General features: G+C 34.4%; 1 pseudogene; it reads left to right on the top strand.

The window, feature by feature from the left end:
* The first annotated feature begins 57,872 nt into the window (after window positions 1-57,872).
* On the top strand, window positions 57,873-64,232 carry LOC107846429 (annotated as a pseudogene).
* The last annotated feature ends 7,857 nt before the right edge of the window (window positions 64,233-72,089 follow it).

Here is a 72,089-nt window from a genome sequence, read left to right as displayed (position 1 = left end):
ATCCTAGTAGGTTGTTCTTGATGAATGGTGAGTTTCCCACTTATTTTTACTCAACTGCTGTGAACATTACCATGATTTGATTGTATAAATGAGACAACATTATGATTAAATGCACTAATTTCCACATCTTGTATGTATACATGTGATGAGATAGAAGAAAGTGGAGTTGTGCTTAAAATAAACAAAGAGGAAAAGAAAACTGTATAGCGAAAGGACCATATGAAAAATGAGGCTCAGTTACCACGATTATGATCTTAGAGCCGCAATCTTGGGTAGTCAAAATAGTTAGCAACCATGATTGCATGGGAATACCCGCAGTTACAGTGGCCTGCGATCGCAAAAAATCTAGTGCAATGATAGCAAAACGGGATAAGGCCCAAGAGAAGTTTTGTAATTCTCAAAAGTCGACCCAAATTTCATAAAAACCTAAAACCCTTTCCCATTTTTGGCATTCTAGAGACAAGCATTATTTTGAATTAGAAGTTGAAAACCTAAATTGGGAAAGAATTGTGATTTTATTTGGAGACTTTAAATTTAGTAATTTCTTGAAGAATGGATGATTTGCACAACCCTTATGGTGTAATTTATCTCCTTTCATCATGAGTAGCTAAATTTCATTATCTTGGGACTATATTGAAATATGCAAATAATCATGTGTTGTGATGTATTTGTGTATATGCTAGTTGGTAGATGATGGGTTTTACTATTATTTGATTAAAATGATTGGGATTTGTAGATGAAGGCCCCAAATAATCAAAATAGATTTGTGGGTGATAACCCCAAATTCTTGAAAGCTCAAACCATCCTTGAAAGAGGGGTTTGGGTGAACTTTTAGAACCCATATAATCCTTGAAAGAGAGATGTGGGAACCAAGGCAATAGTAGACAATCAATGGTTTTAGTTTGATAAGTCTCACTATCTTAGACATAAGAGTGATTATAAAGGTGACTATACCTTGGGTATTTTTTTAGAAATAGGGATACCTAATTGAGGTAATAGGTAAATATAATTACCACACTTGTTAGGTAACTGAAAGGTTCAATAATTGAAATTTTTGAGGTTTTGTTGACAAGCTAACCTAAAGGATCCTAGACCTAGCCTACTATATTGTTATCAACTAAAATGTAGATCCAATCTACACGTACCCATATCTATTTTTCCCTTAGGTAGACATAGCCCCAAGATTCTCTCTATATCAAAGTTAAATTGCAATATGTTGTGTAGTTTGTGGAGTTGAGTTCCTATTGACATACACTCTCCAAAAAACCAAAATCCCCATCCTAAATCATGTTTTGTTACTTTACTTGCAATTCGGGTGTTATCATAGTATGTATTAAGACTCATAAGACTAGAATTCTAATTTTCACTCCTTATGGACTCGACCTCAACAAAAGTTGAGATACTGACAACAACCATCCTCTACAAAATTATATGGTATATGTGAGCATTATAAAAATGGCATAGTTTTTGGGGAGTGACATTTAGTCTTCACTTGTGTGTTATTAATTTTTACTTGTGTATTACCCATAGTGATGTGTATTTAATTTGGTTGTTGTTTTTGTTTTCTTCTAGGAGATCCCCATAGCATAAACGGAACCATTATTGATAATGCTAGTAAAGTCGGGTCTTTTGAAAGCCCTCTTGATGATAAAGGGCAACTTAATCACGTTGTCCATTCAAGTAACAGCCGTATCCCATATACTCATGGGAATAGGGTCTATCATATCATAGGAGTCATGTTTTACATATTGCAAATGAAGGGGCTTTTTGGGGGGCATTCTTATAAGGACCCTAACCTTTATTTGAAGAATTTTGAAAGGGTGTGTGCTCCATTTTATATTTCATACATAACCCAAGAGTTGATCTGTCTATTCCATTTCCAATTCTCTCTAATGGATGAGGTGGTATTATGGCTCTATTCTCTTTTGACTGTTTCAATTACTTCTTAGGATGAACTCTCTGTGGCCTTCCTTGATAAGTACTTCCCATTGTCCAAAATGCTCTAATTGATGGATGTGATCATCAACTTTAGGTAATTTAATGGAGCACTATTATATGAAGTGTGGGAAATAGTAAATGAAACATTAATTCAATATCAAAACCATGAGGTCCCAGAGAAGATGATTCTTCGAATCTTCTACCGAGCCCTTGATTTACTTAATAAAACATTGGAGAACAATGCAGAAGGGGGCTCTCTTGTAAAATTTCATTCTCATGCGATAATAAATTTTCTTAAGGAGGTTACCAAGTAAAACCATGGGTGACATACTCAAGATACTATGATTCCTAAGAGTTCTCCCACTACCTCCATGGTTGACAAGGAACAAAGGAAATGACATGAAGAAAGAGAGGAGAATATAGCTAAGATGATGACGTAATTAGACCAATTGACAAAAAATATGATGGGTACATCTACAAAAGCAGTAAATCCCATGGAATAAAAACCTATAAGAATGATGAAGAGGCTAAAAATCTCAGTGAGGAGATTTGGTACTTTGCAAACTATTCGTGAGGTTCCCGACCCTTATCAAAGGCAAGGTGGGAATCAAGGTTGGATGAACTAAGATTGTGATAGGGATTAGGGAGATAGATAGTGTGACTATAAGAGATATGTGACACCCCATGTTCGGGAAAACAACAAAAACCTAAAGGCTTTAAAGAAAAGAGGAAGGTGATAAACTTAATAAATTTATGGCCAATATTAGCAACCCCTCTATCAATATTCCATTGCTTAGAGCAATTCAAGAAATCCCAGGATATGCCAACCTCATGAAGAAGTTGATTTCAAAGAAGAAGCTTATCGAAGGTCACATGATCAAAGTCAACCATGGCTGTAGTGCTATCATAAGTAGCAAAATTATGGAAAAGAAACAAGACCCCAGAGCTTTTACTTTTCTTTGAACCATCAGAATGCATATGTTTGTGAAAGCTCTATGTGACCCCAGTTCAAGTATAAATACCATACCTTTTACCATTTATAAAAAGCTCGTATTGGAGACACCAACTCCAATAACTATATGACTTTTCATGGTGGATCGATCTATCAAGATGTCGGTCGAGATTTTGTTTGATGTTCTAGACAAAGGGGACAAATTTATGCTTTCAGCAAACTTTGTGATCTTATATTATGAAATGGACCAACAGGTTCCCATTATTCTTAGTCGACCTTTGTCAGCCACCTGAAGAGCCATTGTTGACTTAGAGGTAGGTGAAATAAGGTTTAGAGTTTATAATAATGAGGCCTTCTTTTGAGTATGCAAAATAAAGAAACAATCTGTGGAATTTCAAGTGATATCGCTGATTGATGTTGAAATCAAAAAAGTGAATGAGGGGACCTTTGAGGACCCAACTTAAGAAAGAAGAAAGACGTCGTTCGATGGCATAAAATAAGGTGCTATACGGGAGGAAACCCACAAATACCACGAAAGTGGCTCATATCCTTTATTTTTATTCTTGTAAAGTAGATTTTAATTTTGTTAATTAAATAAATCATGAACTTGTGGCACTATAGAGTGTGTTGTATGAGATTGAGAAAGGGAAAAGCGTGAAATTTTTGCATGTTGAACTGAAAAGGGGAAATTTTTTTAAAATGAGAAATAAGCTGAACAGGGAAAAATAAGGGAGCAGAAATTCCCCTAGTTGTCGTGATCGTGGGACATTGATTGTGATGGCATTCAGACACTTGTTCGCGATCGTGGGTCCTATATTGCAATCGCAGTCACATCAGACTTATAATCATCCAAACCCCACTTTCTTTCAACACTCCCTTATTAAGTTCTTCTCTCTAATTGACCCAAGTCTAGCCAGATTGTGAGTATTCCAACAACATCCTTGTATATATCTTGCATCACTTATCTGGTAGGTGCCTCAAACCTATGTCATGATTATGGAAAGTAGACTATAGAATGCATGTTATAGGGAAGGCCTGGATCTATATTTTCATGCATAAATGTTTCATAAATTATACTAGCATGTTGTTTAGCTGCACGAACATAGTGTGCAGATAAGTGAGAAAGTCTTGAGTGCCCAAATTGTGTGTGAAATTGATAAAAATAAAGAGTGTACACCAAGTACTCGATAGGTTTCCCGAATGAGTATTCACTAATGATTTTTGATTTCTTTGGGCATAATCGAATACCTAGTTCTCTTATTCAATGAGTTAAGTCGAAATCCTTGTTATGGAACATGATTTGGGCTTCATAATTTAAATCTTTTAGCACTAAAAATTGAGGTTGAAACTGGTCTTAGATACCATGATCGTGGTCATCGGGACCGCGAACGCGGCTCTATGGCCCATATTTATGGTAACAGAGGCTAATTTTTTGCCTATGCCAAAAATTTGCACATCTTAGTTTCGTCCAAACACCACCAAGTAACTATTAAATGAGATTTAGTAGACAGCGTATCATAGTTTGTGCAAGAATATACCAATGATTGATGTTGTTATTTCTTCTGCTATTTTTCAGGACAATCTCGTGGAAAAATATGACCACATGTGATTCATGGCACCTGAGTGCCACACTCACTACTATTGTGATCTTCTGAGGACAAAGATTCTTCTGGAGAGAGAAATATGCTTGGCAAATTTGCCGAAAAAGTTTTTGGCATTTCATGATAGGCTTTTGGACACAGGGTGGAGGTGTTTCATCCCAGATCCTTATAAGGCTAATGAGTAATAGGTCCATAAATTTTATGCCAATCTTAGTATATTGCATTTCTCAGATCCATCCTATATGACTATTAAGATACAGGGGAAAATGGTGGACTTTGGGGTGAAGTAAATCAATGATACCTATGGGCTCCCAAATGCAGACATGGGTGAGTTTGAAGAAAAAAGGGTGTGAATTCTATATTAGTTGGCTGAAAGACTTTGTCCTGAAAAGGATGTCTCTGGGAAGCAACTAAGAGTAATATCCACATGAATTACTTCATTGTCGAGGCATGGATTTGGTTGAACATCATATAAATTCAACTCTCCCCTTGCACCCACATAACAGCATTCCCAGATTTCCAAGCTCGGATGGTTTCTTACATTCTAAACGGTATTCCTTTGAATGTTCGTCAACTCATTGTTTTAGGCATAAAAATTTTTAAGAACAAGGGTGGGACACTTCTCTTCTTTCCCTCTTTGATTAATGAGCTTTGCAGGAGAACTAGAGTTGAGGAATACTATAGAGATACTTGGGTATGCCCTGGGACATCCTTTTATCCTTTGGAAATTTGAGGAGAGGGCACACCTGGCCAAAGAAAAAAAAGTAAGTTCAATTTAGATAAGTTGACATGTAAGGGGCCTCAGTCTTGTAGGCCATCCATCTCTGGACCTTTGAGGATATTTGAGTTGATATTGCATCCATCAGGGAGATCATGTTTGGTTTACTTTGGAAGACAGGACACCCCTCCACTACCCGCCATTTATATATGTCTAGATCTGATTATTAGAAGTATTAGTATGACTAATTGAATAAGGGAGCTACCATTACTAGTCTTGAGAGAGCCTACTCATCCTTGGAAGAGTTACATCGAGATCTCAAGATTTCATATGAGAAGATGGTAAAAATGGAAAAGAAGAGAGATGAGTTCTTTAGCAGGATGTATAAGGGGATGAAGAGCCTATGAAAGGTCCTAAAACCCTACAATAGACTCCCTTCCTCCCAAGTGGATAGTGATGATGAGGCTCTAACTGAGTGATCTGATCCTAAGTAGGCTACAGATGATCTAGATACTATGAGTGACAACAGCTCTTGAAATAGTTACAAGGAGCACCCTTATCTCTCTTCATACATAATTATTTACGTAGTGAGAACACTGCTATCATTTTAGTTGGGGTGATTGTCTCTGTATTCATTCTATTTGGTCATATTTTTTTGATATTTCTGGATATTTTCCTATTCTTATCGATGATTTTTATTTTCATTTGGTTTGTAATATTTTGTCACTCTGATGGTGCCCACATTTGTATGGATTAGTTATTTTCTTCTTTAATTTCTAATTTATCTTTATTTTACTTATAGCAATATAGGATGAGCTATTCCCTATGATAGATTGAGTGATGACATTCTTAAGGAAAAAGCGTCGTGATTGGATTTCGATCAATGGATAAGTCTGATTACCCATGGAATCAAGGTAAAAAATTCAAGGAAACTTTGAGTGCCTGTGGCATTATGAATTTGGGATTGCACTCATACCTATGGATAATCTAAGTAGCCATAAGGTTTTCCTATATGAAAGCCAGTATGTGAGAGGAATACTTGGGTTAATGCTATGTCTAGCAAATTATGTATGGTGCAAATGCAAAACAAATACCCCCTCCGAAATTTTCAAAAATCAAGGGCATAGACGTGAGTGACCTTGTAACAATTCTTTTTCTCTTTATGTGACTCAAAAAATTTTGTCTTCTGAAAATTGGTGGATACTTTATTTTTGTTTCTAGTTGAAAGGCAAATTTAGCCTCTCTAACACATTTGCATGCCATGTGTGGTGAGCTTATTTTGTCCAAATCTCATGTGTACTTATACCATCTAAAACGTGCCCCATTAGTCTATCAAGGATAATTTTTATTGTTCTTTGTTGGTGAGATGATATTAGGCCATCTTTATGACATTGGAAGTCCACTTTAGCCTAAAAAGCTTGCCCTTTCATAGATATTATCCCCAGCCACCCACTTTGACACTTTAGACCATTCTTTGACAAACACATTGTAAGTTGTGAGACTTTTAATTCTTACTTCTCTTTTAAACCCTACCCTCATTTGACATAAAATTACAACTTGAGGTTAAAATCCTAAGTTGGGGTTATGACAATTGGAAGAGGCAACTTTGGGCCACGAAGTGGTAAGTGAGTGCCTATGGGCTTAAACATTGAGAATAAATGAATAACAAATGAATATAGCCATATTGTTCCTAATTAATATCCTAACCTACCCCAAACCTATGTTACAAGATCAAAAATCCCTTCGTGATTTCCAATTAAGTATTTTCATTGTAGTGGCGATTGAAAATAGAGCAAGCCTATGGCATGGTACTTGTTAGCATTGAGAGTTCTTGAGAGAGTGAGTGTTTCACACTTAAATTCCTTATTGTATATCTGATAACTTGGTGTATGGAATTGTATTTCTTGTGAGGATACATGCAAACAAGTTGAGGTAGATTATTTTTTCATCTCTCAAATAATTAGGTAAAAAAGAGTATAATGCAGTTGAGGCCAAAGATGAGTCATTTCTAGAGTATTAATGATTGTTGCATGGTTACTCCTTGAAGTCTTTTGTATCTTACAAAAATGCATTCTATGATGATGGGTGTAGTGAAAATAGTTTTGCCCAAGTTTGAAGAAATATTTATGGTTGTACTCAGGTTGAAGTCATTACGATTAGTGGGATATCTAGATTAGGCATAAATGTGCATTGTCTTATAGTAAAAGGTAGTGTTGCTTGAAGAAAAGCATAGCTTTAAGTTAGGGGTATTGATGAGTGGTGAATTTACCACTCCTTTGCACTCAACAATCGTGCACATTACCATGATTTGAATGTATAAATGAGACAACATTGTGATTAAATGCACTAATTCCAACATCTTGCATGTATACAGTTGATGAGATAGAAGGATGTTGAGTTGAGCTGAAAGGAAATGAAAAGTAGAAGAAAAGTGCACAGCTGAAGGATCATATATAGAATGATCCCCAGTTATCATGATCACGGTTTTAGAGCCATGATCGCATGTAGTAAAAATAGTCAGCAACCACGATTATGTGGGGACATCCGCATTCATGGTGGCTTCAATTGCGGTGAATTTGGTATGATCACGACAACGCAGGATTAGGACCACGGGTGGTTTTTTTTATTCTATACAGTGGACCCAAATTCCTTAAAAGCCTAAAACCTTTTCTCATTTTGGGCATTCTAGAGACTACCAATGTTATGAATTTGAAATTGAAACCCTAAATTGGGAAAGAAATGTAATTTGATTTGGAGACTTTGAATTTAGTAATTTCTTGAAGAATGGATGATTTGCACAACCCTTATGGTATAATTTTATATCCTTTCATCATGAGTAATTAAATTTCATTGTTTTGGGATTATGTTGAACTAAGGTGCAAATAATTGTGTGTTGTGATGTATTTGTGTATATGTTAGTTGGTTGATGATGGATTCTACTGTTGTTTTATTAAAATGGTTGGGATTTATGGGTGAAATCCCCAACTACTCAAAATAGTCTTATGGGTGAAAACCCCAAACTCTTGAAAGCTCAAACCCATATCTATTCAGCCCTTATGTAGACATAATCCCATGATTCTCTCTATATCAAAGTTAAATGGCACTTGTTGTGTAGTTTGTGGAATTGAGTTGCTATTGACATACACTTTGCCTAAAACCAATATCGCCCATTCTAAATCATGATTTTACTTTGCTTGCACCCGGGTGTTTTCTTAGTAAGTGTTAAGACCCATAAGAATAGAATTCTAATTTTCACTCCTTGTAGATTCGACCTCAACAAAAATTGACATATTGACAATAATTGTCCTCTACAAAATTTCATGGTATAGGTGAGCATTATCAGTGCTCCACCCTTTCCTACATTACCATTTCCTCAATTTACACCACCAACTCCTTGGTTATTACCCCATCCACCTTATGAAAGACCCTTACCATTACCATTACTTGTGCTACCTCTACCAGTCAGAACCAAATCCTTAGAATTCTATTGGCTCAATAATCCAACCCATCTTTGAGGACTCTTTCTCTAGAAATTCCCCACAACACCATAATTATAACAACTTTTCTTAAGAGAAGGCATGTTGGATGAAGAATAAAATGCCCCTTGGCCTTTAGTAATTGAGGTCTACTAAATATTACATGAGGTCTACTAAATAGCCCCTAAATGACCACTTGCAAAAGCTGGAAGAGCTAAATAAAGAGGTCAAGCTAGATAGTCTTTCTAGCTATGACCCTTGGAATAAAAACTGCAAAAGCTACCCACATTTGAGACTTCTTTGCTTCAGTTTTCTTGAGTAAGTTGCTTTACCCGTCTACCTTCTGTACATAATAAGAAACCTTATTAAAAATCTTCTAGATAAAAGTCATATGAATAGTTCAAAACTGTAAGTCAGTGTTCAGTCCTTTTAAAACTAATTCAATCCTCTCATCTTTTGTACTAAGAAAATGAGTGAAATAATAGGAAAAAAAACATAAAACTTTGACTCATAAACCACAATTGACATAGCATCTAGCTTAAGGGATAAAATAATATCCTTTTGCAATCACAAAAAGTACAAGGTACATGCTTCTTTAAAAATAGAGTGTAAAACTTACTTAACCTATGTTAACGAAGGCAAAGCTGGTGACCGATACTTCATAAATGCCCTCTAAAATGGCTTGGCATCACCTGGTAGCTACAAAATAACAAACTCAATATTATATTTCTAAGCAAAATACATTTTATATAACTCTCATAACAATCAATAATGATCTAAAATGCATACTCTGTCTCAAAGCCAATAAAAGTAGTAGGTTTTATCTTTATTTACTTTGTCAACATATTATACTTAGTCCTAGTCATTATAGGACCTAACATTGGGCGGTAGAAAATCTGAATCCTTAAGGCTTTATCAATTCTAGGAGAAACTGTAATAGATAGCTGAACACTTAGAAATTTATCGTAGGCATAGCAGGAATGTCCTCCATACCAGCCAATTCGTTAAAAAAGAAAGCACATACTGAATTATCTTAAAATAAAAAGAGGGAAGAGTTGCACCTCTAACTGGCACCACCTGCTCTGACTCAACAATATCCTTCTTAATCACTTTAATTTCCTTATAACAATTATGGAATGGGAGAGGTGTCACTAACTTTTAACACGCTACGTAAGTTGTTATCTAAGCTCCACCCTAATAGGTATTGCTTTCTTTTTTCCCCTCCCCTATTCCATCTACATCCTCATCCTTAGATAGTCGATTCAAAAGCTAGAGCTACTAGTATGGGTGTTGCAACTTTGGTTCTATTCAATATAGTATTCACCATCTATGGACAAAAGAATGAAGAAGGACAGATACCCATAGGCCTTCAAAGAAATGTATAGACATCTATGTACCATTCCACAAGACTCTACAAGACCATTTTTGTTTAATAAGATTAATGTACCTAGGGCTTTGATACTACTTTATCACGACTCAAACCCAATGGCACCCACATTAACTCTCGGTGGGAGAACTTCTGACCCAAAAATAAGCAACCCTAGCAAAAAAAATAAGTCGACTAGCCATTTTTCTTTAAATAAGATTAGTCATTAGATAATCTAATGGTAATCCAAAAAAAAATAATCAGCAACTAATAATCTCCCTGAACATGAAATTTATTGTACCAAAACTATTAAATTGTTAATAAAAAGGCTTAACCCAAAATAATTAAAAATGTCTAAGTTCGCAACAACGGACCAGAAAACAATAAAGAATGTATGGAAGCCTAGAAGATGTATATCCTTCTTGAGTTTGAATATTTTTGCTCTATAGTTGAGTGTAATGACATGTTCCACTATTATTAAAAGATACCTCATTGTTCGCAAGATTACAAACAAAATTTGAAAATATGATCTCAAATTAGAATGGGACAACAAAACTAAGAATTTTGAAATTTGAAATTTTAGGTTGGACTAATATCATCCTACTATAGTGGGAAATTTCCTGCTACAGCAGCATTGTCATAGAAGTCGGTTGGTTGCTATAATAAGGTTACGGGACCAAAAACCCTAGGTATAGTTCTTATAAACTTTTTTCTCCTTTCCTTTTGTTAAAAAGGATGAGGATCATTCAAAAAACCTTCTAGGGTTATCTCAAAACCTTGGAGTAAAAAATAAGGGATTTTATATTAACAAGGTAAAACTTATGGTTTTTCCACTGATACCAAGTCAGCATTCACCTTTATAGAGTTAAAAAATTGTATCCATGCCTCCATAGTAGCTGCTACGCATCAAGGTATGTTAGGTTTAATCGAGCATTTTGGACATGAATTAGAAAGCATAAGCATGACGTACATTGATGGGAGATTCCATGCTTAGTCCTTTGAGCACGGTGTTTGGATGGATGAAATGGATAAAATTAGTTAATTGGCTAGGATTTACTAGTGCATTTCCATATTAATATTCTTCAGATAAGTATGTGTTACGTTGTTTTTGTTCATCCTTAAATGTTTAATAATGGGGTAGTACCAAAAATTGGATTAACCTAATTAAATGATTTTCATTAAGGGTGGTTAGTGTTTGTGAATTTAGAAGAATTTAATGAAAATAAGTAATGTATCAATGATTAGGATAAGTGATTGGGGTGGGTCATAACCCACAGGTCATGTGTAAACTCAATGTGATAGTTTTAATATAGTTGAAACCCAATTTGTTTTGTATGTTCATGATAACTAGTTTTTAATATTTCTCGTAACAATATAGGTTCAACAAAAGTAAATGACTATTGATAACCTAAGTGTTAATCGCATGCACTGAGTTTATATGAAAGTTTGTTGGATTTTACAAGTTTTGTTTTATTATCATTATGGTCATAATTATTGTGATATCAATTATTATTTTGGAATATGTCGGTAATTACATATCTCCACGAGATTAGTGTAATAGCCCAAAAAATCTAAACCAATATTAGCGCTATGTTTCAATATCATGCATAGTATATCATGATTCTTTTGTAGTTTTATAAGAAAGTTAGATGGATATTAAGTCATCAAATAACTCCCAGTTATCAGACGAATCAAAACATTCCTTGCCGATTGAATTCATAGGAAGGATATTGCTACACTCAACTTCAAATGAGCATATCTCTAGTTTTACTATGAATTTTTGATCTCATGACCCACCAAAAGATAGATAATTGAATTATATTTCAAACGATACCAATTTTTCAAAAATTCAATAGCGGAGCAAAAAGTTATACTTATTTTACTCTAGCATATCAGCCTGGAAATTGAGTGACAACCTGTCTGACGGCTTATCACATTTCTGATGACCTGTCCGATGGCTTATCATATTTCTAACGACCTGTCAGATGTCTTATCACATTTATGATGAATTATCAGCCATGTCATCAAGCTTAGATAGCAACCCTTCAATTCTAGCTCCAAGCTTAGACAGCAACCCTTCAATTCCAGCTCCTAGGTGATGACCTGGGCAGACGGGCTATCACAGATCTGATGGCTTATCAGCCTTGGTTGTCAGCTGATAATTTCAGCAACTAGGAATTAATTTTGTAGGGGTATTTTGGTCTTTTTTTGCTCACCCTAAACCTTACCCCACGACATAAAACACCATAAACATATATTTATCTATTCGTATTTAGTTTTAAAAGCTCTTAACACTCTTTGTTCCCAAGAACAAACTTAGGGTTTCATCTCATTTAACTTTAAGATCCCATCAAACTCTCCCCAAGATATTCAGGAATTAAGATTCCCAATCAAAGAACATTCAAGAAAGGCCAATTTTCTTTCAAGATTTAATCCCTAAGGTATGTGTAGTGTTCATCCATGGATTCCTTTCATCCATGGAGTCCAAGGATCATGTTTTAAATAATAAATTATTATTTTATTTTTATGGTGTGATCATGTTCATGTTGATGGTTGTCATTAGAGTTTCAAGAGGGTATCTTAATGTATTTTCAGGAGGTATGTGAGCATGTTAGTTGAAATCCATGAGTTTGGGTAGCTCAAGATTATTAAATTGATGAATACACCTATGCCACTAAGTGTGCATGTAGGGTGTTTGATAAAATGCCTAAAAGACTAGAAGTCATGTGTTATAGTTGAATTGTGAACAAATGATAAATGCATGCAACACCCTTAAGAAAATAATGACTTCTATGATATTGTTATGCATTATGATTGTTGATGGAATGTTCATGAAACTAGATTAATGGACATATGGCATGTTGTTATGTGCATTCCCTTCCATTTATAAGACTTTGAGATCTATGTGTAGTATGAAATCCCCAACTTATAGTACTTTGAATTAGGCATATTTGTCATGTGTTCAAGAAGAGCAAAGTTATGTTTTGTCAGTTTCCTTCCTTTGAGTCATGAGTGTACTCATACCCGATACTTTAGTTGTATGCCTAGATCCATGTCATGTTTCAGGATACTCTCAGTCAAGGCATGGTCCATAGAACTCAATCAACCATATGACTTAGGAAATCTCAAAAAATCTTAGTAGTTCAATAATCTCAGTTATTTCAGGATTCCAAGTAAAGTCTCAGTAATTATAGTACTCTCAGTCAATCCTCAGACATTAGTATATTCCGTCAATCAATGAAACTCAGTAAACTCAGTTTAGCTCTGCTAAAAAATACCACTAGTATCAATTCATCTAATAGTTCAATTCAGCTAATTAATTAAATTCAATCAATCTGTTTAGCTCAATTAATTAGTTCAGTTTCTTTCTGATGGGAGTAGGATTCAGCACCGAGTGATCCTAGGGATAGGGACTCACCCGCTAGATAGGACTAAGATCCCTAGAAGAAATCCCTAAGTTTCAAAACTATATAGCTAGCATAGGTACGAGATGTCACCCGTTAGAGAGGACTGATATACCTAGGAATCATCCATTAGCACATTTAAATAAATAGGACTGACCCTAGAGGTCACCCACTAGATTAGAATTGACTCCACAGCAGTTGTCTTTACCAGTGGCGCAGTACTGACACCCTTCCAACTGGGGATACAGGTTGGATACAAAACTAGCTAGAAAGGGGCATGTCGGTTAGATGAATACATCCCACAGTTTCAATTACAGAATTAGAACTGTCAGATACAGTCAATTCTTATTATTTTCAATAGATTCTAGGATCACCCACTAGTAGGACTAACCTCAACTATGGTTAATAAGTATCATGTATCATCAGATTTAGAGATCACCCACTAGATAGGACTGATCTCAGACTAAGTCAAATTATCTTTATTATCATTATACTCAGAGATCACCTACTAGATAGGAGTGATCTCAGCTTCAGTTACTTCATACAAAACAAAACACAGATAGTTCCATCAAAACTTAGACTGTCAGATACAGTCGCTAGTATCAGTTACATCAGTTATGCCAATCATCAGAGTCATATCAATTATATCAGTCATCATAACTCATGTTATTAGTATTTATTTTTAGGATGGTTAGAGACAATCAATCAAACCAGGTCTTTATTTTTCAAACTATCAAAAATAATCGTTCATCTTTTTAGTAACTTAGTACCAGTACACTCATTTTGTTAGTAGTCATACTCAGTAGTCAGTATCACCACAAGTTCAGTTATATTTACTTATTTATATATGTATTATCACATTTATATCAGTCAACATTGTTCATGTATATAAACCCTTTCCATATAGCCTACCTCACTCGTATACTCAGTACATTCAGTCATACTAATGCATTCACGCTATGGTGTTTTATTTTATGCCATAGGTTTAGAGGCATGAGTTCCAAAGCAGCAATAGCATTACAGATTTTAGAAGTCAGAGTTAGCAGTATGTCCTTGTTTTATGAGGACATGATTACTACTTTATTACTTTAGTATTTTAGTTTGGGTTTTAGTAGTCAGGAGTTAGTTAGAGACATGTTCCTTCCACTCCCTACTTTAGAAAGTTAAAGGCTTTAAGACTAGATTACAGACTAGATTCAGACTTCCGTATTTCAATTTTGTTTTTGTATTGTGATACAACTTTATTTAGACATTGTTATTATTCAGATTAAATTTAGTATTGAACCTTATGGCCTTTTATTTCATATTTCCATATTTATATACATGTATTATGATATGTACAGTTACAGATATCAGTCATGGGTTAGCTTATGGTCCGTCGGGGTTATGAGCATTGTGTAGCATTCAGATTCTTAAAATTGAGGTGTAACAAACTTGGTATTAGATCCTAAGGTTCAATAGAGTACTAGGAAGTCTGAAATCTGCATTTAGTTGATTCTTGTACATCGGTGTATTGTGCGCCATATTTATGTGCGATAGGCTATAAAATATTTTAGGAATAGTTTCCCTTCTTTCAGTATTTATGTCATTCCAGTGGGCATAATCTCAAGTTAATCTCTTTTTCAAATCCGTTTCTCCTCTTGATTTTAGAACATGCCTCCTAAGAGAAGAAATCAGACAACCCCTCAGCCTAAAGTTCCTTTAGACGAACGTGTTTCTTATGCGGAGTTCAGGGACGCATTCACTACTCTTGCTCAGTCAGTCGCTACCTAACATGAACGACTAACTGTCACTCTGGGCAACCCAATGGCTAATTCAGCTGCTAAACCTAAGTCACAGGGTGGTAACCATTCTCAGCATAGTCAAAATTTTTCAGTCCCAGCTCTATCCTCAGCTAGTGCACCAGTACCCAAGTCCATGAATGACCGTCATGATGGGTTGCTAGGCTCTGAGGCCCAGGGTAGTGAGAACCGGAGTCTTATCTATCCACTTTATGAATAGTGTGGTAGGAATCACCTAGGTCCATGTAGGGTAGGCAGTGATCTATGCTTTAGGGGTGGCAAACCAGGCCATAGGATATGAGAGTGTATATTTGTAGAACAGAGGGGTAAAGATTTGCGTTAGCAGGGCACCAAGAGTGGTCAATGTCAGAATAAACTTTATGCACTCCAGACCCATCATTATCCAGAAAGTTTCTCTGACCTAGATTCGGGTACGTTACCACTCTTTCATGTTCATGGAATGTATTGTTAGGTATCTTTCTCTCTTTGAGCTTATGTTTCAGAACGAATTAGCTAGTAAAGTCAGTAAGTCATTTTAGCAATCAAGCAGTCAGATTGGTATAGTTTGTTTTCTCATCCTTGCATCTATTCATGCTATTTGAAGTCTTAGATAATGTAAATATTCCAAGGTAGAACCTCCTACTAATTTCAAGTTCTATTTAGTTTATGCATCATGCATTAGTTTCAGACTCCAGAGGTTCAGTTATAATCTATTCATAGATACCTTGCATATCGCCTCAGTGTCTCAAAAAGGTGAGCGTTCTGAGAGGGACATTGTGTCCCAAGGGGGAAGATACCCCATAAACCCTTAACACTCTCATGTCTTAATTCATTTAGTTTCTTTTCGCATAATGAATCCAATTTAGAGTATAGGGTACTCATAAGCTGAACCTTAAAATCCTAACCTCAGCTATAAGCTATGTATTCAGAAGCTCAGTTTCATTCATATGTCCCCTATTAGACTCATTTATGTTATCATGTTTCCACTCATGCATGTTTAGTAAATGATCTCAGGCTCATTAACATTCCGATATAGGGTAACAGGTCTCTTTAAACTTATTCAGTTCCTTGTTCAGGATTATATCATAAACTTGATATAAAGTACCATTGCATATTCATACATGCATACATGTGTCAGTTCAGTTATATAATCATGCATTAGATATGCATTCTCATTGCGAGAACTTCAGTTATCAAAAACCTCAGCCATGCATTCACAAATTAGTTACACATGTATCAGATATGCATGTTCAGTATGATATAGTCAGTTTATTAGTCATGTCAGTCATTATATCATGTTTTATTTATTCATGTTTAGTTCATGCTCGTTCTATCATTCCTCCCCTATCAGTCAATCTCGTTTGAGGATGAATGTTCCCAAGAAGGAGATATTGTAATATACCAAGAAATCCAAACCAATATTAGCTCCATGTTTCAATCCCATGATTAGTACATCATGATTTTTTTTATAGTTTTATGAGTAAGTTAGATGTATATTATGGCTTTTAATAAATCCCAGCTATCAGACGAATCATAACATTCCTTACCGATTGAATTCTTGGGAAGGATATTGCTATAGTCAACCATAAATAAGCATATCTCTCATTTTACTACAATTTTTTGAGCTCATGACCCACCAAAACATAGATAATTGAATTATATTTTGAACGATACTAATTTTTCTATCGGAGCAAAAATTTATATCCATTTTACTCCAGCATGTCAGCCTCGAAACTGAGTGACAACCTGTCGGACGGCTTATCACATTTCTGACGACCTGTTCATTGACTTATCATATTTTTGATGACCTATCTTACGTCTTATAATATATCTGATGACTTATCATCCATGTCAGTAGGCTTAGACAGCAGCACATCAATTCCAGCACCTAGGTGATAACCTGGGCTGACAGGCTATCACAGATCTGACGGCTTATCAGCCTTGGTCGTCAGCCGATAATTTCAGCAACTGGGAAGTAATTTTGTAGGGGTATTTTGGTATTTTTTTTCCTCACCCTAAACCTTACCCCACAACTTAAAACACCAAAAACACATATTTAGCTATTGGTATTTAGTTTCAAAAGATCTTAACCCTCTTTGTTCCCAAGAACAAACATAGGGTTTCTTCTAAATTTACTTCAAGGTCCCATCAAACTCTCCATAAGATATTCAGGAAATAAGATTCCAAATCCAAGAACACTTAATAAAGGTCAACTTTCTTTCAGGATTCAATTCCTAAGATATGTGTAGTGTTCATCCATGGATTCCTTTTATCCATAGAGTCCAAGAATCAAGTTTTAAATAACAAATTGTAATTTTATTGTTATGGTATGACCATGTTTATGTTGATGGTTGTTATTAGAGTTTCAAGATGGTATCTTAATGTATTTTTAGGATGTACGTGAGCATGTTAGTTGAAATCCATGAGTTTTGGTGGCTCAATATTGTTAAATTGATGAATACACCTATGCCACAAAGTGTGCATGTAAGGTGTTTGATAAAATGCCTGAAAGACTTGAAGTCATGTATTATAGTTGAATTGTGACATAAATGACAAATCAATGCTACACCCTTATGAAAATAATGACTTCTATGATATTGTTATGCATCATGATTGTTCATGAAATGTTCATGAAACTAGATTGATGGACATATGGCATGTTGTTATGTGCATTACCTTCCATGTATAAGACTTTGAGAACTATGTGTAGTATGAAATCCCCAACTTATGGTATTTTGAATTATGAATATTATTTATGTGTTCAAGAAGAGAAAAGTCATGTTTTGTCAGTTTTCTTCCATCGAGTCCTGGGGGTACTTATACCTAACAATTTAGTTGTGTGCTTAGAGCCATGTCATGTTACACGATACTCTCAGTCAAGCTATGATCCATAAAAATCAGTCAACCATGTGACTCAGGAAATCTTAATAAATCTCAGTAGTTTAGTAATCTTAGTGATTTCAGGATTCCAAGTAAAATATCAGTAACTACAGTACTCTCAATCAGTCCTTAGACATCAGTACATTCCGCCAGTCAAAGGAACTTAGTAAATTCAGTTTAGCTCCTCTAAACAATACCACTAGTATCAGTTCAACTAATTAGATAAGTTTAGCTAATCAATTTAGTTCAGTTAATCAGTTTAGCTCAATTAATCAGTTCAGTATTTTTTTGATGGGAGTAGGATTCAGCACCGAGAGAGCCTTTGGATGGGATAGAACTGATAACCCTAGAAAAAATCCCTAAGTTCTAAAACTACATAGCCAGCATAGGTATGAGATGTCACCCATCAGATAGAACTAACATACTCTGGAATCACCCATTACCACATTTAAATTTATAGGACTGATCCTAGGGGTCTCCCGTTATATTGGGTCTGACTCCACAGTAATTGTCTTTACCAGTGGTACGGTAGTGACACCCTTCCAACTAGGGTTATAGGTTGGACACCAGACTAGCTAGAATGGGGCATATCAGTTAGATGAATACATCCCACAGTTGTAGTTACAAAATCAAGATTGTCAGATACAGTCAATCCTTATCATTATCAATAGACTCTAGGATCACACACTAGATAGGACTGACATCAACTATTGTCAATCAGTATCAGTATCATCAGATTTAGAGATCACCCGCTAAGTAGGACTGATCTCAAACTAAGTCAAATTATCTTTATTATCATTATACTCAAAGATCACTCGCTAGATAGGAGTGATCTCAGATTCAGTTACTCCATACAGTACGGAAATCAGATAGTTTCATCAAAACTTAGACTATCAGATACAGTCGCTCAGTATAAGTTACATAGGTTAAGCCAATCATTATAGTCATATTAGTTATATCAGTCATTATAACTCATGTTATCAGTATTCAGTTTTAGGACGGTTAGACCTAGTCAATTAGACCAGTTCTTCATAATTCAAACTCTCAGACCTAGTATTTCATCTATTCAATATCTCGGTTTCAGTACACTCATGTTGCCTGTATTCAAACTCAGTAGTTAGTATCACTACGAGTTTAGTTATATTATCTATGTATGTTTGTATTCTCACATTAATATCACTCAGCATTGTTCATGCATATAAACCCTCTGAATTTAGCCTACCTCACTAGTATACTTAGTATATTCAGTTGTATTGATGTTTTTACGCTATGGTATTTTAGTTTATGACATAAGTTCAGAGGCACGAGTTCTAGAGTAGTAGTAACATTGCAGATTTCAACAGTCAGAGTTAGCAGTGAGTCATCATTCTCCGAGGACATGATTACTACTTTATTACTTTAGTATTTTAGTTTTGCTTTTAGTAGTCGGGAGTTAGTTAGAGACATGATCCTTCCACTCCCAACTTTAGACAATTAGAGGCTTTTAGACTAGATTATAGACTAGATTTAGACTTCAATATTTTAGTTTTATTTTGGTATTGTGATACCACTTTATTCAGACATTGCTATTGTTCAGATTACATTCAGTATTAAACCCTACGGGCTTTCAGTTTATGTTTCTGCATTTATATACATACATTATGTAGTATACTAGTATAGATATCAGTCATGGGTTAGATCGTGGTCCTTTCTGGGTCATGAGCATGGTGTAGCATTCCGGTTTAAAAAATTAGGGCGTTAGAATTATTAACTTAATTTTAAGTGTTTGGTACATGGACAAGATTTGTTCCTCTATAGCTCATGACTAGTTGGATCATATATAAAATCCTTTCCATTTTGTATTAAGTATAGATAAGTGTGATTTTTTCTTTAGTGTACTGGGGATTATGTATTTCTTGATTGTATGTGTTCCTTGAGTAAATTAGTGTTACATTTTGTTATTATAAGTGTGTTCCATGAGTGAATCGAGTTATGTTCTCAATTTGTAAAGGTGGTTTCTTAGGTAAATTGGGATGCATAATATTTGCCATTATTATGTTATTTGGTTTCTTGATTGCACTGGGTTAGCTGCTTAATTGACATACATTTTTTTATATAGGTTTCTTAAGTGGGCCGAGTTTGTTGCTTATTTGACATACATTATGCTATATGGGTTCTTTAAGTGATCTGAGCTATTTATTTATCTAGTATATTAGTTATTTGCATGAATTGGTCTATGTGATGATTGGTTGTATTTCATACTACTTATGAATTTGGACTTATGATTACGATATTCTCCATTTATTGGGAGGACTCAACAAGAGGTCTAGGTTAAGTTTAATAAAAGGAGAGGTTACCTTTTACATTCTTTACCCACTTAGAAAAATAAGACAAAGGAAGGTATTTTATAGTGGAGTCTTATTAGTAGGTCTAGCGGACATGGCTTGTTATCCTTTTTGATTCATGTTGGTTAAACTTTATGTTGTACTTATTTACAAGGGTAAAAATTATAAACCAAAATTAGAATTACATGATAGGGTTCAGGATTTTTTCAATCATGCCTAGGGAAAGGGTATTGTTGGTGGTATAGTAGTCATTGCATTTAAGGCTAGCAAGGTAGGTATTTCTATCTTGATAATTTCCTTATAGATGTAATTAGACCTAAGGATATAAGACAGACAAGGTATGACCCAACAGGTAGATCTAGGTGAAGTAAATTGAAAGGGTCCTAATGGTTAATTATTAAAGATGAAAAAAGCTTAAGCATGGAGTATTGTGGAACTCACGTGTAATATTATAAGATAAGGGTAAACTTAATTAATTAGTGAATATAGTAAGGGAAGATTGCTTAAAAATGATAAAGGGTAAAGTATAAAGGTGTTAAGGAGTGATGATAATAAACATTGCTTATCTAATAACATTTAGTTGTATGCTTTATTTTTAATATTTATATGATGCTTATGTGATTTAATTTGGGTCGATTGATGTTCTTACCAGTACATGTGATTTTTACTAATATCTCTCTTATTATTTCCTTTTGGGTGTCTAGTTTGGTTGAATGATTAGTATGTGTTTCATTCTTGATGAAGTAAAGATCTTCAACATCTTATATTATTATTTTCATGGTGGAAGTTGTATCTATTGTTTTATATTTCCTCTTAGTAGCTCTTGTACCTTTGTAGACTAGTTCCTTGGGAAATTATTTTAGTTGCAATTAAAGTTCCTAAGTTTATTATAATAAATAAGTATTTCTTAGATTATTATAACATCTACATTTATTTTTCAATATGTGGTAAGAGTTCTCCTATCTTGGTGTATTAAAGTGGGTGCCCGCATGATGCACAAAGTTTTGTTGTGATAATTTGGTATCAAACCCTGGGTTAATAGTCTCTCAATATAAGAGAAAATGTGAATTACATCCCTAAGTATTGGTGTATTGACATCCACATCTAATATTCAAGGAGCTTTGAGGCACTTTAGGAAATAGTTTCTTCCTTTTCTCTCATTTCTTATGGACTGTATGGTTGCTTATATGAGTTGAGTTCGATTGGTAACTCTGGATTCCAATTAGTATCTCAATGAGGTAAATGGATTTATTTCTACTCCATTTGATTTGGCACAAGCAAATGAAGTTGGAATTGGGAAGGTTCAAATTAGTATCTAGCCATAGAGGCTATGTAAATGCATGATGAATGGAAAATAGTTATCCATGAGGCAACAAAGAATAATTAAAAGTCATTGTTTAATTTTGAAATTTGAGTTTAATGCTTATGTGTATTGTTATTTCTTGAATGATTTTGAAATATGTAATAATACCTTTGATAAATTGCTAGGAAATTCAGGGTTGGTAAAAGTCATAACATGGTTATGTGTTATTAGTCAAAGGAAATTATTTGATATGTCATTTAGATAGAAATGTATAGTCTAAATACTTGGCATAGTCTTGTAATTGGTACAAATGATAAGGGGGAAAGATGGTCTATGACTATGGGAAACTCATATTTTAGGACAATCGAAACTTGGTTGAGGACCATGGGTAAAAGGCTATTATTGCATAATAGTGGGGTTTGTTTTGGTGAAAGTTTCCTTGTTTGATTCATAACTGGATTTTAAAGAATGTGATTTTATATTCTTGTTTATGCTTATTTGGGGTTGGTCTTGGTATTATATTAAAGGTCACAAAACAATTTTCATGTTTTAATGCTCGAAAGAGGGAAGAGGAATGAGGGAAATTGCAAAAATGATAAATTTTAGGCTATTACTATTGGGGCTGCCATGGAAGTACTGACCCACTATGATGATCCCTCTATAGTAGCATCTCCATAGCTATTGAAAGTCACTATAGTGGGATGGTCAGGGCAGAACCCCTACCTTATTTTCCCATATTTTTGTTTTTATTCCTAGTTTGTTTTAATCATTATTTTGAACTAAGAACTATCTCATAAATTGTAGAAAATGCATATAGAAAGGTAAAGTATGCATTGACTATAATAATTATTAAAATTAGAATCCATGAGCAATTAAAATAGTAAAAGAAGGAATAATGTCTATTATGTGCCCCAAATGGGCCAATCCAAATCATAATAATGTATAAGGCGGGAGGGGGATCAGGACTAATACATATCTAAGGCCCTAGCAAGATAACTTGTCACCATAGTAGGCTGCCGTGGTGGGGTCATCTACCTTTGTATCACTCCAAAACATAATATCGCACATATCCTATAGTTCTAACTAGGGAAGCTTCTGGTTGGGGACTGCACACTTAAACATGGCCTTTATAGTCTTCCACATTCGTGAGAACATGTAATCCTTGGAGAGCCTTCTTCTATTCTCCTCATCAAGCTTTCTATAAAGTGCAACATAGTCCTAGGTAGAGAAAGGTGGAGCTATGGAGCTAAAGAGGGGTACACCATATGTCTCCTAGCTACAACCAAGTCCTCCTCCAGGCAAATGCTAGAAATCTGAGACTGGGGTTGTGGATAAGACAAAGAGAGAGGGGCATTATCATCATCATCCTTGGCAGGTTGGCAGCTCTAGGCCTCACTAAATTTTTTTCTTCTTCTTCTTGGAAGTGACTACCTTCACTAGGAGTAGGTGAAAAGGGGTGTCCATCTCTAACTTGGTATTAGCTTCTTCCTTGAGTACCCCAACATGTCAGCATAGGGCAGAAGACATATTAGGAAAGTGGGGGCCCTTTTTGTTACCCTGATATAAGTCCTTTTGCTCTTTTCCAATCGATGCCCTTATATTCAATGTAATACCTTTATAATGCAAGCCACTTGTAGATCCCAAGAGTTTTTCACATAGGAGAGGTTTCCCAATAGACGAATTGTTTACGATACACGATTCATCTACCCCCTTGTGTTGACTGAGAAAAAGGTGCTCATAATTCCCTCAGTAGTAGGATAATAGGCCTAGTTTCTGAACTTTTTTGAAACTAGAGTGTCCCGCAGCCACCTTATATCGAGCTCCTGGACCTTGGCTAGGTATCCCAAATTTAAGACATGGGACACCTCAAGTACTTTATTATGGTCTAGATGTCTATGAGGACATTTACTTCCCTTATGTGAATGATAGGGTTGGGGTTGTTCCAAAGCACGATAGGTAGTATGGCATAAAAATCTCTGACCCAGCCTGAGAACCTAAATAGGAGAGCCAACACTAATAGGACCTAGCCAAAATCCTAGAGTTGATTTTAATATATAGGCTAGGCACTCTCATAACCAAATGTATGCTCTTGTACTCAAAAAATCTCCCCCAACAAACTTCATTAGGGAATCTCTTGAAGTTGGATTAGGAGAATTTTCTTGTCTTTCATCTATTGGAGATATTTGACATAAAAAATCTTTAGAAGAAAGCATGTTAGAACTCATAAAGTGTTAAGAACTCAAAATTCTAAAAAGCGCTAAAGCCATGGCCTAACTAGGAGGCTACTACTTGTAGCCTCCCGTTATAGTATTCTACATCCTGCTATGGTGATATCGTTTTGCTGCGATACAAGATTACTAGCGGCCGTCATTGTCACTAGCAACACAAGGGGTGCAATAATGGCTCCTCTTGAAGAAAATTCCAAATTTCAAACATTCTAACTTCCGATTAGTGTTTTCAAAGTATCCTAACACTAGTTTATGTTAATAAATTAGGCATTATATCTCCTAAAACATTCCAAATTCACCAAAACCAACCCAAGAACAGCCCTTCAATTTCACGATGATTGTAGGCCCATTTTGTCCAGGAACTCTGCAATTCTTCTGTCCATAATTCTATAGAAGTTTTGTATAATTAAGGAAAGCTAACAATGCTCAAAAATTTCAGCCAAATAAACCCTAATTTAAAATATTCAAAAATCAAAACATAACATATTCTACTCCTATGAATTCTAGCATAAAACTAGCATAAATACATCAAAAAAAAGTAAAGAGAGGAATGGTATCAACCAGATATTGTTTCCAAAAATAAAAACAGAAGTGATTAGGGAGGGGAAGTGAGTTTTTCAAGTGATGAAGGGAGAAATTGGTGAGAAACTCATTATACACTCCTTTAAAACCTATTAGCCCCACTAAGCGGCCCTTTCCCTCTATAGTGATGTTGCTATAGTTGTAATATTCCCATTATAGAAGGAATTTATCCCTTGAGGTGAAAAAATTTATGTTCATTTCTTTTGAATTCATTTCATCTTGGTATATTGTAATACACCATACTTTTCTTAGTCCCATTTAGCTCCTAGTGTGTTATGGGTCAACTACAAAAGTGTATAACTCATGATACATGTAGAATTTTCCAGATCTAGACTAACCAAATTGTAGATAATTAAACCATCTTTCCAATGTTTCCAATTTTCCCTATATCCAATACCTGATTGAGAAGTTATGGCACTTTTAGTGAGAAATAGTAGGCCAATGTGATAGCACAACATCACGATGGAGGGCAGATTTTTAATAGTCCTCTATCCAGTGAAGCACCATGATTATGTTGCATCACGGTGAAGACAAAAATCCCATTCGTCCCTTTCCATTAGCTCACCTTGATTATCTAGTGTTGCACTAGAAATTGCGGTTGAGTATAACACCGCATTGCGGTGGAGTGTAAAATAGCACTCATCCTTTTCCAGTGATGCAACACGATTATGACACGTTGTACTAGAGCCTAAGATGGGACTCGTACCTATTTGTAACCCACCACAATGGTGCCGCATTGCGGTGGAGTGCAAAATCGGGATTTCCAGTTTCAAAATTATTTTTCCAAAGGGCAACCTAGTCATTTACCAAGCCCTCAAATTTTGTAAAACACAAGATTAAACTTATTCTAAGCCAAATATGCTTATAATTCATCAAATTACTCTCCAAGAAAACCAAGAACTTCAAATTTCAAACCTTAAGAAATCCAAATTCCCCCATTCTTTTTTCAAGATAACCCAAAATTCCAGATCCTCAAGAATCAATCTTCAAGAGCATGAATAGGAACTCAAATTTCAAGCTTCTTCATTTATTCTTCTATTAATATATGCAGGGGTATGAGCAAGGATAATCCCTTCATCCTTGTCCCCAAAATTAGTTTTAAAGTTGAATTTTTCATGAAATTTTATTGATTTTAGTTTAGGGTTTATACCCACTCATCACTATTTGAAGATTATGATATTACAAGTGATTTAGATGTTGAATTTGATGTTTACTTTCATATGTTTATACGTATGACAGTAATTTCCAGATTTAGAATTAAATTATCAATACTTTCATTATTAAGCATAAACTTTATGATGATTTGGCATGAATTTGATTCATGGGTTACTAAAACCTAGTTGAACATTGATATTTCAAGAATAACAATGCTTTAAGCACCCTATGATTAGTTATTTTCAAATTTTGATCAATATTTGATCATTTGTTCTTAGCCTAGATATGGAATCCATATTATATTTTTAATTACAGTTTATAATAAACAGATACACAAGTGGTTTTCACTATAAATCCTTATAATAGTTTTAAAAGTTAATTTCCTATAGAATGAGCATACTAATTAAAAGGAGTAGGGATTAGCACCAAGTTAGGTATGTTTACATACCCCTGAACTATAAGACAACATAGGTTTAGATTATCAGATTATTCCCATTTTTATATAAATGATAGTTATAGATTGTGATCACTTAGCTTAGGTTATACTACTTTGGCAAGAGTATGACACCTCTTCCCAACGTAAGGTTTTTACATAAGGGAACTAGACATTAAAAATTATGATAGCTCACATAGTGTATATCAGTTATAAGAACCTCCTTACAGAAAAGAGTAATCCTAATGGAAAGGAATAAAAGAAAAGCTTTTAGAAACTAAGTGTAAATGATTATGATTTTATTCAGATAGTATTCTATATAAGTCATTAGCTACAAGATTACAGCTTTCCAATTTCAGATACAGAAGTGAGTCCTCTTACACTTAGCATGTATAATTTGAAAAATAGATTTCAAGTACAGATTTAGAACTAAGTGAGGTAGCTCACAACATTCATATAGTATGTTTGATCATTCATGATTTATGATAACAATTCTCAATTACTCAAGACTAATGTGAGCCATTACTAGTTAACATTCATTGTTTATATGAAAAATATATATATTCCCTCACAACTTTACCTATGCATTCACCCCCATATACTCAGTCCATTCTAAAAGTACTAATCCACATATATATCTATGTGCTACATTGTTTAATAATGTAAATTAGGTTCTCATTTTCAGTAGTGTGAATAATTTTGAGTATCTCCATCTATATCTCGACAGTTGTTGAATCCTCATAGTTTGGGGACCCAGTTGTTCAATTCTCTAGCTGATTACAGTAGTTGATTAACTATTTTCTGTCGGTTCGAGTCAGCTAGGGGCTTATCCTATTAGCTCTCTAGTTATTAGTATTAGAGGCTTGTCAAATAGCTAGTTATAATTCAAATTTCCAGTATTGATTGTCCAGACTTTTTAGTCTAATTTTTTAGTTATTATGTTCAGATAATCTCATATTAGATCAGACAGACTTCGGTATTTATTTTATGTTTATATTTCTCCATTATGAGCTTTAGATTTAGTAAAAGGCTTATAGGGTTATCTTGAGACTAGTAGTAGTCTTAAGCATCTTGTGATGTATCAGGGCCCATTTTTAGGGTCTTACAAACTTGGTATTAGATTCTAAGATTTTAAGAGTCCTAGGGAGCCATACAAGTCACGTTATGTAGAGTCTTGATCTTAGGTGTAAAGCGCACCATATTTATAAGCACGAGGCTATGGGATGTTTTAGGAAATTATCCTTTTATTTCATAATTTGTCATACTTACAGTGTCTCTATTTGCTTTTAACTCATGCTCTTATATGACAGTTGAATATGCCTCCTCGTCGAGCTAATGCACGTAGAAATAATAACCAGCCACCCTAGTCCACTAATACTCTAAACGAGAATGTATCCCATGCTAAATTTTAAGCTGCCCTTTGGGCGTTAGCCCAAGCTATGATTGGCAATATTTAGGGAAACCATCAGGTGGCAATCCAACCATAGTAGAATGGGGACTTGGCAGTAGCCAGAATTTATGTCTTCATGAAAATAAATCTACCTGAGTTCTTTAGGTCAAAATCAGGTGAGGACCCATAGCTTTACTTAGATGAGATAAGAAAGATCACCCAGATTATGCATGTTATTAAGAAAGAGAGTGTAGAGTTGGCATCCTATAGGCTGAAGGACATTGCGTATGATTGGATGGTTATGTAGATAAATGGTAGAGTTAAGAATGTTGCTCCTATAAGTTTGTAGGTATTTTAGGATACGTTTCTATCTAGATTCTTTCTGCATAAGATAAGAGAAAGTAAGGTAGAGGAGTTTGTGAACCCATGGCAGGTCTTGATGACAGTTAAAGAGTACTGCCTTAAGTTTAACCCATTGTCTAAGTATTCCCCTAATACGATGGCTTGTCCTAGGTCGAGTATGAGTAAGTTTGTTACGAGAGTATCTGGTTTGGTAGTCAAGTAGTGTAGGACTGCCATGGTTATTGGGACATGGATCTTGCTAGGCTGATAATTTAAGGTTAGCAAATTAAGGTAGAAAAGTTAAAAGGGATAGAGGGGAAATAAGAAGGCTAGAGCTAGGCAGTTTAAGTATGGCCAAAAAATGTTTGGAGAGGGAAATCATACTCAGTTTTAGAGTTTCTCATCTATGCCAGAGCTATTTTCATCCAGTGCTTCAGCCCCCAAAGCTAGGCAGGAGAAGTCGGGTAAGACTTCTATGTCCAGATCTCAAAATAGTGAGAGTGGAAAACCTAGTTATCCTTCATATGCTAAATATGGTAAGAATTATCTTGGTGAGTGTTTGTTGGGACAGAAAGGTTGTTATAGTTATGGTAAGTTGGGTTATAAAATCAAAGAGTATCTTCATACTAAGTAAGGAAATAGGTATGTTCATTTGCAGACTCAGGCTACTAGCGCACCAGCTCCTCTAGGTTGCCTAGTCCCTACTCAGGGCGCACATCCAGTACCGATGGCATTCAGCACCTTAATTGGTTTTGTGCTTTACCATATTGTCAGGAGCATGAGAGTTCAACAAATGTTGTTATTGGTATGATTTGTGTCCTTCATCCTGATGTTTATGTGTTGTTAAACCCCGGGTTAAATCTCTCTTATATGACCCCACTAGTTGGAATAAATTTTGAAGTAGGTCCTGAAAATCTTTCTAAGCCCTTCTTAGTTTCTACTCTAGTGGGTGAGTCAGTTGTTACCGAATGAGTCTATAGAAATATCCTATCACTATTCTTTATATGATTATGTTTGCAGATTTAATAAAGCTAGATATGGTCAAATTTGACATTATCTTGGGCATAGATTGGATCTATTCCTAGTATGAATCAATAGATTGCACCTGTGTGGTAAAGTTTTAGTTTCCAGATGAGCCAGTCTTTAAGTGAGAAGGTAATTCAGTGTCTCCTAAGAATCAATTCATATCCTATCTTAAATCCAAAAAGTTGATACCAAAAAAGTGTATCTATCATCTAGTTTAAGTCAATGACACTAAGTCTGAGGCTCTAACAGTTCAGTCAATCTTTGTAGTCACTGTGTTTCATAAAGTTTTTCCTGACATTTTGCCAAGGGTACCTGCCGATAGGGAAACATAATTCGATAGTGATCTTCTTCCAGATACTCCGCACATCTTTATTCCCCCATATCATATGGCTCCAGTTGAGCTTAAGGAATTAAAAGAGAAGATTAAAGATTTCTTAGATAAAGGTTTCATCAAGCCCAGTGTCTTTTCATGGGGTGCTCCTATCCTATTAATCTATAAGAAAGATGGTTCTTTGCGAATGTGGATTGACTATCGTCAGCTGAACAAGGCCACAATCAAAAATAAATATCCTCTTCCTAGGATTAATGACTTATTCTACCAACTCCAAGGTGCAAGTTATTTCTCCAAGATAGACCTTAGATCTAGCTATCATCAAATTAGACTAAGGCAATGTAATATTCCCAAGACAGCTTTCAGAACCCGCTATGGTCATTTTGAGTTTCTAATCATGTCTTTCGGTCAGACAAATGCCCCAACATCCTTCATGGACTTGATGAACAGAGTGTTCAAATAGTATTTAGACATGTTTGTCATAGTATTTATCGATAATATTCTTGTCTATTCTCATAGTGAGGATAACCATGCAGACCATCTTGGAATTGTGTTGCAAAGTCTTAGAGATCAGTTGTTGTTCGCCAAAATTTGCAAATGTAAATTTTGACTAAGATCACTAGCTTTCCTCGATCATGTTGTTTCCAGTCATGGCATTAGAGTTGATCTCCAAAAGATATAAGCAGTTAGAAACTAGCCTAGACCTACCTCTCTATTAGACATCAGGAGTTTCTTGGGTTTAGCTGGTTATTACAGACATTTTGTTGAAGGGTTTTCTTCTATTGCATCCCCTATGTCTATATTAACTCTAAAAAAAGTTAAGTTTTAGTTGTTAGATTCCTGTGAGAATAGTTTTAAAGAGTTAAAGATTCGACTCACTTCAGCCCCTATTTTAGTGCTACTTCATGGTACAGATGTATTCGTTGACTATTTTGATGCTTCTAGAATTATTTTGGGTTATTTTTTGATACAGAGAGGTAAGGTTATAACCTATACCTCTAGACAGCTCAAGCCTCATGAAAAGCACTTCCCTACCCATTACCTACAGCTAGCTGTTGTTGTGTTTGCATTGAAAATCTAGAGGCACTATCTTTATGGGGTGCATGTCGATGTATGCATGGATCACAAAAGCTTGCAATATGTGTTCACTTAGAGGGAGTTAAATCTTTGTCGGAGAAGGTGGTTAGAGTAGTTGAAGGATTATGATATGAGTGTGTTGTATTATCAAGGCAAGGCTAATATGGTGGTAGATGCCCTTAGTAGACTATCTACGGTCAGTGTTGCTCATGTGGAGAATGAGAATAGAGAGTTAGTTTAGGAAGTTCAATGGTTAGCTAGATTGGCTATAAGGTTAGTTGACTCAACTGAGGGGAATGTTTAGGTCCAGCATAGTTCAGAATCTTCTCTAGTTTCTGAATTGAAAGAGAAGCAGGATAAGGACTCTAGTTTTGTCAAACTAAAGGGTTTAGTTAAAAACCAAAAGGTAGAGGTTTCCTCCTAAGGGGAAGATGGTGTGTTGAGATACCAGAATAGATTATGTGTGTTATGTGTTGATGATTTGAGGCAGCAGATTATGGCAAAAGTGGATGGTATGCGTTACTTCCTTCACCTAGGAGCCACCAAGATGTATCGTGATTTGCGAGAAGTGTGTTGGTAGAGTGGTAGGAAGGGAGATATCATAGAATTTGTAGCCAAGTGTGCAACTTGTCAATAGGTTAAGGTAGAGCACCAGAGACCTAGTGGGACATTGCAGGAGTTTAGTATTCCCACTTAGAAGTAGGAAGAAGTGAACATGGATTTTGTGATGGGGTTACCTCATTCGCGTCGGTAGCATGATTCAATTTGCGTTATTGTAGATAGATTGACCAGATCAGCCCATTTTTTGCCAGTTCACATACCCTATACAGCTGAACATTATGCTATGATATATATCAGAGAGATAGTTAGATTACATAGAGTTCCCTTTTCCATCATTTCAGATAGGGGTACTCAGTTTACCTCTCAGTTTTGGAAAGCCTTTCAGAAGGGTCTTGGTACCTAAGTTCATCTCAGTTCATCTTTTCACCCACAAACAGATGGTCAGGTAGAGAGGACCATTCAGGCTTTAGAGGATATGTTGAGGGCATATGTTCTTGATTTCAAAGGCAGTTGGGATGACCACTTGCAAATGATCAAGTTTGCCTATAATAAAAGTTACCATTCTAGTACTTAGATGGCCTCGTTTGAGGATGTATATAGTCAGAGATGTAGATCACCAGTCAGTTGGTTTAAAGTAGGTGAGTCCACTTTGATTGGGCCATATATGTTATTTAAAGCTATGGAGAAAGTTTAGTTGATTCGAGAGAGATTAAAAGCAGCTCAGAGTCGTCAGAAATCTTATGAAGACATAAAAAGGAGAGATCTTAAGTTTGAAGTAGACAATTTTGTATATTTGAAGGTGTCACCCATGAAGGGTGTGATGAGATTTGGTAACAAGGGGAAGCTTAGTCCCCGATATGTGGTTCCCTATAGAATTTTGAGTCATGTGGGGAAGGTAGGGTATGATCTTGAGCTACCTGCAGACTTGTCATCAGTTCACCTAGTGTTCCATATATCTTTATTGAAGAAGTGTATGGGCAATTCAGCTATTGTAGTCCCTCTAGAAAGCAAGGATATTAAGAATAACCTTTCATACGAAGAACTTCCAGTAGAAATTCTTGATTGTCAGATCCGTAGACTAAGGAATAAAGAAATTCCTTGGTCAATGTTCTATGGCAAAATCAGTTTATTCAGGGTGCTACTTGGGAAGCAAAAGAAGACATGTGAATGAAGTATCTTTACCTCTTCTCCACAAACTCAAATTCAGCCTAAGGTAATAGTCTTCCTTAATTCAGCACTTTTCCAGTCTCAGTTTCAGCCATGTGGCTATCTTCATGTCAATTCATGCATTTACAAATTATTTCAGTCACTCAATATGATTTAGATTTAGTCATGCAATTTTGTTTCAATTGAGCATTCCAGTAAATAGTGTCAGCTCCTCTGTATCCTCAATTTAACTAGTCTTATTCGAGTATGAATATTCCTAAGGGGGGAGATATTGTAATACCCTATACTTTTCTTAGTCTTGTTTTGCTCCTAATGTGTCATGGGTCAACTACAAAAGTGCATAACTCTTGATATGTGTAGAATTTTCCAGATCTAGACCCACCAAATTGTAGATAATTGAACGAGCTTTCCAACGATACCAATTTTTCCTAAATCCAATACCCAGTTGAGAAGTTATGGCACCTTTAGTGAGAAACAATAGGACATAATTATAGCACTACATCGTGGTGGAGGGCAGATTTGAAATTATCCTCTTTCTAGTGGAGCACCCTGATTATAGCGTATCACGGTGATCACGAAAATCCCATTCGTCCCTTTCCAGTAGCTCAGCGCGTTTGGCCAATGTCGCGCCAGAAATCACGGTGGAGTCAAAAATGGCACTTGTACTTTTCTAGTGATGCAACGTGATTATGCCGAATTATACGAGAGCCCAAAATGGCACTCGTCCCTTTTTCTACTAAGCCACTAAGATGGTGCCACATTGCGGTGGAGTGCAAAATTGGGATTTCAAGTTTCGAACTTAATTTTTCCAAAACACAAGATTAAACCTTTTATAAGCCTAATACGCTCATAATTCATCAAATTTCCCTCCAAGAAACCCTATAACTTAAAATTTCAAACCTTAAGTAATCCAAATTCCACCATTCTTTTTCCAAGATAATTAAAAATTCAGGATCTTCAAAAATTAATCTTCTAGAGCAATAATAGGAACTCAAAGTTCAAGTTTCTTCATTTATTGATTAATTAAGGTGTGTGGGGTTATGAACAAGGATAATCCTTTCATCCTCGTTCCTAAAATTAGTTTTAAAGTTGAATTTTTCATTAAATTATATGGATTTCAGTTTTGGGTTTATACCCACTCATCACTATTTGAAGATTATGATATTATAAGTTATTTAGATGTTGAATTGCATGTCTACTTTTGTATTTTTATGCGTATGACATAAATTTCTAGATTGAGAATTGAATTATCAATACTTTCATTATTAAGAATGAACTTTATGATGATTTGACATGAATTTGATGCATTGGATACTAAGCCCTAGTTAAACATTAATATTTCAAGAATGACAATACTTTAAGCACCCTATGATTAGTTATTTTCAAATTTTGATCAAGATTTGATCTTTTGATCTCAGCTTAGCTATGGAATCCACTTTACAATTTTAATTATAGTTTAGAATAAATAGATACACAATCGGTTTTCATTATAAAACCTTATCATAGTTTTAAAAGTGCATTTCCTATAGAATCAGCATACAGACAAAAGGGAGTAGTATTTAGCATCGAGTTGGGTATGTTTACATGCCCCAGAACTACGAGCCAACATAGGTTTAGATTATCAAATTATTCCTATTCCTATATGGATTACAGTTATAGATTGTGATCACTTAGCATAGGTTATAATCTTTCGCAAGAGTATGACACCTCTCCCCAATGTGAGGTTTTCCCATAAGGAAACTAGACGTTGGACACTATGATAGCTCACATAGTGTATGTCAGTTAGAAGAACCTCCCTACAGAAAAGAGTAATCCTAACAGAAAGGAATAAAAGAAAAGCTTTTAGAAATTAAGTGTAAAGGCTTATAATTTTATTCAGATTTTATTTTATATAAGTCATTAGCTATGAGATTACAACTTTCAGATTACAGATGCAGAAGTGAGTCCTCTTACACTTAGCATGTATAATTTGAAAAATAGATTTCAAGTACAGATTTAGAACTAAGTGTGGTAGCTCACAGCATTCATATAGTATGTTTTATCTTTCATGATTATGATTACAGTTTTCAATTACTCAAGCCTAATGTGAGTCATTATTACTTAACATGCATTATTTATGTGAAAAAGATATATTGTCCCTCAATGTTTTACTTATGCATTCACCCCTATATGCTCAGTACATTCCAGAAGTACTGATCCACATATATATTTATGTGCTACATTGTTTAATAATGTATGTTAGGTGCTCAGTTTCAGTAGTGTGAATAATTTTGAGTATCTCCATCTACATCCCGACATTTGGTGAGTCCTTATAGTTTGGGGACCCAGTTATTCAATTTTCTAGCTTATTACAGTAGTTGATTAAGTATTTTCCATCAGTTCGAGTCAGCTAGGGGCTTGTCCCATTGGCTCTCTGGTTATTAGTAGTAGAGACTTATCAGACTGCTAGTTATATTTCAGATTTCTAGTATTGATTGTCCATACTTTTTAGTCTAATATTTTTTTATTATGTTCAGATAATCCCTGCTTATATCAGAGAGACTTTCGCATTGATTTTATGTTTATATTTCTCCATTATGAGTTTTAGATTTAGTAGAAGTCTTACAGGGTTATCTTAAGGCTACTCGTAGTCTTGAGTACCGTGTGACGTCTCAAGACCTATTTATGGGGCATTACATATATTCATAAGGACCTAGTCACCTTAGGAGCTCAAATATTATTTTACTCTAAGTATTTCCATATGGTTCGTACGAAGGGAAATTTTCCTTAATAAAATAGATAGCAATGAAGTTTTAATTTGAAAATTTAGTATACTAAGAAAATAAATTCTCAATGATCCGCATAAATCTATAATTTTGTCATCATGATAAGATTTTTAAGGCTTGATCTAGACTTACACAATTTTTTTCTTATTCTGATTATTCGTAGGTGAATGATGTGTAAATTGGAATCTATTATAACTGCCTATTCTGTCATTATGAAAAGACACCTCTTTATGGGTATGGGATAAAAAAAATTGAAAATACAATCTCAAATTAGTATGTGATGATGCAGCTAAAATTTTTAGAATTAGAAATTTTGGGGTTAGGCTGACGATTCCCACTATAGTGGGAAATTTCTAACTATAGTGGCATCACTATAGAAGAAAAAATAGATGCTATAGTAGGGTGATGGTACCAAAACCCCAACTATAACTTTTATATTCTTTTTTCTCCACTCTTGTTGTATAAAGGACGAGGCTCATTAAAAAACCCTTCTATGGTCACCTCATGGCCTTGGAATAATGGAGAGGAAAGATTTTGTGTAAATGGTATAAACCCATGGTTTTTCCACTGATCTCATGTCAGATTCACATTTACATACTAAACAACTCGCGTTCATGCCTTCCATAGTAACTGTTTGATGTCTAGGTAGTCTAGGCTTAACAGAGTAGTTTTGACCTAGGTTAGAAAGCATAAGCATGACGTATATTGATAGGAAATTACATGCTTAGGCCTTTGTTCATAGTTTTTGGATAGATGAAATGGATAAAAACTCAACTAATTAGGTAGGAATTAACTATTATATTGCCATTTTATTAATGATCATGGAATTATGTATTACCTAGTTGTTGTTCATTCTTGTATGTTAAAAGATAGGTTAGCGTTCGAATTTGAGTTAACCTAACTAAATATTTTTCATTAAGGTGGTAGGTGCTCATGGATTTAGGAGTAAGTATGGTGATGATGAGAAAAATAAAAAAGTGGTAATGTATTTATAGTTAGGATAAATGATTTGGGGTGGGTTATAACCCACATGTCATATGTGTAAGTTGTAAGTGATGGTTATAATGTAATTTAAACCCAATTTGTGTTACGTGTGAATTATAACTAATTTTTAGTATTGCTTGTACAATTCACATTGAAGGAAAGTGAATTACTGCTTGATACCCGATGTGTTAATCATATGTAATTCACTTATATAAAAGATTGTTGGATTTTACAAGTGTTATTCTGCTATCATTTGAGTAATAATGGTTGTGATATCTGTCATTGTTATGGAATATGCATGGGATTGGTTGACACAAGGTACACTTATATGAGATTGTTAGACACAAAGTTGGAAAACACTTGATGTTTGGGATTTGGTACATTGACAAGAGTTCATCTGCTATAGTCATGCATAAGACCCTTAACATGCATGTACAATGTACTGGTGAGTATCATTGTTCCTTGAGTAACTGGGGATTATATGTTTCTTGATTGTAAGGGTTCCTTAAGTGAATCAGGCTTACTTGTTGTTAGTATATGTGGGTTCCTATAGTGAATATGGTTATGTGCTTAATTGCTAAAGATGGTTTCTTTAGTTAAATTATGATACATGATATTTTCTATTGCTATGTTATTTGGTTACTTGAGTTGAATAAGCTAGTTGCTTATTTGAGATACACTGGGTTATATGTGTTTCTTGAGTAAATTGGGTTAGTTTCTTTCTTGACATACATTGTCTTATATAGGTTTCTTAAGCAAACTGGGTTATTTGTTTATCTAGTATATTAGTTCCTTGCGTGAACTAGGATATCTGATAATTGGTGTATTTCATATTATTTATGGATTTTAACTTATGATAATGATAGTCTTCATTTGGTAGGAGGACTCTAAGAGTGGTCTGAGTTATGGTTAATAAAAAAAAGGTTAATCTTTACTTTGTTTATCCAAAAAGAAAGGTCTTTTATCATAAAGTCTTATTGGTAGTTGTAGTAGACTTTATTTTTTATCATTGTTGGTTCATGTTGGGTAAATATTATGTTGTACTTGTTTACAAGGCTAAGTAATATGAAATTGAATTAGAGTTACATGATAGAGTTTAGGGTTATCAACATTATGCCTAGGGCATGGTATGTTTGGTGGTTTAGTAGTCATTGCATTTCAGTTTGGGAAGGTGGGTGTTGCTATCTTAATAATTGCCTTACAGACTTAATTGAATCTAAAGACATTAGATCCACAAGATATGAATAAACTATTAGAACTAGGTTAAGTAAATCCCAAGGGTTTGAACAACTAATTGTTAGAGATAGAAGAACCTCAAGAGTTGAGTATCATTGAACTCATAGGTAGTATTATCAGATACTGGTAAACTTAATTATGTAGTGAATATGGTACAGGAAAATTGCTTAAGCATGATAGAGCTAGTAAAGTTTGAGGGTGTAAAGGAGAGATAATAATGGACACTTTTTGGTTAGTTACTTTTAAGTTTTATGCTTTCTTTTGAATTTTTATGTGTTGTGTATGTGATTTAACTTAAATTGATTGATGATGCCTACTAGTTTGTGTGGTTTATATCGATACTACTCTTTTTATACTCTTTTTGAGGTGTTGTCTATTTGAAGGATTAGTAGGTGATTCATGCTTGATGCGATAAAGATCTTATGCAGCTTCTATTATTGTTTCCATAGTAGAAGTTGTGCATGTTGTTTTGTGTTGTCTCTTAGTAGCTATTGTACCTATTTAGACTAATTTGTTGGAAAATGATGTTATTTGTAATTGAAGTTTGCAAATTGACTCTAATATATTAGTATTTCTTGGATTATTTTGATTTCTGTATATATTTTTCAAATTGATAGTAAGGGTTCTCATATCTAGGTGGATTAGAGTCGGTGCCTGCATGATCTAGCCAATTGGGTCATAACACTAAGATCTTGAAACGGTCTCCAAAAGATATTATACACTTAATAGGAAGCATATGTAGGATTAGTACACAAAAATCATGTAACGACTTAATTCAGTGAATTTCTCCCCTATATATGTTTTGACCATTTTTCCCCTCTTTATGCTTTTTATGTGTCATTTCTTGGGTTTGGGGATTTTTGGCATCGTTAAAAAATCCAATCTGAAATGATTTGTGTGATTTTGTAGTTTTTCAAGGGTGAAAAAGCCTTATAGTTGACTTCGATCAACATTTGTTATTCTATGTGTTGAATTGCAAAATGAACTGTGGGATTGTTGGCATGGTTCCCAATTTGATCTAGAATGATTTGTGTGAGTTTGTGATTCTTAAAGGGTGAAAAGGCCTTATAGTTGACTTTGGTGAACGTTTGCTGTTCTATGTGTTGAATGGCAAAATGGACTACACTAGTATATCCAAGACAACGATTTTGGGTTGGTAGCGAATTGTTTTAATTTTATGGCTTTTGGATCTCATTTTGACCCTTGGTTTTGAAATTTGTGTAATTAGGTCTCGAGGGTTAACTTCATAAAAACAACCTTTTTTTTAAAATCTTATATTATCATTAATTCTAGAATATCAAATTTAGTCTAGTAGCATATTCATTGGCCTTCATGGGATTCTAAAAGAATCCTGAGATATCAATCTACAACCTTGCAACTTGGAAATCATTAAAGCTGTTGGTTTCTGGTGCTTCTGTTTTAGCATCCGTTGGACCGCTCTACTTAAGTGACCCATCTGCCACTTTAATAGACGCTGGCAGTTAGGGCTACTACTGTTAAAGTGAATAATTGAATACTTTAGCGATTGTTGCTTAAGCTATAGGGGATCACATTAACGGCCAAACATAATTGGGCTAGACCGTTAAAGTGGTCAACCCACTCTTAAGAAGTCATTTGACTTCTTTAGTGGTTAGTACTAGGAGGATATAAAAATCCTCTTTCTCTATTTTTCTTCAATTTTTTAGACTTTAACTTTGTGCTAAGAGAGTTTTGGAGTTTTTCTATTTTCGAGCTTGGGTGAGCTCCAAATCACTATTTCAATTATTTTACCTTAATTATTATCATTAAAACTTGTTACATTATGATTTTAAAATGGGAATTTGGGAATTTTGGCATGGAAGGCCTAAAAATGATATTTATTCTACTGAAATCATGTTGGGTTTTCTTCTATGGCTTCTTTTAATCATGGGTAAAGTGTTTCTAAACAAAAAATTATGTTTTACCCTTTCATTTTGAAAACCCATTTTAGGGGTTCATTATGACTTCGACTTGAAAATAAGAAACATAGGTATTGTTGGTTTTCTTGTGATGTGTAGAATCCATACTTATGTTTTTTAGTTGATTCTGAGGTTATTCAAGAGGGGAAAGCTATGCTTTGAAGGGATTTCATCATAGATTTAGTTATCACGAGGTAGTTTATAGCTTAACTTTCCTCAAACTAGGTTGGGTAGCAAATATATATGTAAAAGCATTCTATGTGTATTGGTAATAATCTTGGTAACCACATTTCAAGAATAGTATTGTTGTGTGCTCGTATGAGGGCTTATATTGTTGGTGATGATGGTGGTGGTGGTTTCTTGAGAAGATATTTACTGTGTGTTGCCTGTGTAGGGTCCTTATTAGATAATATTGACCTTGGCTATGCATTTGGTCACTTTCTTTATGATAGAAATACCTAAGTTAGGATTAATGTGATATTAATAATGTCTTGAATTTTTCACGCTAAAGGTACAATGCTTATACAAAATCATAGGGTGTTGACAAATTGAGGGGATTCTGAGCTTGCATATCGATGTATTAAATTAATTTTGAGACCTTCATACTAGTTAGTTATGAGCATTAATCCTAATTTCATACATACATTCATGAGATATTTGTACCATTATGTAAACACTGATTTTTACAGAAATATTTTTACAAGAACCATCTATCATAGCACATGAGTTGGAGAAGAGATATGGATATTTATATTAAGAAAGAGTATTGAGATAGTATAAGGGTTTCGAGCCCACCAGGTTCCTATCTGAAAGTTTTGAGGCTCGGTAGTTCTATACGATGTTTATGTGATATCCTTAGCCCTATCATATAGTTATTATCATCATCATTGCATTTTATATATTGTGCATCTTTAGTATTGTTCTTTTCTGCATAATTTTACATATATCCACTTTGTTTCTTTTAAGTTACTGTTATCTTGTTTATATGTCAAATTAAGAACTATCAGTGGAGACGATGTGAGCTACAATTAGGGGTATTTTTTTATTGCAAGTTTCATGCTCATAGTATGTTTTTGTATATCTTATTTTCTACTTTGATCAGTCAGCCTACGATACCTACTGAGTACAGGTGGACCGTACTCATCCTTATTGTTCCTTTTCGATGCAAATTCAAGTACTAGTGCACCACGTGATATTTGAGATCATATGGTTGAGCATTGATGCATTTTAGGTAGTGGCCGCTCTATGCATTCAAAGTCATCCTCAAACATCATCCTATCCAGCTGATGTCCTTATTTTGTATCTAGAGACAGACTTGTATTTTTTTAATTTAGTTGTATTTTTTTAGTTTTGAGTTGTATTTAGATTGTATTACACCGTGACACCAGGTTTTAGAATGGTTTATGGTATCTTTATGATTCATACTTTCATTATTATTATATATATGTGGTCTAAATTATCTCTAAAAGTCTTACTTCGGGAATTGTGTCATGTTTTGTTATTGCACATCAATTTGGGTGATTGACTTACTTGTCAAGGCTTAACCACGATTAGTATCCTCATGACCTTAGTTTTTAGGTTATGACAAATTGGTATCAGAGCAGACAAGTTCAGTTGTCTCACAAGTGTATGAATAGGGTGTGGTAGAGTTCCGTGGATTGATACATAGATTCCCATATCTATCTTTGAGAGGCTATAATACATCTTAAGGAAATATCTTTATTTGTTCCTTATTGTGTGGATTTTTCCATACCCTATATTCTAAACTAAGTTATACTTTTTTTATGCAGATGGTAAGGATTAAATCCTACGAGACTAGAGATATGGAGTTGGTATTTGGGGAAAGAGCCTAGCCTAAGAGATGAGTCATGGGTCATGGATGGGATAAATGTAGACAAAGGGCATGAGGATCTGCTCCTTCCAGAGGCAGTACTAGGGGGATCTCCTCTGAGCCCAAGGTTGAGAATGCTATAGATATGAGGCCTACTAAGGTTCCACAAAGTACTACTACCCTAATCCTTAAGGGTTTATTAATTCATTTCCTGACTCTTTTGAGAGTGTTCATTTTAGTGTACTTTGTATTCATCTAGCTCAAAATGTTGTACCTCCATCCATTCCAGAGTCTATTAATGGTGTACCTCTAGTTTGAAGTGTGGTTTCTTGAATGGTACAAACATTTACTTATGGTATTTTGCAAGCTTAGAGTGTTGTTCCTTTTTTTATGACAGTATCCGAGTATGGTATTATGAGTTCAGAGGTTTAGCATTCATCTGTGTTACCTTCTCAAGTAGGATCATAACCTTCGAGATACACTGTGTCTCCTATGGATTTGTTTTATCTTATGCCTTCTGATGACCAAAAAAGGTTTGAAATATTTATATGATTGGGTCCACCTAATTTAATGGTGATGTGGGCGAGGAAGCCTATGAGTTCTTCATTGATTGTCAAGAGAAGTTGTATTACCTTGGATCACTAGATTCTCTGTGAGTTGCTTACACTACTTACTAGTTGAGAGATGTAGCTAGAGATTGGTGAACATTAATTATTAGTTCCACACCTCTTGGTTTTCCTGAGATGACTTGGGATCAGTTTGATGAGGCTTTCTTAAATAGGTTTGTGCCATGTAATTTTAAATATCAAATGAGATATGAGTTTGATCACTTGGAGCAGGGTTCTCTGACTGGTACCTAGTATGAGGCACGCTTCCATTCCTTTTCTAGATATTCTATTACTAGTACCTCCATCGAGTTTGAAAAAATTTAGAAGTACATTAAGGTATTGAATACTACTTTTTAGTTGGATACTGGCCAGATAGTGGTGTCAGGGGCATTATTTCATAATGTAATGGACTATGTAAATATTACTGCATCTATTCTTAGATCAACTTAGGAAGGTACAAAGAGTGTGTTCCATCAAAGAGAGTTTAGTTGACATACCTATTGATGCATAGATTTCATAGATTCTAGTAGGTACCATGGTAAACTAGTGCAGGAATCTTTGTAGGGTTCAGGTAGTAGGTCTTTTGGTTCAACAGCTTTGAGTAGTCGGGCATTATCCCAGGATGGTCATTCAACCTCAGTCATACCTTCTATAATTGATTTGGGTCACAAAGGTTGCAATGTGGGTAATAAGGTTAGCCATGTAGCAAGGATTTCCTATGTCATGTTCTCAAGACTACTCTTATATCAATAGTGCGAGGTGACCCTCAGGGTGGTAGAGGTGCTACTTGAGGTGTGCAAGATAGAGGTAGTCCTGCCCATGGTTGTCACAACTCGAACTAGGGCCTAGAAATAACGAGTATCTTAAGTCCAACATGGACCTGTGATCACCCCCTTCAACTAACTTAACCAATATATCAACCACAAGTGTCTGATGAATTCCAAATATATAGCAAGAAAGAGGAAAGTAAATCTAATAATATTTATAAAGTATCTAAGTCAATCCACCAAACAACATACTAAACCATCACACCTAAGTCCACAGTAATCCACAAAGCCTCTACAAAGCCGAATTCAATAATATGTTGGGACATGCCCCTAACAATAGTCAAAAACAATGTCTAAACCAAGTCTAAGACAAAGAGTAAAAGATAATGAAATGAATGTCTTCTGAAGTATGAAAGCTCACAATTTCATTGTCGATCTCATAAACCACTAGATTACCTAGTCATGGTGCAGGAGAAGAAGAAAAAGTCCCAGTCTATGTATAGAATAAGGATATATCTTTTGGTGATGGTTATCAGTTGGAGCGCTAGCATGTAACTCAGGGATAGAGGAATAAAATAATGCCATTGATGTTGGGTGTATTTATACATTCTAGTGTCAATATTCTAGTTGTTTTAGCCTTGGTTTGAGGATGATTCTATGATCTAAGTGTTGATAATGAGATAAATGCATATCAAAGTGTTCAAGCATGTATTTATAAGGTTCAAAGTGAATTCCAAGTAAGTTGGTACTTCATAAAGTCAATTAGAGTTCAATAGAGAAAACTAGTCTTTCTAGCTTGAGCTAGTTGCTTGTCTAGTCTATCTTATTGGATTCTATTGTGTTCTATGTGATACTTATGGTTTAAAATGTTTCATTATATGTGTAACAAGTTTTTATGAGTGTACAAAGTTAAAATGAGTCAAGGAAAGATTTGAAACTTAAGTGAAAGATCATGTAAATCAACCTAGTCTAAGTTCTTATTTTTTATTCATCGTGATGGATATTGTGTGTTTGAACTTCTAATTCATGTGGTGTGTTCTTTTAGGATCATTTGTGAGCTTAATATTATGATATATGGATGATATAAATGCTGGAAAATCATTGGAATGACACCACAAGACAAGGGATGAAAGGAGGAACGACCAACACTTAATGAAAATTCAGAGGACAATTTCCAGTAGCACCATATGATTTACGTGTATCGCATGCTCTATTCCTATAGAATAGAGGTTTTGTTGCATACTCCATTACATAGGGATATAGGGTGTGATTCATGGTCTACTCCACCCCTGGGTTTTTCAAGCTAATTCGACTCCAACATGGACTTGGCTTACCCTTATGATATAAATACATATTGTATCATGATTTTACATATCTTTAAATATATTTTGGAGCTAGAGGGGCTGCTACAACTTCGTAATTAGGTTTTTAATCTTTTAATTTAGTTTATTCAAGTTTTTAGTCGTTAATTAAAATCTTGTGATTACGATTATGACTATGCATGGCTAAATGCCATTTTCCGGGTTAAAGCCAAAGACATGATTACTTTTTTTTTTAATTAAGTTCATTTAATTTGCTTATCATTATTGGTTGTGTGTTCATCTTTGATTCAACTATTTTAAGGATTTGCAATCCTTAGAATTCATCGATTGTCTTTCTTTTGATCTCAGGAGAGGGAATAGGGGATAGAACATGAAGATGAACAAAGTATGGTTTGTATTCCTTAATGAAATAAGGAATTCAAATTAGTGTCTAGGACAAAGATGTACTTACATAACTTACTGGATTCACGTGTAGGATGATAGCTTTAATAACCTAATTGGATCATTACATCCTCGCTTAACGATGTAGTTGTAATATTCAACTTAGGTAAAGGATTTGAGGTTGGGAAACCATCATCGTGAAATTGACTCTATGAATCTATAACCAAAATAAGCAAGTTAGTGAATGAAATTCAATAACATAGTATGATTGTCAAAAGTTCTTTGACCCTGGGTTTTCTTCTATCGATTATTTTAATATCTTTACTTTCCACATTATTTACATTAATTGCAGTTACAATTTCCAAACTGTCTTTTAGTTACTCATGCACCAACTTAATATAAATTGTGAACTGAAATAGACTTGTTGTTAGATCAAGTCTCTGTGGGATCAATAATTGGCTTCTTGAGGGCGACTTTACTACTTTATAAGACCATGTACACTTGTGTGTGCGCTTAGACGCTGTCAAGTTTTTGATGCTGATGTCGGGGACTTGTTGTATGGAAACTGTTTATTTTAGTTTTACCTTTAGATGTATTTGATATTTTTACACTTGGTCTTGGTTTTGTTATGGTAGGAAATAGGTTTATAGGTTGATAAGGGATCAGAAGTTTGCAGAACCAAGCCTTGAACCCGAGAAAGAATTTTACTAATGCAAGATAGAAGTAATTTTCTCCCTAAAATTCCTCAAATTTGAGAATACCAAGAGTATATTGTTCTGAAGGATGAACAACAAGCATCCCGAAGGATAGTTAGGGAAGTGGCAGTCCCACTTTCGATAAACTTGACTTCCCCAATGCAAAGACTGGCTGTAGGGGGGAATTTTTAGTTAAAGCACAATATGGTGCAGCTTCTCATTAATAGTGGACATTTTCTAGGCTTTCACACAAGGATCCACAAGTCCACTTGCAGACTTTCATTGAGCTTACTGACATATTCATTCTGGCTGGGGTGAGTACAGATTATGTAAGGCTGACACTATTTCCCCATTCACATTTGGGGGAAGCTAAAAGGTTGTCGAATGTTGAGCCAGCTAATTTAATCACATCATGGGATGACTTAGGCAAAAATTTCCTTATCAGATTCTTCCCATCAAGAAAGATTGTGATACTTTACAGTGAGATAGTGAGCTTTAAATAGAAGCCTAGTAAAAATCTATATCACTCTTGGGAATGCTTTAAGGCCCTTCTTTGGGATTGTCCACACCACCAATAGTCCAATAAGGTACTTGATCATACTTTTGTAGAATCATTTAATCACAATACAAAGATTTTTCAAGATTCAGCCACCGGTGTTCAAGTGCTAGAGTTGACTTATGATGAGCTGTACACATTGTTGAACCATATTGCATAAGGAAATCCAGAGTGGCATTCAAATTTTCAAAATGCCACGAAAATAATTATAGGTGTATTGGAGGTGGACCAATTCACATCCTTATCAGCATAGGTTTCTGCATTACAAAATTTGATTAACACTTAGTTCAGCAGCATAAAGTTGGGATCAGCACAACCTGCAGCCACAATCAATGCCATCTAACAAACTGCAGGTTGGTGTGAAATATGCAGTAATAGTGGTCACTTAGCAGTTATGTGTGCCTTCAATCTAGAATTAGTTATGTATGTGGGTAATTCTCAAAAGCTAAATTTTTGTAATTCCTAAAATATAAAGTGTTAGAGCAGCCTTCGAACGCACAGCAACAGCAAATTCCATAGCCACGTGCCTAATTAAATTAGTCAACGAGCAACATGGAAAAGATGTTGAAATAAATCTTAGCTGGTCAAGCATAAATGGTTGTAGCTATGAAAATTCAATAGAAAAAATTACAAAATCAAAAAGTAGCTAAGAAAAGATTAGAGTTGGAAATTGGGCAGTTACAACAAGCATTAAATACTAGGCCACAAGGTGGTTTTCTAGCAGATACAGAAAATTCAAAGAAGGTTATGGCAATCACCATGAGGAGTTGTAAAGAGCTTCAAGGAGAACCTTTCAAGGTAAAAAAGGAGGTAAATGATAATGTGGTGACCAAATAGGTTAGTAATACAGTTGCTGAAAATTCAAGAAAGTCTGGGTACTTGAAAGAAGAAGTTTCTTCAAAAGAAGTGAAAAAGATGTCGCCTCTACACTTCCCACGAAAGTAAATCAAAATGAAGGAGGATGCTATGTTCAAAAATTTCACTTACACATTCAGAGAGCTTCACATTAACCTACCTTTTTTAGATATTTTGCAGAGTATTCCCAAGTCCGCAAAGTACTTAAGGAATGTGGTGGCTAATATGGTGATATTGTAGGATGTAGGAGCAATAACACTCACTGAAGAGTGTAGGGTTTTGATGACATAGAGAAACCCCAAGAAATTGAGAGATCAAGGGAGGTTTACTATCTCTATTCAAATTGGGAGCAAAGTGGTCCATGCACTAAGTGACTTAGAGGAAAGTATAAATTGGATGCCACTACTAATGTTTAAAATATTAGGTTTGGGAAAGCCGACACCAACCACCATGGTGTTGCAGTTGGAAGACAGTGCATTTACACATCCCAATGGAATAATTGTGGATTTCCTCATAAAGGTTGGTAAATTCATTATACTTGCTGACTTTATGTTCTTGATTTTGAGGTAGATGAACAGGTACCAATCATATTGTGGTGTCAATTCTTAGCAACTGGAGGGGCCTTGATTGATATTAGAGAAGGAACACTCAAAATAAGGATAGATTATGAAGAGGTGGTATTTGATGTTCACAAAACACCCATCGTAAATTTCCAATATAAAGATTTATGTGTGATCAATGTTATTGAAGGGGAAAAGTGTGGGTGATTAATCTGCGAAAGACCTCTTTGGAGTACCTGATCGAGCAGCCTAAGATGAAACCACTCTTTCTCAACATAATAAATGTTAAAGTCGAAAAAAATGTTGACCTTGAGAGTGCAAACTCAAAAGGTCAGAAATGAATGAAAAAAGGCTCCCAAAAGGTTGTTAAGAGGTGAAGGAATATGGTTGAGTTGAGTTGGGTAATTCTGCGACACTAAATAAGGAACTTCTTGGGAGACAACCCAAGATAATTAGGTATGTTTTCTTTTAGTTTTTTTAGTTTTTATTTCATGTAGTTTTTATGTTTGGTTGTGTTACAAGTTAATGGGTAGTTTGAGTACCATAAACTCGAGCTAAGGAGCATGGCAAAAAAATAGAGTGTGGGGTCCCATGAATCTTCTTTATATGAAAAGATGCTACTAGCTGGTCCTAGAGGCCTCAAGAAGTATTTTTATCTCTTACCTTTAAATTCACTTTGGGGACAAAGTATATTTCTAAGTATGGGGTGGGGAAATTCCCAAATTTTGGTTCAATTTAAATGTTTTGTGTGGAATATTTTTGTTGGTGCTATTTTTGATATCATGATGCAAGTGGGTTTTTTTGTAAAAGCCTGTTCACTAAATGAATTACTATTATTGAGACTCTTAGGCTCATGTTTATGACTCTTGTACTTGTCTTAATTTTGAATTCATGCTATTGTTTGGTTGGGAGTCTATGATGATCCTATTAAGTTGAGCATTTTTCATGTGTTTGTGACAATTTTTGTATATTCCTTGTTACATGTGATGTCTAGAACTTGCTCGGTGTATGTGTGATGTGAAATAAAGGGTGTGGGCTTAGGAGATGCTATAGGCATTTCTTTGATAGCCTTGTTTTTAACTTATATTTGTCCTACCCTTTATGCGTTATCCTAGTTAACCTCCATTGAGCCTTTAGCCTTTTCTTTTATAACCACTATGTAGCCTAATCCCTTTTTTTGATAGACTATAATTTGATCCAAAAAGCTCCTAAATGCTTTAATGAAAAATTGAATTATTAAGGAGTTTGAGAAATTGAAAAAGAAAAAGGTGAATTGATGCCCCAAGGAAAGAGTTATTGATGTTTATATTTGATGTATGGTGGTTAGGATTTATAAAAATGATGTTATAAATATTTCCATGATCATAAATAAAATAAAAAAATTAAATCTTTAAAAAATAAACACTATGCCCACCATCTGTTTGTGAAACTGCTTAAAAGAGATGGGGCAAAAACAAGAGATTTAGGGGGATGAAAAAGTGAAATTTGGTTGTTGGAGAGTGTTTTTAAATGTTTAATGTAATGTATTAAAGCGCTTAGGGTGGTTAGTAACTATTCCCAAAATAGTCCTACCCGTTCCTTATCTTACATTACAACTCAAAAAATTCCTAATTGGTCCTAATCTTTACATTATGACATTAGTGGAACATTACACTAAGGGTAAGCCTATGGTTCATTGTGCAGAACTTTTGAATTCCTTGTGAGAGAGAGCATAATTTTATTCTTGTACCCATCATGTTGTGAATTGATTTATTGTGAGCGATTATGGATAACACTTTTGTGGTGAGGGGAAAATGTTTGATAAATGTGGGCGATTTGTATGATTTCCTTGATTGAGAAATATGCATGAGTTTTCCAATAGGTGAGTAAATTCATTAGGCTAGGATATTTTGGAGTAATGTTCATGTGCTTTCATTTGTGTAAATAAAATGCTTAGTATAGTAGCTTGCATTCTATGTAGTCATTATAGTACTAGTTTGAGTGTCTTGCATTTATTATAAGTGTAGAGTAACCTTAGTTGATGATGATTATAGTTAAGTGTTGTTCGAGGATGAAGAATGTTTTAAGTGTGGGGTGGTAATGTTGGGTGAATTTATTCATTATAGCATCACTATTCTAGTCATTTTAGCCTTTTTTAAAGGATGATTATATGCTATATGGGTTGATAATGAGGTAAATGTGTATCAAAGTGTTAAAGCATGTGTTTATAAGGTTCAAAGTGAATTCCAAGCAAGTTGATACTTCAAACAGTCAATTAGAGTTCAATAGAGAAAGCTTGTCTTTCTAGCTTCAGCTAGTTGCTTGTCTAGTCTATCTTGTCTGGTTCTATTGTGTTCTATGTGTTACTTATGATTTTAAATGTTTCATTAAATGTGGAACAAGTTTTTATGTGTGTACAAAGTTCAAATGATTCAAGGAAAGAGTTGAAACTTGAAGTGAAAGATCATGGAAATCAACATAGTCTAAGCTCTTGTTTTTTATTCATTGTGATTGATATTGTGTGTTTGAACTTCTAAATTTTTTGGAGTGTTCTTGTAGGATCCTTTTTTATCTTAATATTATGATACATTTATGATATAAAGGCTGGAAAATCATCGGAAAGACACCACAATACAAGGGATGAAAGGAGGAAGGACCAACACTTCACCAAAATTCGTAGGACAACTTCCAGTAGCATCATGCTATTTGTATGCATCACATGCTCTATTATTATGGAATAGAGAGTGTGTAGAATGATTCATTCCATAGGAATAGAGGGTGTGATACATGGTCTACTCTACTCCTGGGTATTTCAAGCTAATTCAACTCCAACTTGGCTACCTTTATGCTCTTAATATATTTTGTAGTTTTTACATATCTTTGAACATATTTTGGAGCTATAGGGGCTGTTACAAGTTCATAATTAGGTTTTTAATCTTTTAATTTAGTTCATTCATGTTTTTAGTTGTTAATTAAGATCTTGTGATTACGATTATGACTGTGTCGCTAAACGCCCTTTTCTGGGGTTAAAGCCAAAGACATGATTACTTTTGTTTTGAATTAAGTTCATTTAATTTTCTTATTATTATTGGTTGTGTGTTCATATTTGATTTAACTATTTTAAGGATTCATGGCCCTTAGAGTACATCAATTGTCTACCTTTTGATCTTGGGAGAGGGAATACGGGATAGAACATGGAGATGAACAAAGTATGGTTTGTATTACTTTATGAAATAACGAATTCGAATTAGTGTCTAGGATAAGGATGTAATTAGATACCTCACTTGATCCACGAGTAGAATGATAGCTTAAATAACCTAATTGGATCATTACATCCCGATCAATGATGTAGTTTTAACGTTCAACTTAGGTAAAGGATTAGAGGTTGGGAAACCATAATCGTGCAATTAACCCTATGAATCTACAACCAAAATAAGCAAGTTAACGAACGAAATTCAATAACATAGTATGATTGTCGAAAGTTCTTTGACCCTGGTTTTCTCCTATCGATTTTTTTAAGATCTTTACTTTCCGCATCGTTTACTTTAATTTTAGTTACAATTTCCGAACTCTCTTTTGGTTACTCATGCACCAACTTAGTCTAAATTGTGAACTGAAATAAATTCTTTGTTAAATAAAGTTTGTGGGATCGATACTTGGCTTCTTAAAGGCCACTTTACTACTTGATAAGACCATGTACACTTGCATGTGAGCTTGGGTGCTATCAGCCTTCAATAAAACCAAGTCAAATCGTCATATGAAATCACATGTATACATCTATATATATTTATATATATATATATCGTGTCGGGCTAGGGAACAAGGCTTAGCACAAACTCTGAAAATATTAACCTGGTTTGTGTAGCATAATCATCATAAAACTACGCACACATGAGATATATGGGCCCAGCTCTCCCATAGCTGGAAGGGCACGAGTGTATGGAGCCATACAAACCAGAGAATATCCATAACTGTATATGCCATTATGGGGGACTCGAACCTCGCGATATATTTAAGGTGACTTAAGCATTAATATATACAATATAGGGATCTCAAACCTCCCATTCATATATCCATTCGAGGGAGTCGAACCTCCCAGTCATATAGACACCCGCACCAGCTAGCACAGTTTCTAGTGTTAGTCCTTTAGACTCCACTTTTATGGATTGGCTACACATCCCGCTTTAAGCCCAATTAAAACATTCTTTAAACATACATGCAACCATTAGTCCAATTTCTTACCAAAGGCATCCCTTTAGTATCATCATACCAACCCCTCTTACAAGCATACAATATGCCATAACCATTATCATTCAATTTTTGGAGTCAAACACATTGTCTATATAATGTCATCAATTCAATCCAACATTTATGGACTCGAACCCATTTAGCCATTTAAACCACAACGGTTAGAATTCAAATCGACATATGGACAACAGGGCCTTCATGAAACCTTTCACCAACCATTTACATTATTAGTCCAATGCCTTAGTTCAAATAATATTTCAATTCAATTTAGGGACATAAAGACCTTGACAAAATAATACATCCTTCATTAACATTATTATGCCAAGCATTAGTTCAAAACACGACTCATCATGTGACTAGATTCTTCTTATAGGCATTTTGACAAACACATTAAGCGCATACCTTATCAAGACCAAAACCAAATTAAAAACCATTATGTTTATGGTTAACCATGACCCAATTGTTAAAAGATAATTACCAAGCACCAGCATATGCAAAGCCATCATTAAAATATGTATACTCACAATTTAAACCAAGAGTAAACAATACTCAACAATATAAAAAAAACCCTCGACATTAGTTTTAAAAATCACCATTAATGATTCATAAACAAGTCTTTAAATATATGATTTCCATGAAATAACAATTAGGGAAGAGTGACAGGCCTTATTCATGATGATTCATGAAAAGAACATGACTCTTAAGCCTCTAGATGAACAACTTGTAGAAAGCCTAGCCCAATCTTCAAGACAGAGTTTACAGAGGATTTGAGAGTGTTTTGATCCTTCAAATTATATTATGAAAGGCTATAATGTGTTATAAGATATGGGGTATTAAGGGTTTTGGAGTAGGAATTTTCTAAAATACCCTCAGGTTAAAAGCTGAAAAATGTGCGTAGGAGGGTATGACTCTCTCCTAACTCTTACACACAACATATTAATGGTACCCACCACTCGTACCCTTGAAATAATGTTGGACGCCACATTTTATCCATCAGATGACTCCTTAGCCTAAAGCGTATCCATACCATTTGACAAGTACCATAAAACCGTACCCCAAGCAGAATCCTCTAGGCTAGACCTTGGACATCATATGGTTTAGCCCCATACTTCTCATACCTTATCATACGACTGGTATGATTCCTTCTCGTACCAATAATAGAACTTGGACAATGTTAAACTAATCAATATATGACCAAAGACTTCAAACCATATCCACTTCATACGATTGGTATAATGTAGTCATATGACGCACAAAATGTTCAAGGCTCAGAAAATTTTGCAAAGGACAAATTTTGGGGAGTTTTATTCTCCCCCTAGGATCATTAGTCCCCAAATGATGGAATGAGGCACTAAAAACACGATAAAAACCCAAACATCTCTACTCTTACCTTTAGGATAGGAATTAAAACATAAAGGAATCCACAATTTATCTTTAACAAGAAATAAATCAAAGATATCGAGAACAACACATACCTCAAGGACTATTTTCTAGGATTGGGAATAACAATGGATACTTGGACTTCATGTCCTCCATTGCTTCCCAAGGTACTTTCTTAGACTTTTGGTTCCTCCATATAACCTTTACCAAAGCTACATTTTTATTCACAACCGTAAACTTGCCGATCTATGATCCTTACTGGGACCTCCTTATTGGACACAAAATCCCAAATATCAATGTCCATTAAAGGGACAACCAATGAAGGATCACCCACACATTTCTGCAACATAGACAAATAGAATAACGGATGAATGGAACCCATGATAGAGGGAAAATATAAATTATATGCAACACTATCTATCATTTTCAAAACTAAATATGGGAAAACATACCGGAGACTAAGTTTCCCCTTCTTCCCAAGCTGCATCACTCCCTTCATGGGAGATACTTTCAAGAGCACCTAATCTCCAACCTCAAACTCCAAATCCCATTTCCTCACATATGTATAGGACTTTTAATAATTGTGGGAGGTCTTAATCCTATCTATAATAGACTTCACCTTTTCCATAGCTTGGTGAACCAAATCCAGGCCAAACATTTCTGCTTCATCAACCTTGAACCACCTAATAGGAGACCTACACTATAATGACCCTTCAGGTTATTTTCTATCTTTATGCTTATCTTTACCATCTGATCTTCTCCATATCTTCCTTAAGTAATTTATGACTTACTGGGACTGATAGTTCGGTTTCTTGGCAGTTCGTTTGGTTTTTAGAACCAATTCTCTATTTTGAAGTCTCTATTGGTTCCAAATGTCCACCGGGAAAAAACTTTAGTGAAATGATCTTGGATGCAAGTTTTAACTATGCCAACAAATCTAAAATATCGATGTTTGTCTAGGTAGACCTTTGGTTCGAGTTCCAATGCACCCGAGCTTATTCGACCTATTGGTCAAAAAGTTAAAAATTGGATAGAATAGGTGTGGGACCCATATTTCATTGAAACTACCTCAAATTTAAGTCCAAACTTCTCCATCATGTACAGAACATCAATTTTAGGTAAGGTAGGCCCCTGGTTCAGGTCCTAAGGCTCCCGAACTTATTATGGGAAAAACTATAGGTGTGGGCCCAACTTTTTACGTATATGATCTCCGATGAATTTTTTTATCATTCCAATGGATTTTAAATGTGGTTTACAATCTAAATTCACTATTGGATCGTGTTCTTTGGATTTCGGGTGAGTTCCAAAGGTCGAAAACTTATTTTTGAGTTTGATGCCATCTAGTACAATTGTGATCACGTCCAAGAGAGTACGATCGTGAGTAGCATAATTATGGACTGTAATACTACAATTGCGACATTTAAGTACCTGTAGGTTCTATATAAAAGACCCAAGATATATTTGTGGCATTTCCCCTCCACCATTTAGACCTAAAAACCCCCAAAATAAGTGTAGTAACGAAAAATTAGTCATGGGGGGGTGACTTGGGAGCAAAATTGTCATCTTGTATCCTGATTATCTTCCAGATTAAGATAAGAATTTCTTGAATTCACGCTTGAATTTCTTAGTTTGTACCCAAAATCCTAATTTATCTTAGGGCTTGAATTTAGCCCAAAGTATGCTTAGCTTTTACCTATTTTTTGAGGTTTATGATTTCTTATTCATGTGTGAACATTGGGTTGGTCTCGGTAACTTATTTTCCATAAGTGGGACCCCCTTGGGGTTTGGTGTCATTTTTGTACTCAAAGCACAATAGTGAAATATGTGTATCATTAAACTGGTATTGATGAGTAGATTATGGTTTTGATAGTATGATGGAATTTTGAGGATTATAAAGTGAAGACGAGCATGTGGTCCATTAAGTGAGATTTTGCAGTATTTCCTTGAGGTAGGCTTCTATCTACTTTTTTTCTTAGATTATGTATGATAGATGTTGCATGTGAATATGGATGTTAGGCTTGATTATGAGTAGGATAACGTGGCCTTGATTGTTGTTGTTTCGGGGAATAAATGAGAGTTTTGGACCCGTAAGATGGAATATTTATAACCCTTTTGTATCCTATTACCTTGCCTCTTTAGTTTAGATTAGTTATAGCATTGATATAATATAATGTTACGTTTGGAATGTATTTTTAGAATTTGAAGCATAATTTATAATTTAGCCTTATTGGGCTAGTGTGGTAGTCATGGAATCATAAGTTGGGTAGAGTTGACTTGAGTACCCTTGTTTCTAGTTGAAATTACTATCTTCGGATTGGATATTGCTTACTTGACATCTAGAAGATGAACTAGATAACTTAGCCTAGTTTAGGGCATATTGTTCCTAATTATGGAAATTACAGATTAGAAATGGGATTGTTCGACCCATTTAGGCCTAAGCTTGTGTTAAGTCTTGTGAACTTAGTATGGATGTTAGACATAGATGAGGCTAGTAACTTGTATTGATTTTCCCAGATAGTGGCTTTTGAGTTATGGTCATGATACTCCTTGTGGAAGTGATATTGGGCATTTAGATATGATATTTCTCCTAGATACGTTATGTGGCCTATAAAGATGCTATTTTATCTTAGACTTGATTATTGGCCTATAGAGATTCTATTTCCTCTTAGACTTGATTATTGGCCTATAGAGATATTATTTCCTCTAAGACATGATGATTGGCCTATGGAGTAGCTATTTCCTTTAGTTATGATTGTTGGACTTATAGAGATAATGTTCCTTTTGGAGGTGTAAATTGGCCTAGAGAAGTGATATTCCCTTTAGTCATGATGTATGACCTATTGATATATGATATCCTATAGATGATTATCTGTCTATATATATTATACCTCCTATATGTAAGATGCCTCTTGTGTTAGAGATGATTACATTTCTATCTATATTATGCCTTCTAGATGTGAGATGCCTCTTGTGTGAGAGATGATTACATGCTTATTAATATTATTCCTCTTATATGTAAGATGCCTCCTATATGTGATATAATTAGAGATATGTTGTGGCTTATAAATTTGATTATTGATATTAGTCCCGAATATTTGTATGGCCCTAAGGTTGTGATTATAATGTTGTGATTATTTTTGATCAATTAATAGGCCAAGGTCCTTGTTATGATATTGATTTAATATTTGAGAAGTGTTTATCATTATAAATGATGTGATTACAGTTTATGAATATGAATATGTATATATTTGTATACAAATCTCTTTAGTATGGGACAAAAGAAGATGTGGTATAATGCTTACTATTCCACTGATTGAATACTGGTGATGGCATGCATAGATTTGGTACATTCATAATTATTATATCGGTAATTGATGTGATTCTAGTTGAAATACGATCTTATAACTGTTCTTCTTAATTAAGTGTTAAGTTAAGTGGCAGTTATATGTCTTTTAGGTGGCTATAGTACTTGATAGCTAGAAATCTATGTACTATTTAATGAACCTTGCTTAGTTGAGATATGGTAACTATAAATAATTCATAAGTGGCTAATAAGGATGTTTATTAGTTGATAAACGATGGTTAATTAATGAAGGATGTTAGTTAATAAAGAATGGTTAGATGATAAATGGTTCATTGTTGACTATTAATAATTAACGTATATAGTATGATTAGTTGATAATACTAAATGGTGGATTAATGGTAGTTTTTGGCTAGGGATGAACCATGACTAGATGTTAGATATTGGATATTTAATAAATAGTGGTTAGTTGCTATCCCATGAGTAAGGATAATGTTTAGGCTATTAACTAAAGGTTATGTGATGACTAGTGAACTAATGATTCTATTATAATAAATGTTGGTTAACTAATAATAAGAAGTTGGGAAATATTGACTAGATAGATATTTTATGGTGATATGTTAATGTTTATGAGTATTTTAGTGCATCTGATTCGATTATGTAATTGTTATGATATTGATACCAGAGAAGGTCGGAGGACAATATTATGATGGTATTGATACCTAGCAAGACCATAGGATACTCTTATGATGCTATTAATATTCAACATGGCCGGAGGATACTCACTACAATAAAAAGATCTACTTAAGACCAACATTTATGGACGAATCAATAATTTGGTCTCCAAAGTATACTTATTAGGACTAGATTAAATTTCGGTCCCTAATTATGTATTTTTTGAAGGGTATAAAATCTGGTCCTAAAAAATTATTAACTGGTTCCTAATAATAATTTAGAGAGAAGTACCGCCAAAATTATTTTAATGCTAAAAATAAAATTTTATAATATTATAATAAAAATAATGCTAAAAATAAAAATCATGCCCTAGTTGTTGCTCCAAATTATCGATCAAAATTTCTTATTGAATGCTCAAATCATCAGCCAAATCTGTCTAATTTCCAACTGCAGCTTCCATTATTGGTATGTTACTCATCTCATTGTAAAGACTTGAGTAAAGCATTTTGTTCCTGGTGATTTCTCATCTCTCTATAAACATCAGTTTCACAGAAGAAGAATCTATCATCAAGTTAATTCCTGGTGATTGCTGATGGCGGGTTCAAAATCGTAAACCCTAAGTTTTTTTTTCAAGATTTGGTGTTCAATATATATATTGTTCTGTGATAAAGTTTAAAGGAGATACCTTGATCTAAAATTTATATGTATCTATATGTGTTTTGTATTTTTTCCCAAGATTTGATGTTCTTTTGTTTTTTGATAAAGTGTAAAGGTGCTATCTTGATGAGTAGTTTGTATGATATTGAGGATTGAAGATCATAAGAAGGTAGTTTTGGGGTTGATTATTTGTTTAGTCATGTAAAGATACTCGGTATTTGTGTTTGTAGGAGGTAGTAGCTACCTCGTGGGACAGTCGAGCTAGCTACAAGTGTAAAGGAGCTAGCTTCAAGAGTAATTTGTGTGCAAGAATGCAAGAACTTATGCGCCAATTTGGTACTATATTATGTCAGGTAATCTCATTGTTTTCCCAGTGTCTTGACACCTTTTTGTCTGTCTAAAGTTAGTGTGCTACGATGGCAATAACTTTTGTTAACCTTCAAACTGTAATGGTTGTTAAATGGAATTATTTTGTATCCCCAAGTAAAACTACAGGAGAACATGAGAAAAGGTTTGAGAAAATAGTGGCATGTGATGAACTTGCATGATGGAGTGTTTTCTGATAAACATTGAAGTCCAGATAAGACTGCATTGTAGCCTCTTAACAAAAATCACAGAAGTGATGAAATGGAAAGTGTTGAAGAGATATTGATACGTTTAGGCTAGTATATTTTTGTCATTATGATTTCCTGTTACCTGTAAAAGTATACTCAGTTTAAAAATACCACACATCATTTACTCATTTTTTGGTACCGATGATGTTGTACTTTTTTAACATTTTCGTCTGAGCTACAAATCATTGTACTTGTCCTACTGTTTATTATGCGTTCTCTCATGGCTCTCCTTAGCAAGTAAGTTCGCTGATTTACCGATTGAAAGACGTCTATTGGTTGGTCTTAGAGTTCACTCTTCTCTATCTATATAACTTTCTTTAGTTTATTTCTTCTTACCATAGGAAACAAAGGTAAAAGAAAGAAGGGTAAGGTGTATGAGCACATTATGGTGATGCACCTTGTTTAAGAGAAATTGTAGTTATTAATTACTACAGTTAATTTTTTCCTACTCATTGCTTAGTCTATTTGTCAAATCACTTAGCACAAATGGGAAAACCTTTTATGGAACCCAAAGAGGTCAAGGGTCTTGGATTAGATGATTACTATGTGGTAAAGAGTTTGAATTTTCACATCGGTTTGCTTATTATATCTATGATGTTCTTAGGAATCCTATGTTCCTTCTATTTTTGCTATTATATCATGGAATTTTTTAGGTTAGTTAGAAGCCTATAGACTTTGGTACGATCAAAAACAAGATGGAAGCAAAGGATGGTTCTGGATATAAGCATGTTTGAGAGATATGTGCAGATGTTAGGCTAATATTTAAGAATTTAATGAAATACAATGAGGAAAGGGATGATGTTCATGTAATAGGAAAAACTTTTTGGGAAAATTTGAGGATAAATGGTTGCAGCTTTTACCCAAAGTTGTTGAAGAGGTACAACTCATCTATAGTCTTTTTTTTAGTATCTGATGGAATTTATAAATTAATTGAATCATTTTCCTCTAGGCTATTTAATATGCTCAAATGTGATTAGGGTACTAAATTTTTTATTTTTAAGTAAATGATTGGGACACTAATGTATAGTACTACTGCTTGTAGGAAAAACGGCAGAAGAAAGAGGAAGCAGAGGCCCAACAGGATATGCAGCTCACTCAACAAGATGCTCATGCCAAAATGGCTAAAGATTTAAGTATTGAGGTAGTCACGGCTCAAATTCTTTTACACAAGCATAAAATTTTAGTCATATTTGCCAGACTATTTATGGCTTTCATCATCATACATATTAAATTTAGCCCGCTCTGGATAATAACTTATACCTAATATTTGCATTGCAGCTTGATGAGGTGGACATGCAACTGTAAGAACTCAGGGAAATGGTGCTTTAGAAATGTAGGTTAGAGCCTTAACAAATAACTCTTATTGGTTATTAGTTGTGCATTTATTAATTTTGAAGTAGCTGATGGATTTATAAATATACCTTGTACTTTGTCCGTTCTTTCATTTAATGGGGCTACCAGATAATTTTTAGAAGTACTCCACATATTACCTAAAATATCCCATATATGATATGCATTTAAGAGAAAACAATTCAAATAGTATAAGAAAGATCGACCATATGACCTTTTTCCAATTGTAGATAGATGAATAAGTACTGACTAGTAAATGAAAGTCAATAGTTATTGGTCCTACTCGTGATATGGGTTTCACAATGAAGCTTTTTTTTTTACCTCCTGGTTTAGGTCTGTTTACTTATGTGAAAGGTAAAATTAATATGTTTGACATTAATGGGGTGATCTGGTGCCAACTCTGTAGTAATAGTCCTCAGAATGATTTTTTCTCCATGGTCCTTTACAAGATCTAAAATAAAAATAGAAGTACCTCAGGCTATTTGGTGGACAGTCTGGCTTGAAATAAATAGCAGATTTTTTAAGACAATAGGGGTAACATTCTTAGCCTTAAACTTTGATGTAACTTTTTTATGCAAAACGGTCGTTGTATGATATATAGATGCTATACTAGACACGGTAGAGAATTTGCACTTATTGTAATTATGCCTAATGCACTGACTTACTTCAAGTTTTCATAGTATTAAAGAAAGTTCAAAGGGCTAACAGTGGAAGTTAGATTGTCAGTGAATTTAGAATTAAAGGCAGAACACTAAATTACAAGACAGGAAATACTCTAAGTGCAATTTGGGCCAATTAGTCGAGGATAATGCAAGAACTTATGCGCCAATTTGGTAGTATATTACGTCAAGTAATCTCATTGTTTTCCCAGTATCTTGACACATTTTTGTTTGTCTAAAGTTAGTGTGCTATGATAGTAGTAACTTTTGTTAACCTTAAAACTCTAACGGTTGTTAAATGGAATTATTTTGTATCCCCAAGTAAAACTTCAAGAGAACATGAGAAAAGGTTTGAGAAAATAGTGGCATCCTTTTATTTTTTTCATCGATTAAAAATAGTGTATTCCTATATAGTGGAGATGGTACTACTGGGTTGCCCCATTTCCTGGACTTTGTATGGCTTTCTTGTACCATAATTTGGAGACGCGCAAACTAAACTTAGCGATGATGAAACTGTGGAACAATTCTTGAGACATTACTTCAGGTTCAAACATGAGTTTCTTGGAGTAGTTGTAGTTGTGACAGTTGCATATGTTGTTATTTTTGCCTTCGCATTTTCTTTAGGTATTGAGGTATTCAACTTCCATAGAAGATAGAAGAGTTTACCTGTTGAAGATTCAAGAGCAGAACTAAATATAAAGAGAGATTGATGAAGTTTATATATTTTTTGCTTTTCTGAATCCCATGTGCTTATGTAAGAAATAATATTGGTTTGTTAATGTTTAAATGAAAATATAGCAGAAAATTTGTCCATGGTAAACATTTCTACTAGTTACTCTCAGATTCCTTTGATCCTTGGCGTAACTAGTTAAGTTGTTTTCATGTGACCATGAGGTCATGGGTTTAAGTGGTGCAGACAACCTTTTGTAGAAATGCAGGGGTAAGGCAGCGTAAAATGGACCCTAGTGGCCAGGTCATTTCTCGGACCCTGCATATAATGGGAGCTTTAGTGCACCGGACTGCCCTAGATTTCACTTATAAGTTAGAAAGCAACTTTACCAGTTAAATGACTTTTATCAATTTTTTAAAAGGAGGAATATAATACCAAGACTTTCCTAGTTTGATTAACTAAGCAAAATAATAATTATAATAACAACAACAAATAATAATAATAATAATAATTATTATTATTATTATTGTTATATGTAGGAGCTGGAAAAACAATGTTGATGGATGTATTGGCTGGAAGAAAAACAAGAGGATATATCGAGGGTGACATTAAGATTTCGGGCTATCCTAAGAAGCAATACACATTTGCATGTATATCTTGATACTATAAGAAGAATGACATCCACTCAACTTATGTTATAGTTTATGAGTCATTAGTATACTTCGGTTGGTTGCGTTTACCCTATGATGTTGACAAAAAGATTAGAAAGGTTAGTTCTTATGAAATTTTTTTCTCCATAAATCTCACTCCAACAACAACATATCCAATATAATCTGCGAAGGGTAGCCTGTACGTAGACCTAACCCCTACCTTAAAAGTAGAGAGATTGTTTCCTATATAACCGTTTGCTCAAGGGAAAAAATAGGTTAAATAGACCATAAAAAAAGTAATAGAAGTACGAGAATAGTATATAGTAATCGGAGGGTATCTACAACAAAATAATATGATAGTTGCAATATAAGACAATAAGTAATAACAGAAATCAAAGGATTAGACTACAACTACCAGTATGGACGAATAACATGACAATGCACCGCTACCACTAAGATCAGTCTTAGTTGGTTTGCTAGGGGTCAATGGTTTCTCAACTGAGCAATGCAAAAGCTTGACCATTGCAGTGCAGCTAGTTGCTAAACTCTCTATCATTTTCATTGTTGAACCAAACTCAGGACTAGATGCTCTGGCTGCTGCAATTGTTATGAGAACTATTAGAAACACTATCGACCGAGGAAGAACCATTGTCCGTACCATCCATCATCCTATTATCGACATTTTTAAGCCATTGATGAGGTGAATTTGATATTTTTTAACTCAATCAAGTTGTTCATTATTTTTCCTAGATTTTGTCATTGAGTACTGATATAAACACCACTTTGCAGCTTTTTCTAACGAAACAAGGAGGACAAAAGATATATGTTAGTCTATTGGGTTGCTATTCTTGCCATTTGATCAAATACTTTGAAGTAAGTTGTTGAAGTGAAAGATACCTTATCTTTATAGAGTTGATACGATCAAATAATACTAAGATGAGTCTTGTTTTTTGTTTAGCCAATTCCTGGGGTAAGTAAAATAAAAGATGGCTACTATCTAGCAACTTGGATGTTAGAAAAGACAACCTCATCTTAGGAAATGATGTTAGGGGTTGATTTTTGCTAATTTATACAAGAAATCACACCTTTACAGAAGGAAAAAATCATTGATAGCGAGCTCAGCATGCCTTGTACTGGTACACAATAACTGTATTTTGATAGTTAATATTCACAGCCATTTTGGACCCAATGTATAGCTTGTGTTTGGAAACGACACTGGTTATACTGGCATAATACACCTTATACTGTATTTAGATTTCTCTTCACAACCTTCATTGCCTTGGTTTTTGGGATAATTTTCTGGGATCTTGATACTAAAGAGCATGTCCAAAATACTTGACAAAACAAGTGGAAAATACTTTGAATTCTTAATGCTAAAATTCAATTTATTTCTTTTTTATTTTTTCACTTATAGGGTAAGAGACAAGATCTATTTAATGTTATGGGGTCCATGTATGCTACTCTTATTTCCTTGGCATACATAATTCAGCAGTAGTACAGTCTGTTATGGCCATTGAACGTACAGTATTCTATAGAGAAAGTGTTGTTGGAATGTTTTTTGCCTTACCTTACACCTTTGGACAGGTAAGGATAGAGTTTAATTTCTTATAAGCCAATTTCATATTAAAAGAAGTCTACATTACCTATAAAAATGATTCTATTTACTTGCAGGTTTTCATTGAAATCCCGTATGTATTTGTATAATCTGTTTTATTTGATGTCATTGTCTACGCTATGATCGAATTCAAATGGACAACTGCTAAGTTTTTTCAATATGTTCTGCACCCCACCTCTCTTTTTGGTTGTTTTTCTGGAAATTTCTTGCATTTATTATACATATACCTATTTCTTAGATACAAATGATTTCAAAGCTTTAACAGAATGTGAAATTTTCTTAAGGAATAAAGCTTCAGTTATAATCTTTATTCTTTACTCCTAAAACATGGTGATGGTTTTAGGATTTCTGATGTAAACTATGTCTAAAGTTTTACCATTTTACCATTCTTAATCACTGTACATGTGTTCATTTTTGTTACAAAATCCTCCATCTTTACACTTGACAAATAAATAGTTTCTTACTTTAATAATGTTTGGATTATTACAGGTAGAAAGACTGAGCAGGGTAAGGCATCTAAACTTTGTTACACTGATGGGGATTTTCTCAGAGTCTAGGTCCCTTGCTGATGAATTCCTCGAAAATAGAAACCTTGAAGATCACCTTGCTTGCTACAAAAAATCCCTCTCTCTTCATTAGCAACATCGAATAAGAATTGTTATGGAGATATGCTATGCTCTAATCTTTGTTCATACCAATGATCCTTGCATTGTCCATGGGAACTTGAGACCTAAAAATATTATCCTTGATGCTAAATTTGTTAGCAAAATAAGTAATTTTGGATTCTATCTCTTGATTTCCCAGATTGAGAATTCCAATTATGATGACCCGGAGGCTTCCATCTATGTGGACCTAAGTGTGTTGACAAGGGACCACTTATTGTAGAATCTGATGTTTACTCATTTGGCATCATACTTTTATGACTTTTGAGTGCAAAACCAGCTTCAGGTATAGTGAGGAACGTCTAAGTGTGCTTTGGAAACTGGGAACTTGGTTTCAGTTTTGGACTCTTCAGCTGGTGATTGGCCAATTGATCAAGCAGAACTGTTAGCTTATCTAGCACTGAGGAGCTATGAGAAAGATCCTTTAAATCAGCCTAATATGCTCTCAGAAGTTTGGCCAATAATTAAGCTAATGAGAGATATATGCACATCAGACTCAGATTTAAATACTTTATCTCAGGGTTCCAAGAGTCAAAAAAATTCCTTCTTATTTTGTTTGACCTACTTTTCAGGTCAGCGTAAGATATATGATTTGTTTTCTTTTGGTTCAAAATTCTATATGATTTCAAATACACTCTTTCACCTTCTAAATTGAGATATAGGAATTGTCCGTGTGAGATGATCAGTTTTGTGATCAATGCTTGTCTTGTGTGAGAATATATGGTATAGCTATGAAATCCTCAATCTTATTTGTTGATGGATCATTAAATATAAAGACATAAAATCACTTTCATCTATTTGTTGAGAGAATTTAAGTTGCACTGAGAAACTAGGATCATAATGTATTACTTCTTTTCAAGCGGTATAAACAATGAATACTTCTACATGAAATAATAAAGTGGCCCATATAACCCAACTAGTATAAGATAATATCATGAATCAAGTTGTTAACTTTACCTTTATCAAAAGAAAAATCAAGATGTACATATGGTAGCTGATACTTTGTATTTGGTGTACTGTGTGTATCCTGTATGATTGATGCTTTAATATTTGATGTGAACACTTTCAGGATGTCATGAAAGATCCACATATAGCAGCGGATGCTTATACATATGAAGGCACTGCAATAAAAGGATGGATGTATAGTGGACATGATAATTCTCCGGCAACAAACCTCAAGCTCGATACATGTGATTTGATTCCCAATTATCCTCGTTATTGCACAATTCAGGAATGGTAGTAGAAGTCCTGAAATTCATTCAGGACTATAATGCCTTCTACAAACAAAAATAGCTTCAGAGATAATACTATATACTGATAGAGAAAGTTAGTCATGTCTCGTGGTAGTTCCATCGATTTAATACTTGGATTTGACTTATTTTAACTTGTCAGGTAAGTATATAAGTGTTACTACAATACAGGGATGTACAGATTTTATCACTATGTATACTAGATTTGATTCTCGATAGCAATTTGATATAAATTAATGAAATTTAATATTTTATGATATATACTAGGCTCATTTGTTGTCAATTAGAGACTAGAAATATTGCTCATCTTAAAATGTTTATCTATGACAAGAGGTGTTGCTAGTCTTTAAAGGTTGATCTAGGACAAGAATATCGCTCATCTTTAAAAGTTGGTCTATGACCAGGATATTGCTCGTCCTTAAGGGTTGATCTGGGAAAAGAATTTTGCTCATTGCTAAAGGATATTTGGGACGAGAAATACATTCACAAAAACATAACTACAATGAGGTAGTTAGTCTATTTGAGACAAGAAATACAGTCGCTAAAAGATAATATGACAAGGTAGTTAGTCTATTTGGGACGAGATTGTTCATCGCAAAAGAATAAATAAGACCAGGTAGTTAGTCGACTGGAACAAGATATGCCATCCTAAAAGGCTATTACGACCTATTTTTTTGCCTTCGTAAAAGGATTTTAAGGACCGTTTTATTGGACTCATCACTAATGACCTTTAGTGGCGGAGCCTGTTATGACGGGAAACGACCAGATTTTTCGGTCCTAAAAAAACAATTGGGACAAGATTTGGACTTTTTGGGACCATATTTTCCTTCCTTATTGACTGTTTTTCTTGTAGTGACTGTTGGGATAATATTGATACCCAGCAAGGTCGAAAGATACTATTGCGATGATGTTTATACCTGGAAAGGATAAAGTATATATTGATGATATGTTGAGATTCGGCAAGGCCGGAGGTTGACTACAATGATGATGGCCTGGATAAGGATAATTATGCTGAGTTGTGATATTAATTGTATAATTTACATTCATTCCTGCATGCACATAGCCTATCACCAGTATGTTTATCAGTCGATATGGGATGGTTGCATAGATATGGTAAAGAATATGCCTTGTATTATTGTATGTTAATTAAACTTTCTGAGCCTAGGGTAATGGAGGTATGCTTAGGCTTTGCTATGTATTTGGTTTTCTGAAGTAGTCGATTATTCACGTTGTTATTGATATTGTTTTTATTATTGTTATGATCATTAGTATATATAGCTTATGATATATTGGTCTTTGATTCGGTATTGGGATTTGAGGTATGTATTCGGCCTCTCATAACTTATGATTTCATGATTATTTCATATCTAGCAATATAGATTAGAAACTCTGAGTATGATAGTATTTAAATCCTGATTCTATTACAATGAGTTCTCAAAATTAGAATAGGATAATATAGGTTTTACTTTGAGATGACCTCACGTTTATATATATATACATACATATATATATATATATAGCTATGTGAAGTTATGATAATATAGTATATCCCTTCCTTTGTATTTCATGTTGTATAGTCAGTTCTTTGCCTTGTATATTACTATATATATTTTTCTTTTGCTCTTTATTCATATGTTGACCTTATATATATAGTATAGCATTGGCATATTTTTAATGTAGCTATAATAGGATAGTTCACCCTGATACTTCCTTAGTTTTATAATGTTAAACTCTTGGACATGAATAGGGTAGCTGTTATTTATTATCTCATTGACTTTTTATGTGATTTTTGGACTTTTTGCTGTAGTTTTCTTTTTGTTTATATGTTGTATATATCTGCTTTATCTTTAGAGCTCAGTTGGCAGTAGCCTACTTAGTACCATTTGTTTGTTACTCATACTACACTTCTATAGCCTGCAAATCATAGTACGGGTTATCATTGTTGATATGAGTCTGTGGCTATTTTTTTTCCTAGATGGAGTATTACATTGGTTAGTTCCCAGCTTAAGTTCCATTTCTATGAGTGGCTAAAGTTTTTGCCTTTACTGGTGTGGTTTTTAGCCTTGAGAAGTTTTGAGTATGTTTGGATAGGTCATGCCCTCTAGCGGATATGGAGTAGGTTATATGCATTTTATCGAGTTATTTTTCCTTATGCATGACACCTATTTTGCAACTATGTTTCATTCCTTCCAGTTGATATGGAGTTGGTTACTTGAGTTATAAGTTAGTGGTTATCTCTGTAGGTGATTTTACTCTCCAAATATTTCTAGACTATCGCTTGGTATGGATTATCTCGAATATATCAAATTTTGGATACTAGAGTCTATTTGAGATTGTTGACATTGATATAGCCTTATTGGTTAAGTTTTGGATTTTGATTCCTTGGAACGGTGATTTGGAAGTATGATAGATTTGGTGCATTAATGCTTACCTATTTTTAGTTTTGATTTAGGTATTTGATATTGAGCAATTCAGCCTTGTTATTGAGATTTCAACTCGGTGGTGTAGAGCTATCGTACAACCTTAGTTTTGGACTTCTTTAAGTTTAGATTTCCTTTATAGGCTGGTTGAACATACTTCGTGGTTTCCTATTCAGTTTTCTAGACTTTGGATGGATTATAGTTGATAAGTGTTTAGATGATAACCCATGGGCCTCATATTGGTTATTTTAGTTTTGACCTTAAGTTATAGTTTTTTTAGGAATTTTGGATGATTAACTCAGCGAGATTAATATTCTCAAGTTGGATTCAGTATGTATTCATTCTTAGTGGATGTCACATCCTGGAGTGTAATATTAAGTGATAAGTAGTTATACCTTGGATTTTGAGATTTCAGTTTGATTTTCATCCGAATTGGTTACAATATTAGCATAGACTGTATTTCATGATTATCTCCATTTGTATTCCTAGATAATGCCTTATCAGCTTATTCTTAATTTTTCCTTATGGACTTTCAGTGGATCAGCTTCATTTCTTTGAGTTCTCCATAATGAGATTCTATGGACGAGACTCAAGTGATTTTCCCCCTAGCTTGGAGTAGATAAAAGGTTCAAAGGGGTAAAGAAAGGTTAATTTTAGATTTAGAGCCAATTTTATGACTCAAGTCTTGGTTTGCTTTTGACATAGATGAGCCTTTGTTGATTATGTGGAGGTAGATATAGTATCAGTGTGTTGTGGTTCATTCTATACTTATAAACTTTTTTGGTTCAGTTGGAGGCCAGTTAGCGGTCAAAGTTGAGTTTTGGATATTTTGGAAGTAGAATGGGAGTGTTGGTTGAAAAAAGGATACCTGTGGTGAAATTCCTTATAGGTGTTTTCTCTCTGCAGAGGTTATCTAGGAAGTCATGCTTGGAGCATGCAGGCCCAATACCTCATCTTTTATTGATTTTGAGATTCTTTCTATTCGTTGACTTTGGGGGATAAAAGTTCTTTGAGTAGTGGAATTGTAATTACCCTTCAGGTTATTTTCCATATTTATGCTTATCTTTATCGTTTGAGCTTCTCCATAGGTTTCCAAAGTCATTTATGACTTGCTGGGAGCGATGGTTTGGCTATTGAGTAGTTCATTTGTTTTTTAGAGGCAATTCTTGATTTTGAAGTATTCGTTGGTTCCAAATGGACACTGGGCTAAAACTTCAGTGAAACAATCTTGGATGCAAATTTTGACTTCACTAGTATATTCGAAATATCGATGTTAGTCTAGGTAGATCTTTGGTTTAGGTCCCAATATATCGGAGCTTATTTCAACCTATTGGTTGGAAAGTTAAAAATTAGAAAGAATAGTTGTGGGATCGATTTTTGTCAAAACAATCTAGGATTTAAAATCCAACATTGCCATCACATCCAAAACATCAATTTTAGGCTAGGGAGACTATTGGTTCAGGTCCTAAGGTATCCGAACTTATTTTGGGCTATTGAGCAAATTTTATGAAAAGTGATAAAACTATAGGTGTGGGCCCCACTTTTTGCCTTAACGATCTTCGATGAATGTTTAGATGATTCCAATGGATTTTAAATTTTGTTTACACTTCAAATTCACTATAGGATCCTATTCTTTGGATTCTAGAAGAGTTTTGAGGGTCAAAAATGTTTTTTGAGTTTGTTGTCATCTGGTGCAACCGCGATCACAACCAAGGGTATGCGATTGCGAGTAGCATGATCGCGCCCTATAGGACCGCAATTGCGACATCTGAGTACCTATAGGGGCTATACAAAATCCCCAAGATGCATTTGGGGAATTTCACCTCTACCATTTAGACTTAGAAACCTAAAAATGAGTGTAATAACTCTAAATTGGTCATGAGAGGTGCCTTGGAATCTTAATTATCATCATGTATCATAATTATCTTCAAGATTAAGGTAAGAATTTCTTGAATTCATTCTTGAATTTCTTAGTTTGGACCCAAAACCCTAATTTAGCTTAAGGCTTGATTATAGTCCAAAGTATGTTTAGTCTTCACCCATTCTTTGAGGGTTATCATTCCTTATTCATATGTGAACATTGGGTTGGTATCAAAAACTCATTTTTTGTATGTACAACCCACTTGATGTTTGGTGTTGTTTTTAGATCCAAAGCAAAATTGTGCAATATGGGTATTATTAGACTCGTATTGATGAATAGATTATGGTTTTGATAGTGTGATAGCATTTTGAGGATTGTAAAGTGCAGACAAGCATATGGTGCATTAAGTGAGGTTTTGTGTTTTCTCCTTGAGGTAGGCTTCTTTTGACTTTTCTTCATAGATGATGTATGATATATATTCCATGTGAATATTGATGTTAGGCTTGATTATAAGTAGGATAACTTAGCCATGATTATTGATGTTTTAGGGAAAAGATGAGGGTTTTGGACCCATAAGATGGCATGTTTATAAACCTTTTGTATCCTATTGCCTTCCCTCTTTAGTTTAGATTAGTTATAGCATGTATATGATATAATGAAACTTTTTGAATATGGCTTTAGCATTTGAAGCATGATTTGCATATTTAGGCTTATTGGGTTTGTATGGTAGTCTTGGAACTGTAAGTTGGGTGGAGTTGATAGGAGTACCCTTGTTTCTAATCAAAGTTGCTATCTTAGACTTGAATATGGCTTACTTTACACCTAGAAGATGAACTAGATACCTTAGCCTAGTTTTGGGCATAGTGTTCCTAATTAAGGAAATTGTGGATTAGAAATGGGATCAGTCAGTCCAGTTAGGCCTAAGATTGTGTTAAGTCTTGTGAACTTAGTGTGGATTTTTGACATAGATGAGGCTAGTAAACCTTAGAATAAGGTTACTTCATAACTTGGTAATTTTTATTGATGTTCCCAGATTTTGGCTTTTGAGTTATGGTTATGATACTCCTTGTGGAAGTGATATTGGGCATTTAGGGATGATATTCCTCCTATGTACGTTATGTAGCCTATAGAGATGCTATTTCCTCTTACACTTGATGATTGACCTATAGAGATGCTATTTCCTCTAAGACTTGATGATTAGCCTAGAGAGATGCTATTATGTCTGACTTGATTGTCCTATAGAGTTGTTATTTCCTTTAGTAATGATTGTTGGAATTATAGAGACGATGTTCCTCTTAGATATGTAAATTATCCTATATAAATGATATTTCTTTAGTCATGATGTCTGACCTATTGATATATGTTATCCTATAGACGATTACATGTCTATTTATATTATGCCTCCTATATGTGAGATGCCTCTTGTGTTAGAGATGATTACATTTCTATCTATATTATGCCTACTAGATGTGAGATTTCTCTTGTGTGGGAGATGATTGCAGTCTTATTAATATTATTCCTCTTATATGTGAGATACCTCCTATATATGAGATAATTAGAGATATGCGATGACTTATAAATTTGATCATCGATATAAGTCCCGAATATGTGAATGGGCCTAAGGATGTGATTATGATATTATGATTATTTCTAATCAATTAATGGGCCAAGGGCCATGTTATGATTTGATTCAATAGTCGAGAAGAGTTTATCATTATAAATGATGTAATTACAGTTTATGAATATGTATATGTTTGTATACACAAATCTTCGGTATGGGATGAAAAAAATGCGATATGATGCTTACTATTCCATTTATTGAATAGAGGTGATGGCATGCATATATTTGGTACATTCATGATTATTATATCGGTAATTGATGTGATTCTAGTTGAAATACGATCTTATAACTATTCTTATTAACTAAGGGTTAAGTTAAGTGGTAGCTAGATATCTTTGGTTGCTATAGTACTTGATGGCTAGAAATCTAATGTACTAGTTAATGAACCTTGCTTAGTTGAGATATGGTAACTAGCAATGATTCTTACGTGGCTAATAATGATGTTGAATAGTTTATAAATGAGGATTAGTTGGTAGATGATGGTTAGTTAATGAAGGATGTTAGTTAATAAAGAATGGTTGGATGATAAATGGTAAATTATAGACTATTAATGATTAATGGATATAGTATGATTAGTTGATAATAATGAATGGTGGATAAACGGTGGTTTTCATCAAGTGATAAACCTTGACAAGATTTTAGAAGTTGTCTATTTAATAAATAGTGGTTAGTTGCTATCCCATGAGTAATGATCATGTTTAGTCTATTAACTAGAGGTTATGTGATGGCTAGTGAACTAGTGATTCAATTATGATAAGTGTTGGTTAAAAAATATTGAGTAGTTAGGAAGTATTGACTATATAGATATTCTATGGTAATATGTCTATATTTATGCATATTTTAAGGTATCTGATTTGGTTATGGTTATTGAAATGATATTGGTACCCAGCAAGGCCGGAGAATACTATAGTGATGATATTGATACCCGATAAAGCTGGAGGATACTATTATGATACTATTGATACCCTACAAGGCCAGCGGATATTGTTGTGATGATATTAATTACCGGCAAGTCCAGAGGATACTATTGTGATGATGTAGATAACCGGCAAGGTCGGGGGATAAATTGATGTATGTTTAGATTCGATAAGGCTAGAGGTTGACTATGACGATGATGGATCTGATGAGGATAGTTATGATGAGTTGTGATATTTATTGTATACTTTGCATGCATTCATGCATGCACATCGCCTATCACTGGTATACACCTATGTCTATTAGCCGGTATGGGATAGTTGCATAAAGGTGGGTAAAGAATAATCCTTTTGTTGTTGTATGTTGATTGAACCTTCCGAGCCTGGGGTGGTGGGGTACACATAGGCTCGGTTAGGTATTTGGCTATCCAGAGCAGCTGGCTATTCATGATGTCCTTGCTATTGTTGTTATCATTGTTATGATCATTATTATGGCTAGCTTATGAAAAATTGTTCTTTGATTTGGTATCGGGATTTGAGGTATGTCTTCAGCCTCTCCTATATTAAGATTGCAATATTAGGCATGATTATGTCATGTCTAACCATGTGGATTAGAAACCCCGAGTATGATAGTATTTCAATCCCGATTCTGCTATAATGAGTTCTAAAAAATAAGAATATGATGATATAGGTTATGCCTTGAGATGACCTTGTGTTTATATGTATATATACCTATATATATATATATATATCTAGATATATGAAGCTATAATACTACCGTATATCCCTTTTTTCGTTGTTTATGTCGTATAGTCATTTCTTCATCTTTTATATTACTATATATATTTTTTTATTTCACTTTTTATTCGTATTTTGACCTAGAATATACTATATAGCATTGAAATAAAATGATTATGGCTGGAATAGGATAGTTCACCCTGATACTTCCTCAATTTTACTATGTTAGACTCTTGGACATGAACAGGATAGTTGTTCTTTATTATCTCATTGACTTGTCATATTATTTCTGG

This window comes from Capsicum annuum, chromosome 11 (assembly GCF_002878395.1).
Source record: "Capsicum annuum cultivar UCD-10X-F1 chromosome 11, UCD10Xv1.1, whole genome shotgun sequence".
Lineage (NCBI taxonomy): Eukaryota > Viridiplantae > Streptophyta > Magnoliopsida > Solanales > Solanaceae > Capsicum > Capsicum annuum.
The sequence above is the reverse complement of the archived record's forward strand: the minus strand, read 5'-3'. Positions and strand labels throughout refer to the sequence as shown.